Source organism: Podarcis bocagei (assembly GCF_964188305.1).
Source record: "Podarcis bocagei genome assembly, chromosome: 16".
Lineage (NCBI taxonomy): Eukaryota > Metazoa > Chordata > Lepidosauria > Squamata > Lacertidae > Podarcis > Podarcis bocagei.
In genome coordinates, this window is record NC_138142.1 from 37,962,466 (window position 1) to 38,034,554 (window position 72,089).

Here is a 72,089-nt window from a genome sequence, read left to right on the forward strand (position 1 = left end):
AGTCATTGCCTTCCAGCCTAAGCTACATCACAGTAATCTTGTAGGGATTAAATGAGGATGGGTAGAGCCACGTATCTATGTGCAGTAGATTTTATATAGTAATAATTTATATAGTAAATAAATTATATATACTATATTTAAATTATATAGTAAATTATATACACTATATTATATAGTAATAATAGATTTTATATAGTAATAATTTTATTTGTACGCCACCTTTCCACAGTTCAAGCTATGCTAAAGGCAGCTTACAACATTTCGTTTCATTTTTTATTTAATGGCATTTGTATATTGCCCTTCATCCGAAGATCTCCGGGTGATTCCCACGGCAGAAAAATACAAGATAAGAACACAAAATGCATAATGAAAACACAACAAAACAATAACTTGCCGTACCACAAAGCATGTTCTCCTTCAGGGAGAGCACGTGTTGCGGTGGGGTCTACTGAGCCACCCCCTTTGTTGCTGAGTAAGTTCTCCAAGATGGCCAGGGAGCATTGATTGGATTGCCGAGTTGCTGGGGAAAAAGTTATGTTGCAATTTTGGTGGGAGGGGTAAAAGGTTTAAATACTCTGCACGCAGCCTGGAGCTTTCTCTTTTGCTGCGTGCAACGGATCACCCGCCCACCCGCCCTAGAATAAGGGGTTGTTGCGTTGACCTTGCTATGCCTGTCATGGGGTCGTCTGCCTTTGAGCAGGGGCCTGGTAGGAATTTTTCCACCTGGCAAATTGGCTGGCTGGGTGGTTTTTGCCTACTGCATAGCAAATCGTCACAACTTGTAAGGTTGTGGTTAGGCATTGGTTATAAATTTGGTGGAGGAGGGGTTAGGATAGGCTGGGCCTGCCCCTCCATGGTTGCTGCGGAAAGGGAATTCCGTTAAAGGAATCCTGGGGCTTGCCATCTTTTCGTCCAATCCCTGGAATGGGACTAGGGCCGGCAAGCCTTCGGGGAGCAGGCGGGTGAGAGTTGAGGTTCTGTGTCTCAGCTCCAATTCTTCCCCGACTTGCTTTCCCCCGCACTGTCTTTCGGTGGTGCCCGGAAGTCAGTTCTGTCCCCAGGCGGGGGGACAGATAGTCTTAACCAATGCCTAAACAACCACTCACAGTTTGTATTTTAATAAAGTTGTGGCCAAAATCATGCCAAAAATCTTAAACAAAAAATTACGTGTCCGTTGTGAGTTATTTTGGGGGTGGATTGGGGACCTCAACACGCAAACACATTTTAAAGGATATAGGATGTTAATCAGCCAAAGGGCTGGTTGGAGAGGGACGTTTTTGCTTGCCACCTATCACGAAGGCGCCAGGTGAGCCTTCCTGGGGAGAGCATGCCACAGATGGGGAGCAACTACAGAAAGGCCTGTTCCCTTGCCATCCTCCTGACCTCTCGTAGAGGAGGCACGTGAAGAAGGGCCTCCTATGATGATTGCAGGGTCCAGATAAGTGAAGAAATACATAACTGGAACATAACAAAATTAGCCATAAACAATAAATAGAACATCACAACATGACTGAATAATTTCCACATGAATCTCAGGATCTAAAATAAAAATAATAAAATCCAGCAACAACCTGCCCCAGCAACCCTCAAGCTACCTTGAGCACTTTGTGTATGCCACACAAAGTGGAGAGAAAAGCAATAAATAACTAAATTTCTTTGTGGAGAGAAAAGTAATAAATAACTAAATTCAATTTCATTTATTTTATGGGGTTTCCTCTGAGTAGGTCTTACCCGGATGCAACCTATATTGCTCATTCTTTCAAAGGAAAATGCATAATTCAATTTCAAAGGAGGATTGCTTCGAGTGATTTTGAGGCCACATTTTGATACGGTTGTGATGTACTCTTGGCCCTGAGGGCGACAGGCAGATATTAAATGCACTAAAGAAAAAGAAAAGAACGAATACATAAATTAAAAGGAGAAATGGGGTGGGGTGGAGTAAACCTATCAACATTTCTTGCAAGGTGAAAAAAATGCCACTTCTTGCCTTAAATCAGGCAATCTCCACAGGGGTTGTCAGGGTGAAATGCCCCCTGCGTCCCGGGCTGCCAGTTCCAAGTTGTTATTTTATTTATTGCATAAATTTATAAATTGCTTGATTGAGGGGGAGGGGAACCCTCAAAGAAATATATTGCTTAGCGTGTTGGACTAGGACTTGGGAGAGGCGATACCTCTCAGCCCAGTCTAACTCGCAAAATTATTTTGAGGATTAAATAAGGAACAAGAGAACCATAAACACCCCATTGAGCTCCCTGAAGAAAGAAAGAAAGAAAGAAAGAAAGAAAGAAAGAAAGAAAGAAAGAAAGAAAGAAAGAAAGAAAGAAAATCTGTGCTATAGAACGTGTCGTTGCACACCATCAAGATTTTTTTAAGGTCAAAGTTGTTATATTGCATTGAAATGTATAAATACAAGTTAACAACTGGTTCTTAATATGATATTTTGCGCTGCCAGGGCTTTGAGTATCATATGATTCATGCACCGGAGATCTTTGAAGTCTTGGGGCCACGCCCTTTAAATCAGGTAATCCCTGCCACGTGTCTAAATCAGCGGGAACATGTGAAGTTGAGCTTCCTCAAAGTGAACATCAACTCCTTGCTGACTCATCTGGTAACAGGATGGAGGCGTCCAAACTTCTAAAGTGTTGTCATCAAGGATGGAAGTACTGACAATACTGACAATATATTATTTTTTTCTTGCAACATTTTTGGGGGTTTATTATAGAATTGTAGTTGGAGGTCATCCCAAAGGTCATCTAGTCAAAACCCTGTAATACAAGAATCACAGCTAAAGAATCCCTGACAAATGGACATCCAACCTCTGTTGGATGAGAGAGAGAGTCCAAAACCTTCTGAGGTAGTCCATTGTACTGCTGAACAGCTCTTACCAGGAAGGTCTTCCTAATGTTTAGTTGGAATCTCTGTTCTTATACCCTGAATCATAGAGATGCGGGTGGTGCTGTGGTCTAAACCACTGAGCCTCTTGGGCTTGCCGATTGGAAGGTCGGCGGTTTGAATCCCCATGATGGAGTGAGCTCCCATTGATTCGTCCCAGCTCCTGCCAACCTAGCAGTTTGAAAGCATGCCAGTACAAGTAGATAAATAGGTACTGCTAAGGTGATTCTGTGCGCTCTGGTTTCCATCATGGTGTCCCGTTGCGCCAGAAGCGGTTTAGTCATGCTGGCCACATGATCCAGAAAGCTGTCTGTGGACAAGCGCCGGCTCCCTCAACCTGAAAGCAAGATGAGCGCTGCAACACCAGTCGCCTTTGACTGGACTTTACCATCCAGGGGTCCTTTACCTTTTACTTTTACCTTCCTTGAATCCATTGGTTTGGGTTCTATCCTCTAGAGCAGTAGAAAACAAGCTTGCTCCATCTTCTATGAGATGTGACAGAATTTGGGACAGTATACTAGCATAATGTTATTTCCTGCTGTTTTCATGGGGGAATCATAGGTGAACACAAACAAAGGGTGGCCAGTGATGATTGTTGTGCCACACCATACCCACTGGTTAGCACAACATGCCGGCATATTGATCAAAAGCCACCCTTCCATAGCACAACAGGTACTGCCATGCGAAAGGAATATTAGAAAACAGGGCAGAAGAACTGACATTATATTCAGGAAAACTAATATGATATTCCCTGAGTCTCTATGCACCTTCTATGGGTCTACTTAGAATAACTCAGCTGGATACAATGCAGACTATTCAGAAGGTGTAAACTGAAACGATTTGGCATACCTGTATGCTAGACATGCTCCTTAATTTCAATGGGGCTACTCTTAGTGGACTAAACTGGGCTACTCTTAGTGGGACTAAAGTTGGACGCAACCCAAAGTGCCTACTTCCTGTGTCCTGGAACAGCTTGTCTTGTGTTCTTCCAAAGTCAGGTGTGTTTAATAACCTAACCGTGATGACTTTGAGGATAGGGGAAATAAACTTGATCTGCAAAGACTTAATCTCCCCCCGCAATCTTCTTGGGCTTATTACAGAATAGCTGGGTCTCAGTACACATTCAGCATCATTTGCTATCTAGATAAGAAGTCATGGGTTGGGGAGGAACAGAAGTGGTGCTCTAGTAATTGATGTTCAAGCAGCCAAGCAAGCATCAAGGTGGCTTCAGCTTGGAACTGGTCCCACGAGTGGAAAACAAGGAAGAAAACCTGAAGTACTGAGGTGCACCAGCTCAAGCACACTTGTCCCCAGACCTGTTATGCTGTTTAACAGTTCAAAATCAGCCACCAAAGCTGGGAAATGGGAGGCTGTGCTAAACAGAGTGTGTGCTGTTGTTTTTGCATAATTCCATCCATGCATTTGTAGTAGAGTGAGGCTTCTGTTCATGTGCTGTAGACTCAAGATATGGCTCCCTCCTCCTGTGGGATTCAACTTATGGTGTGTGAGGGTTCTTGAACCTATTATGGAAGGATACAGTGGTGCCTCGCAAGACGAAAAGAATCCGTTCTGTGATTCTCTTCATCTAGCGTTTTTTTCGCCTTGCGAAGCAAGCCCATTGAAGGATTAGCGAATTAGCGCTATTAGCGGCTTTTAGCGGCTTTTAGCGGCTTATCTGCTGATCAGATCAGCTGATAAGCGGCTTAGCGGCTTAGAAAAAGGGGGGGGAGGAAAAAAAACCAGCAGGAACTCGCAAGACATTGTCGTCTTGCTAAGCAAGCCCATAGGAAATTCGTTTTGCGAAGCACCTCCAAAACGGAAAACTCTTTCGTCTAGAGAGTTTTCCGTCTTGCGAGGCATTCGTCTTGCGGGGCACCACTGTATCTCATCCAGTCTTGTAAATCTCAGCCCTCAAGAACAGGGAGAAAGAGGTTCAAACCTATCAGAAAGACCTGCAGATCAGTGTCACCCATGGAGAAGATGTTGACCCAGTGTGAAAAAGGCAAATTCCATGCTACGAATCATTATAAAAGGAAAACAAAACACTGATATTACAGATATTACAGATTATGATGTTACCCCGTTTGCAATGCTATGTACTGTTCTGGTTGCCTTACCTGAGACAGGATATTGTAGAGTTGAAAAGGTTCAGGAAAAGGCAACGAAAACAATCAAGGGGATGAAATTCACATATAAAGAAAAGTTGCAGTGGGGAACTTTTTAGTTTAGAGGAAAGGTATATAAGAGGTGAGGGACGCGGTTGGCGCTGTGGTCTAAACCACAGAGCCTAGGACTTGCCGATCAGAAGGTCGGCGGTTTGAATCCCCGCGATGGGGTGAGCTCCCGTTGCTCGGTCCCTGCTCCTGCCAACCTAGCAGTTCAAAAGCACGTCATGTGCAAGTAGATAAATAGGTACCACTCCGGCGGGAAGGTAAACGGCGTTGTCTGTGCGCTGCTCTGGTTCGCCAGAAGCGGCTTAGTCATGCTGGCCACATGACCCAGAAGATGTACGCCGGCTCCCTCAGCCAATAAAGCGAGATGAGCGCCGCAACCCCAGAGTCGGCCACGACTGGACCTAATGGTCAGGGGTCCCTTTACCTTTATATAAGAGGTGACATTATAGAAGTTGGCGGAAATGACTGGCAGAATCCGAGACCAGGGAGAAGAGTCGGTGGAAGAAGATTGGAGGAAATTTAAAGATTATTTACAGAAATATTGCAAAATTAATGAATGTTAGAATGATGTCAGAATGAAGTTAAGTGGTTTAAGCAGCAATGTTATAAAGATGTATGTAATAATGGATTATTAACAGGTGAAAATCCAAAGTTATAATATATTAAGTTAAAGGATTAAGATAAAAACAAAGAGGGAAAGAAATTGCTGAATTAACTAACTGAATTGGAATACAAAAAAGGGAGGTGTGAGGAGGTCAGGGAAGCAAGGAAATGAATGTAAGGTGGAAAGATTGATGTATTTCTTTACGTGTTTTTTATCTTTTTTGTATTTTGTATTTTTCTTTTATTCTTATTTCTGTCTTTTCTTCTTTTCTTTTTATTTATGTAATGTTTTTCTTTGAAACCTTAATAAATATCATTTTTTTAAAAAAAATAGAAGTTTATAAAATTATTCATGGCCTAAAGGAGGTGGAGACCTCTCTCACATTGCTGGAAGTCAATGCAGCCGAAAGTTGGAAGATTCAGGGCAAATAAAAGAAACCACTTTTTGATGCAGCACATAGTCACATTTTTGAACTTGTTCCCACAGGAGGCAGTGATGGGTCAAGAATTTGGATGGCTTTGGAAGAAGACTGGACAAATGCATGTTGAAGGAGGCTATGAATGGTTACTAACCATGATGGTTATGTTCTGCCTCCCTGGTTGGAGGCTGCAATGCTTTTGAAAACCAATCGCTGGAAACCACAGGAGAGCGGAGATGCTCTTGTGGTTTTCCAGAGGCATCTGGTTCAGCCACCGTGAGATCAGGGTGCTGGATTAGATGGGCCATCGGTCAGATCCTGCAGGCTCTTCTTACATTTTAATGTCAGCTGTTTTGCTGAGAGACCAGCAGATGTATTGCTGTTACGAAGCTCAGAGAACTCAGTGGAACTCCAGGTCCAGTTTCCAAGTTGGGCTTGGAAAGACCCCTGTTTGAAACCTTGGAGAGCACCTAGTGGTCAATATTCAATTTCCCAGTTCAATATTTGGCCAGTCATATAGTTCCTTATTCATGAATTCTTGGGGCAGTGCTGTGTGTGTGTGTGATTCTGTTATTGTTTCACTGCTCCAAGTGTCTAAAGTGTTTTTAAACATTTTTGAGCAGTTTTTAATCTGCGGGGTTTCAAATTTTAGCTGCCTTGTTTTGTTTTAGTTAGGTTGGGGTTGTTTTAAATGCTTTAAAAGGTAATGGTAAAGGACCCCTGAGAATTAAGTCCAGTTGTGAACGACTGTGGGGTTGCGGTGCTCATCTCGCTTTACTGGGAGACAGCGTTTGTCCGCAGGCAGTTTTTCCGGGTCATGTGGCCAGCATGACTAAGTCACTTCTGGCAAAATCAGAGCAGTGCACAGAAATGCCGTTTACCTTCCCACCGGATGGTACCTATTTATCTACTTGCACTTTGAAGTGCTTTCGAACAGCTAGGTTGGCAGAAGCTGGGACTGAGCAATGGGAGCTCACCCCACTGTGGGGATTTGAACCACCGACCTTCCAATCGGCAAGCCCTAGGCTCTGTGGTTTAGACCACAGATGATTTTAACGCTTAATCTGTCTGTAATTTTAAATTGTGTCCCCCCTATTGGTTTGCTGTTTGTTTTGTAGTTGTTATACAAAAACTAGTATTTATGGGATAGGTTCAGGACTGCCCTTGGAGTGGATCTTAACCAACAGAATGGATGGGGTAGGTTCTACACTGGGGGGTATGGGGTGGGGTGTTGATGTTGATGTTGATGTTGATGTTCTGGGACACCTGATCTCAGTGATCATGGGCATGAAACTGTCATCTGAGCAGTAACAGCAGCAATAATATTATTGGCCCAAAAATGGAAACAAGAAGAATTACCAAAGATGGAAGAATGGAGAATGAAATTAATGGACTATGCAGAACTTGACAAATTAACAGGAAGGATCCAAAACCGGCGGGACCAGAAGTTCACCGAGGACTGGAGTAAATTTACAGATTATCTGAAAAGTAGTTGCGATGACCAGACAATGTTTGTAGGTTTGCAAGAAGCTCTGTGAAGAATCAAATATCAGAAATATTGTAAAAATGAAAAAGGAGACAGGATAGGTTATAAATATAAGGCAATATTAAATTAAGAAATGCGTAAGAAGTGAATAAGACGGAGGATTATCAGAGGAGCTGATGGAAGTCCAATAAGAGTGTATTTGTGATAAATTGTGTGATATGTTTTATAATTTTGTAGTGAAAATTGAATAAAAATATTTATATAAAAAAGAAACTGTCATCTGAGCAGACGCAATGACTCCCTCAAATGTACACACCTTATCTGAACTCCAGAGTGAATGTGGGTTACGTTTTCCAGTTGAATGGAAGCTGTTTTAGGGAAAACACAACTAACAGCAGTACAGTGGTACCTTGGGTTACATACGCTTCAGGTTACATACGCTTCAGGTTACAGACTCCGCTAACCCAGAAATAGTACCTCGGGTTAAGAACTTTGCTTCAGGATGAAAACAGAAATCAGGTGGCGGCAGCATGGCAGCAGCAGGAGGTCCCATTAGTTAAAGTGGTGTCTCAGGTTAAGAACATTTTCAGGTTAAGAACAGACCTCCAGAACGAATTAAGTATATAACCAGAGGCACCACTGTATAGCTTAAAAAAAACCTACAGGGGGTTGGGCTGTGTCTAATTTCATGTGTACACAGCTTAAAACACCAGCAGGAGCAGCACACTGGAGCAGGAGTAAATGTTAAAGTGTAAACAAGCTAACTATTTGAGGAAATTAATTTGATGCATGGATGAGTGGATGGGGAAAGCCCCACAAAAATGCAATTATAAGTGACCTATCTCCCAAGGATTTAGTCAAGCGGCGTTTTACAATCATGTATGTAAGTGATTTCTTCACAACTTCCTGAGGCAAGGAGTACCTTGGAGGAATGGTGTGTTGCGAAGAGAGGAAAACATTCCAGAGCACTGTCACACTCAGTCCGGGATCTTTTCCCTGTCAGTGGATGATAATTATGTTTTCATAACAGCCTTGTTTCAATCTCAGCTGGTTTCACTTGGAGGTACTCAGCCAATTGGAATCTGGAAGGTACCAGCAAGGGCTCTAAGTGGTTCATGTGCTGGTGGTCCAATCCAAGAATAACCAGTGTGAAACTATTGAAGGATGGCAAATCCACATGTTCTTATGTTCTGGATCTTTATCTCTTTATCTTTCACTTTCATCTCTCTCTGAGAACATCTTCCAGCCTTGCGTCAGGAAACTGGAACAACCTTCCAAACTGGAACAACCTCCTGAGGTTACTGTGAGGACAAATTGTGCAGAATGTGCTTTGCATATTCAATTTATTATTGTCATTCCTTTTTCTCTTATCATTTAATGCCTTGCTGACGTCTTCAGGCAGTATCGAAATTGTTTGGCCTATTTTATCCTTACAGCAACCCTGTCAAATAGGTTAGGCTGAGAGACAGTGACGGACCTAAAGTATCCCAGTGAACATCACGGCTGCATGAACCCTTGTCTCCTAGGTACTAGTCCAACACTCAAACCACTTCACCACCTCTGGCTCTCATTCTATGTCTTCCACTGACTTAAATCCATTGGGAAATGCCTCTAAAAACATCAGTGTTTCAATCACTTCAGTACCACTTCATGTCTGAGTGGGAAATTGAGCCCTGGCCTCTCCCAGGTCTTACTCCAACGCTCCAACAACTACACCAGCTCTCACTTACCCTGTAAGACACATGGATGGTTGGATATGTGAATATTTATTTTGCCAGTCCAAAACTAGACGCTCACATGCCTCCATGAGTAATGACCTAGATGCATGTGCAAACTTCAAAGCCTTGTGAATAATACCTCGATCATCCACTTTAAAACTTGTTCAGAGGCTCTCCCATTATATTCTCACAGCAACGTGAGGTGGGTGAAGCTGCAGAGAGGTGTCTGATTGGTTCGTGTTCACCTTGTGAGATTATATAGATGGCTGGAGAGTTGAACATAGCCACAATTGACACTTTCAGAACCGATGTGCATACCACGCAGAGAATAGCTTAGCACACTCATATGCATGACAACGCACCTCACAGACACGGCAATAATATAATTATTACAATTATAAATGAATTGGCTAATGTTATAAATGTAATACAATTATAATGGGATATGGACATTGCTGTATTTCTCCGTTTCCAATTACTGGATGTCCGATCACTGGAAGGTATTAATTGATTGCAGTAGGAAGCATGACCCCCTTCATGGATCACTGCCTTGCTGTGGCGAGGGGGCTTGAATAACTCAGAGAAGCTGTGAGCTATGCCGTGCAGGGCCACCCAAGATGGATCCATAGAGCCAAAAACATGGGGTGTATTTATTTCTCTGGCGATAACAGGGGCATGTTCTCCATGATGTTGTGGTCATAAGAAAAATAAAAAATTCCTTCCAGCAGCACCTTAAAGACCAACTAAGTTAGTTCTTGGTATGAGCTTTCGTGTTCAGATACACTGAAACAGGGAATGGGAGATTGGCAGAACAGAGACATTGGATTCTTATCTCATTATACATGACTAAGCCATTTCTCACCTTCTCACCCCTTGCCTTTTCCTGTAAGACCTATTACAGTCGTTAAGAGTCGTCAACAGGCTCATCTCAGCTATCTGCCAATCTCCCATTCCCACCACCCTTCTGAGTAATACCCCTCCCCACCTTCTCACTATATAGAAGGGTCTGGCAACTTCTGTTTCAGTGTATCTGAAGAAGTGTGCATGCACACGAAAGCTCATGCCAAGAACTAACTTAGTTGGTCTTTAAGGTGCTACTGGAAGGAGTTTTTTATTTTGACTATGGCAGACCAACACGGCTACCTATCTGTAACTGTGGTCATAAGAACTAGAAGAAGAGCCTGCTGCCTCAATACAATGGCCCACCTAGTCCAATATCCTGGACGGATAATGAATAAAGGTGAAATATAGTAGGAACAAATGCAGACAATTCCAACAAGAAAGAAAAGTGGGGAACATTTAAAGAAATGACTGTGGATGCATAAGCAGATTACAAATGAGCTGAGATTTAAGAAGGGCATGTATAAGAAATGGGGGAAAGAGGAAATCATGAAGGAAGAGTATGCAGTGGTACCTCAGGTTACATACGCTTCAGGTTACAGACTCTGCTAACCCAGAAATAGTACCTCGGGTTAAGAACTTTGCTTCAGGATGAGAACAGAAATTGTCCTCCGGCGGCGCGGCAGCAGCAGGAGGCCCCATTAGCTAAAGTGGTGCTTCAGGTTAAGAACAATTTCAGGTTAAGAACGGACCTCCGGAACGAATTAAGTACTTAACCTGAGGTACCACTGTACATGATTAGCCAACAGTTGTAGAGAGAAGGCCAGGTGGGCCAAGGCTCAGAATAAGCTCAGGCTTGCAAGAGAGGTTAAACATAATAAAAGGGCGTCTTCAGCCAAGTTCTAAGCAAGAGGGAAAACAAGAAGAAGACAGAGAAATCCTAGTGGGTGACAGAGAGAAGATGGAAAGCGGAACTGATCCAGTGGGGCTCTTCTTGTGTTCCTGGGTTTTGTAAAACATACAGCCTCTAGAATGTTGGGAAACCAGAGTATAAATGTTAAATAAATATAGATCACCCTTCATCAGTGATGGAAAGTTAAATCAACAACTGCGGTGTCATTCCAACAGCACACCAATCATATCATATTTGCAAATGACACATCTGGGGATGTGACAGGAGATTAGGAGGCTTCCTGGTGGGGCAGCTTCATGAATCACCACAATATTAATATGGAGAAAGAGATCCCAACAACATCCTCTTTATGTGACAATGCTAAGAGTGCCCTCGGGGCTGTATTGTACTGAAAATATCTCACAGCCCCCACCAAATCGTTGGTGTGTCAGTCTCAAGGTGGCAAAGGGAGTCTAGCCGACACACCCTGGAAGAAGAACCAGTTGCTCTTCTGAGGTGTCACTAGAGGGCAACTGTGCCTTCTAGTGTAGAGAATGAGATGGGAGAGGCTGTCTCTTTGGGAAAGGAGCAGAAAGTGAAGGAAATTTGGGTCCTACTTCAAGGATATGTAATAAAGCACTAGTTTTCAACTGCTGGACCAGGATCCGCTAGTGAGTCAATTAGAAAAGGAGCACAACCGCCAAGCAAATATATGGTAAAAAGATTAAGAATTGGGATCTCAAATGTATGTGTGTTAAAAGAGGGCTCTGAAAAGGCTGAAGATACCTGCAAGTTACTGAACTGTGCTGGTGGGGAAATTGTATGACTCCTTAATCATCATCATCTATAAACTAGATGTAGGGGAGAGGAATCCTAGCCTAGTGTTCTACCTCACATACTGAATTTTGCCTGAGTGACCCACCCCCTATCAAAAAACCAACTGCTTAATTCCGAGTCTAATCCAGAAACCATTGTTCTTCAACAATACTTATCCTTCAATTCCAGGGCTGGAGAACCTGCAACCTGTGGACCTAATGAGTCCCTCCTCATCTGGAAGCTGCCCTGAAAACTAGGGCTCATGGGAATTGGAGTAGAGGAACATTTGGAGATTTCCTATCTGTGGCCTAGAACTTCATCTCTTATCACCACCACCTGCCACGCTCATCACACTACTAGAACTCAACATGGTCATCAAAAGAAGTTGAATAGTGGGAGTCTGAGGACAGACAAAAGGAAGCTCTTGTTCACAGTGCTCATTCATAAATTTAGTGCCACAGGAAATAGTGGTGGCCGCCAATTTGAATGGCTTTTAAAAGGGCTTAGAGAAACATGTTTGTCAGATTTGGCCACTGACAATTTAAGGGTCCTTGTAATTGAGGTTTGTCAACATTTCTTAATGCTTTCAAGCATTTAAATGAGAGGTGGCCTTTCCTTTTTGGAATCATTTGAAGCAAGAAGAGCGTACTGGAGCAAACCAGTTGTCCAGCTCTGTTGGTTAGAGCATGCTGATCATAATTCCAAGGTTGCAAGTTCACTCACTGTATGGGACAGCTGCACATTCCTGCATTGCAAGGGATTGGGGCTAGATGATCAACCAGATGAATCTGGGGTGTCCACAAGCAAGAGCTGAGAACAACAGCACCCTCCTCTGATGGTGGAGGTAGAACAGGTTAGTAGCAATTGGGAGCCTTATCCTACAAGTACAAGCATGGTGTAGTGGTTAGGCTTTCAGACTAGGACCTAATGAACCAGTGTTCAAATCCCCACTTGGCTATGAAGCTCATTGGGCTACCTTGGGCCAGTCACTATCTGTCAGCCTAACCTACCTTGTGGGGTTGTTGTGGGGATTAAATTAGGAGGTGGAGAACCATGTGCTCCACTTTGAGCTCCTCAGGGAAGGTGGGATATAAATGCAATAAATAAAGAATAAAGAACATGAATGTTTTCAGTGTCACATTCAACAGACCTCTGGCTATAGGGCAGTATATAAATTCACTAGACAACCATTAGCAGCAAGAAAACTCTTTCAGAGTGAGTTACCAATGGTTTGGTTGAATGACAGGTGATAGAAGCAGGGTTATTATTATTATTATCATTATTATTATTATTATGGAAGCAATCTTGGGATAAGAAGGAATCAGATTTTTGTGACAGTTAACAATTGTCATTTGCATCACATTTTCACATATCTTGCTGCCATTCACACACCGCAACCATATGTGGAACAAGCAAGTAGAAATGTAGACATGCATTGTCTGTAAAGATTTGCAATCCAAGCCCTGATTCATTTACATTTCTTTATTTCAGCTCTTATCTCTGCCTGTGCTTTTTTTTAATAAACTGTGCTGCGGAGATGCTTTGAAGATTACTGTGCTCTATTGACTATAAAGTTCTTTGATACCTTCTGGTATTGCTTTGAAACCGAGAAGTTTGCATTAAATCTGTATGGGGTGTGACCAGAATGCTACATTACACAGGGCTTGGATGATCAAGTAATAATTTCAAATGAGAAGGGAAAATAATTACAGCAGTTTGAGAAGTTACACGTAGCATCTTCTGGTTGCCTGGATAATTAAGAGTTGTAGAACAAAGAGGCTGCTTCAAAGCCCCCTGAGGGTGCATTAGGAACGTATATAAGAGTGTCAACTATGAATTTCACAAAAAAACTCTTCCTCTCAACTCCATCTACTCCTTGAAGTCGGTAAGTGCAATTTGACTTGATTTATTGACAAAAGATTTTAAAATGTTGCTTTGCTGTCTGAACACCTTGGGTGGGGAGTGGATTATGAAGACAATGTCCCTGAGATGTAGGATTGAATTGTACTGAAAATGGGTTGGCTTGCTCAAAAGTCCTCCTTCAGGTCTCGCCCACAGAGTAATCTTCATGTTACGTTGCAGCAAACTCAACTATCAACCCATGGCTGTGTGGAAATCTTACCAGGGAAACTTTTGCTCGTCTCATCAATATTCTCATTCTGAAAATAAAATAAAATAAAATCCTCAGTGTTTCATTTGAGGGTGGCCAGATGGAAAAGAGGAGAGGGCTCCTGAACCTTTTTTGTGTTGAAGAGGGAGTTTCATTGAGAAGCTACACCTTATTCTAGTCCACCATCAAAGGTAAAGAAGCCCTGTCTTCTACCCACCCTAGGAGGAACCTTCCTAATTGCCTAGAATTTTGCTTTGGGGGGAAATGGAGTGTGAATTCTTGGGTGACTGTAGAAAATGAAAATGAAGAAATAAACGAGTCCTCCAATTTCACACCATGATCTGAAGCCAAAAGGAGGGAGACCCATAGATCCCCATGGTGTGATCTGAACTGAAAAGATCACTAATGATCTTCATACCTGCTTCCTGTGTACTTATTTATAGCATTTATTTATTTGAAAGCATTTCTAAGCAATGTAATGTTTCAAAAAAATTCTAAGTGGTGTACATCATGTCAAGTAAAACAAAAATGCATTATGAAAACAGTAAAGAAGAAAGTATAACAGTATTTAAAAGAAAATGAAACAGACTTGGGGGATTCAAACAGATAACAAGCAGTCTAGTTTTATGGGTCAGAGTCACTGGTACCCAAAGTTTGCTGTTTGTAGCCAATGGCCACTGCAATATAAACATAAAACACATATGTGTAAAACACAGAAAAAAGAAAAACATAGGTCCAATAAGAGAGGGATAAATGCAGGTAAACAGGACTTACAGAAATGTTCCCTTACTGACTTACTGGGAAATCTATTATGGATCAGAGGGAAGAATATTCCAAAGTGAAGGGCCAACTGTTGAAAATCCCAATTTTGGGGTTGCTGCCATTTGATATTCTGCAGGATGTACTGCCCCCAGTTGAATTTCCACAGCTGATCTAAATTGTCCTATAGGTCTGTACAGGGGCAGGAGATCTTGCAGATACTTAGGGTGCACAACACAATCCCATTCCCATATATGGAGAAGTGGGTCCAATTCAAGTCAGTGGGACTTACTCCATGGCAAGTGTGTCTTGAAGCTAAAAGGAAGTCCTACTGAACTCAGTAGGAATGCCCTGCCAAGGAGCCTTGTCAAACTCAGTGGGACTAATACCTGAGTAGACACTTATAGGGTTACACAATGCATTTAAGAAAAAATGTACCTCACATGATTGGAACCGTAACCAGAAATTTTACAGTGAGAGGGGAGCTCCTAAGGAAATCATTGCAAAATAGCTTGAACATAAACTGTAGAAGCTTGACGTGTTTAAGATGCTTTAATTGCATTTCTACAATTGCAATTATAATGAGTAATAGTGGAGACTCCTGCTTGTCTGCTTCACCATATATTCACAGAAGGGTTTTGTGTTGGTTGGACCAGAATGACGGTCTTCAGGGAAGGGCAGCAGTAGAGCTATAGTTTGCTGTGGGTTTGGGGAGTTGTTAGGTGACCTCTATATTCCCCTCACAGAGCTACAATATCCAAAATTCCCTGGGAAGAGGGATTGTTTGCTAAAAGACTCTAGGAGTGGTTAAGTCTCTGAGAGTAGTAGGAGCCACCAAACAACCTTCAGCACCCTTATTCAACTAAAATTCCCAAAATCCTTTGGGGGAAAGCCACAATTGTTTTTAAAGCATCGTTATTGTGCTTTGAATGCATTGTGTAAGTGTGACCTACGTTAGATGCAATCCAGACCAACTGATTTTATTATTTGATTGTATGTATCTATTGACGTAACCTGCCGTGAGATCAATGGACAAGGGCGGAATATAAAATATATTCAAAAATGAATTAAGCACCACCCAAATTAATTCTGTTGACTTTCTCCCTTCTATTACAGACCCACCTCCCCATTTAGAAAGATGATGCTCTATAGGCAATCAAGCTGCTATCAGCCTTGTTATCAACCATGCTACCAACCTTGTGGCTATGGCAGTGGCACTGGCTATTCCAGTGGCACAAGCTGTGGCTATGGTTACAGTTCTGGCTGCGGTGGTTATGGTTCCGGTGGCTATGGCTATGGCCCCGCTTGCATGCCACCGTGCAGTTACGGTTACCGGTACAGTCGCAGAGGGGGCTGCTATGACCCCAGTGCCTACAGGTTGGGGTACGGAGCTCGGCTCAACTCTCCTTCAAGAAGATATGGCGGAAGCTATCGAGGAAGCTGTGGTGGAAGCTATGGAGGAGGTTATGGAGGAGGTTATGGAGGATGCTATGGAGGAGGCTATGGAGGAGGCTACGGAGGAGGCTACGGAGGAGGCTATGGCGGAAGTTGCGGATGGCCCTGCTAATCCCAGCAAGAGCACCCATGGGATCAAACGCGGAGCAGCAAATCCAGGGCTAAACATGATTTCAGAAAGGCTGAGGACGAACAAACCCCTTCCATTGGTTTCGTGAGTGGTTTGGGGACTCAGCACTTCTGAAACACTGAGCCAGGACTCTCTTCCCCCCATGTTGAGGGAACAAAACCTGACAGTCATCATTTTCACCCAGTGACAATTGCATCTTTTTCAAGACTCGATGTGAAACTGACCCCTTTGCCTTTTTGACTCGTGACACTACCTGGAGGGGTGGGCAAAAGCTGGTTGAAGGAAAGGGAAAGACGGGGCTGAAAGTTTGCCTGTGTGGAATGATGAAGACTTCTCTCACTGTCACACTTTCCTGTGCCATTCAATAAAACTCAAACTTAACAGCAAATTAGTAAAAACGCTTTTTACTGTTTGTGTATACTTGATGTATGGGTCCTCATTTTGACACAGGACAGGGATTGTGGAAGTGCTTTTTTAAGCGAGGAGGACTCAAAATGATCATTATATGGTGACTGTTGCTCATTTTCCAGAAACACATTTACCTATGCCATAGAGACATGGGATCGGTAACTTATCAGGACAGCCAGGAATGCTTCTGTTCAGGGCTCAAACCCAAGAGGTGGATGTCCTCTTCCATGAAACTCTCATTTTTTATTTACCGTATTTTTCGCCCTATAAGACGCACTTTTTCCCCTCCAAAAATGAAGGGGAAATGTGGGTGCGTCTTATGGGGCGAATGCAGGCTTTCGCTGAAGCCTGGAGAGCGAGAGCGGTAGGTGTGCACCGACCCCTCTCGCTCTCCAGGCTTCGCGGACCTCTCCTCAAGCAGCGGGAACGTTCCCACTGCTTGGGGAGAGTTGCAGGCATCCCGAAGCCTGCGCGCGCTGACCTCAGCACGTGCAGGCTTCGCGGATCTCTCCCCAAGCAGCGGGAACGTTCCCACTGCTTGGGGAGAGTTGCAGGCATCCCGAAGCCTGCGCGCGCTGACCTCAGCACGTGCAGGCTTCGCGGATCTCTCCCCAAGCAGCGGGAACGTTCCCACTGCTTGGGGAGAGTTGCAGGCATCCTGAAGCCTGCGCGCGCTGATCCCAGCACGTGCAGGCTTCGCGGATCTCTCCCCAAGCAGCGGGAACGTTCCCACTGCTTGGGGAGAGTTGCAGGCATCCCGAAGCCTGCGCGCGCTGATCCCAGCACGCGCAGGCTTCGCGGATCTCTCCCCAAGCAGCGGGAACGTTCCCACTGCTTGGGGAGAGTTGCAGGCATCCCGAAGCCTGCGCGCGCTGATCCCAGCACGTGCAGGCTTCGCGGATCTCTCCCCAAGCAGCGGGAACGTTCCCACTGCTTGGGGAGAGTTGTAGGCATCCCGAAGCCTGCGCGCGCTGATCCCAGCACGCGCAGGCTTCGCGGATCTCTCCCCAAGCAGCGGGAACGTTCCCACTGCTTGGGGAGAGTTGCAGGCATCCCGAAGCCTGTGCGCGCTGATCCCAGCACGCGCAGGCTTCGTGGATCTCTCCCCAAGCAGCGGGAACGTTCCCACTGCTTGGGGAGAGTTGCAGGCATCCCGAAGCCTGCGCGCGCTGATCCCAGCACGCGCAGGCTTCGCGGATCTCTCCCCAAGCAGCGGGAACGTTCCCACTGCTTGGGGAGAGTTGCAGGCATCCCGAAGCCTGCGCGCGCTGATCCCAGCACGTGCAGGCTTCGCGGATCTCTCCTCAAGCAGCGGGAACGTTCCCACTGCTTGGGGAGAGTTGCAGGCATCCCGAAGCCTGTGCGCGCTGATCCCAGCACGTGCAGGCTTCGAGGATCTCTCCCCAAGCAGCGGGAACGTTCCCACTGCTTGGGGAGAGTTGCAGGCATCCCGAAGCCTGCGCGCGCTGATCCCAGCACGCGCAGGCTTCGCGGATCTCTCCCCAAGCAGCGGGAACGTTCCCACTGCTTGGGGAGAGTTGCAGGCATCCCGAAGCCTGCAAGCGCTGATCCCAGCACGTGCAGGCTTCGTGGATCTCTCCTCAAGCAGCGGGAACGTTCCCACTGCTTGGGGAGAGTTGCCGGCATCCCGAAGCCTGCAAGCGCTGATCCCAGCACGTGCAGGCTTCGCGGATCTCTCCCCAAGCAGCGGGAACGTTCCCACTGCTTGGGGAGAGTTGCCGGCATCCCGAAGCCTGCGCGCGCTGATCCCAGCGCGTCCAGGCTTCGTGGATCTCTCCTCAAGCAGCGGGAACCACCGCTGGGCTCCCACGGCTTGCAGAGAGCTGCCTGTTTGGGGGCTGGGGTCGGGGGAAGCTCGGGCTGCCCCAGCCCCGCGCCTGGGGGGGGGGGAAATAATTTTTTCCCTTTATTTCCCCCCCAAAAAACTAGGTGCGTCTTATGGGCCGGAGCGTCTTATGGGGCGCAAAATACGATATTTATAAGGGATTGTCCCCCAACTAAAGCCTACCCAAAGTAGACCCACTGAAGTTAATAAGGTAAAGGGACCCTGACCATTAGGTCCAGTCGTGGCCGATTCTGGGGTTGCGACGCTCATCTCACTTTCTTGGCCGGAAACGCCGTTTACCTTCCCGCTGGAGTGGTACCTATTTATCTACTTGCACTTTGACGTGCTTTCGAACTGCTAGGTGGGCAGGAGCAGGGACTGAGCAACAGGAGCTCACCCCGTCGCAGGGATTCGAACCGCCGACCTTCTGATCAGCAAGTCCTAGGCTCTGTGTTTTAACCCACAGCGCCACCCGCGTCCCTTTTACTGAAGTTAATAGGCATGACTAATTTAGGTTCATTAATTCCAATGAGTAGACATTCTACCGGGGTAGAACTTAGTTGGATGCAACCCAAGATTTCTTACCTGACCTTCACCACAATGTCCCCAGGAAGCTGCCTTGTTCCATCAACACTGACTGGTGCGCGCGCGCGCGCGCGCGCGCGCACACACACACACACACACACACACACACACACACACACATTGTGGCTAATGTCTACCCATTGGAAGTCTGCCCCTTCCAATAAGGCCTCCTCTTGTATTTATAATATATGTTTATGCTGTAAAAGCCAAAGGCAAAAGCTATCCATCTTCATCTTGAAAGGCAACAACTAATTTGTTTAGTATGCTCCCGGATCTGCCCCAGCACGTTGGTGCTGTTCCTACAGCCCCTGGGGCAAAGACGCTCATGTTTACTTCAAAGTTCAGCATTATTCATTTGAATGCATATTTTACAGAAGCACAAGAACACGGGGTAGAGGCAATTATTCTACTCTTGTTCTCTCTCTTTTTCCATTTGCCCATTATATCCTCAGTGTCCTTGACTTCATCTACCCATTATTGTCCTCATTGATGTCTGGCTCATTGGCTCATTGTGGCCTTTATTCCCTTCTCACTTTGGTTTCATAATATTTAAGAGTGTCTGCCAAACATATTGCTCTGCTTTCCTTCGGTCCACATCAGTGAGGCCTGAATGTGGGGTCTTCAGCCAACAAGCACATGCCCAACTTGGGGGGATAGGAAGGAGGACTCTAGGACCCTGTCAGAACCCTCACTCCTTCTCAAAGCCAGGCACCCTTCTTGGCTGCATGCCTCCTGAGACCACACCACTCCCACTGTCCTAAATCTGCCTCTGCCAGGACCTCCAAACACACTGCCTAGGCTTCCCCTTGAGGGAGGTCACCAGCGCTGCTAATACAACTTCATCCCTGGAGGCACTTTCCATTGTCTCAAGACAGATAAAAGGTAAAGGGTAAAGGGACCCCTGACCATTAGGTCCAGTTGTGGCTGACTCTGGGGTTGCGGCGCTCATCTCGCTTTATTGGCCGAGGGAGCCGGCGTACAGCTTCTGGGTTGTGTGGCCAGCATGACTAAGCCGCTTCTGGCGAACCAGAGCAGCACACGGAAACGCCGTTTACCTTCCCACCAGATCTATTTATCTACTTGCATTTTGACATGCTTTCGAACTGCTAGGTTGGCAGGAGCAGGGACCGAGCAACCGGAGCTCACCCTGTCGCGGGGATTTGAACCGCCGACCTTCTGATCAGCAGGTCCTAGGCTCTGTGGTTTAACCCACATTGCCACCCATGTCCCTTTAATCTATCTCAAGATAGATGCCAACAATAAAAAATAAAATAAAATAAAATGCCAGAGGTAGCATCATGGGGTCATTTGTGGGGGAAGACTGCCTTTAGGGAGGGCAAGGCAGCCAGAACTTCACTGAGGGAGGAAGGCAAGTCCACCAAGCTCCAACCGAAGAACTTTATGGCAGGAGCTGCCCTGTCCTTTTGGCCTGGGCATTGTCACCAGCTGTGACCTGTGAGGAAGAGTGTCTTAGGGCAAGGCAGCCAAAGCCACTACCAGCACAGACTTGAGTTTAAAAACTGTAAATTTAAGCATGCATTCAATGGATTGCTTTTCACTCCTCAATCCTCTTCTTAAGTTAGATTGCAAGCCTGGGGGCAGGGACGATGTCTCGGCACTAATTTTTGCAAGGCACTTTGTAAGACCTTTTTGGAGTAAAGAGGAATGAATGCCATAAACAAATAAATCAAATGGTTCAACGTGTCCAATGGGATTAAGCCCAAGTGTGAGCAAATGTGGGGATGTGAGGGAAGAGTTAATTTACTTACCTATTTAGTCCATAAAATTTATACAAACACACAAAACGAAACCCTCAAAGTGGTTGTCCTCAAAGAGCGAGGGTGGAAGAGAAGGGAAGGGAGGTTAACAGCAATGGAATGATATAACAGGTGCTGAAATTTGCTTTAGAGGAAATCTGGTGAGAACGTTGGCACCTCCTTCCCTTCTCTCTTCACTGATCTAATGAAAACAAAGGTTTAGCCTCCCCTAACATTCTGCAGATGTTTTGCCCAAAGGAGGAACACCCAAACTAGCTTTTCAAATCTCCCTTAAGGTGACATTTCAGTGCCAAATGTAATCCCAGTTCTTGTCTGGGAGGTGTAATAGCGTGTTTCTTGTTTTTAAGTGTATAACCCCTATATAAATAGGTATGGGCAAATGTGTTAGTTCCAGTTTTGCTCCATTGTTCACCCCACCCCCTAACCTCAATTACAGTTTGCCCCAAATTCAACATAAATTTGCATTAAAAAAAAAATCCACATGGAAGTCATGCGAATTCGGGCCTGCATGCCAATACTGGCTGGGTTCATAATAAAAAGGAGGTGGAGCAATATATATGATTTTTCTTTCTTTCATAAAAAGGCTGGTTTGTTCATTCACCTCTCTCCCTAGCCTTCATGCATGCAAGCAAGACAGTGTTCAAGGACAATTCCAGCCAGGCAAAAGAACTAATGGAAGGTGTGAAGCAGGGTCAATATAGAGTGTGGCCTGGATAGAGAGGGTGTAGTCTGGGGAGAGTTTTGAGGGCAAGATTGAGAGGCTTAGAGGGCCACATTTACACAACCCTGAGGCAGTGGTGGTCACCAACTTGGGTAGTTTTAAAAGAGTATTAGACAAAATTCATAGATGATTCATAGACTATCAGTGGCTACCAACCACCATGATTATGTTCACCAATGACACTGTTGGGATGTCGGGGGTCGTGCTGAAAAGGGCTGCACTGAGGAAGAATGGTGGGAGCCACCCCCTCCCCCTCCTCCTAATCCTGAATCTTTTCAGAAAGAGGAAGATAGTATAGATTTGGAACAGTGGTTTGCAGAGGGGCAAATTTCAGAAGTCGGAAGCTGGGAAATACTGGATGGGGAACAGCTAGGGGAAGAAACACTGGAAGAGAGAGGGTTAACAGATTCACAGTCTCTGGACAGCATTCCTCCGGTCAGCCCAAGGTCAAGAAGAGCTCAGAAAGTGTCAGAATAGAGGACTTCCGGGTTGGCGCGATCGGGAAATGGCGGATTCCCTCCGAGCTCCGGAGGGAATCGGCTCAGCGGTGGATGGGTCTTTGCCGTGCCGGCGACACGGGGACCCTTAAAAACCGCAGGCGCAGAAGCCTGCAGACTGAAGACTCGGCGGGTGCCTTAAGCGCCCCCCCTGATTCGCAATGAGCCTTTTTAAAGGCTACGGAGGGGATACAGGGGACGGCGTGGCACTGAGAGTCGACCGCTACCGCCACTGAGCGAAGCCGCGAGCCATAACCGGAGAGCGCTGACTTCCTTCCTTGAAATTCGGACTGAAAAAAGAACCCGTGAGTAATTTGGAACTGAACTTTAAAATTTTTACCTTCTGAATTTGAGACGACCGGGGGGTGTGCCAAAAGGAAGTCCCCACACCCCCCCTTGCAGACGATCCAGAGCAACGAAATAAGAGCTAAGCTGGAGTGCCTACCCTGTAAAGGGTGAGTTTTAAAAAGACAGTAACTTCCAAGATTTAGAAAGGTAAAATTGAACAGGAGAGTGGAGTGTTGGAAGAGTCTTTGTTTTGTGGCAAACAACCCTCCCTCCCGGGCCCGGGAGCGACCTGCTTTGGAGCCTGTATAGAGGAGCAGAATTTGACAGCTGTCAAAAGCTGTCAAATGGACTATTAATAGTGAAAAAAATCGCTGTTTAAGACCTCTCCGGATTAAAAGGAGTTACAATTGAACTAAAATTTTGGGAAACAAAGAAACAATAATAGGACAGAGGATTGTTGGAGAAAAGATTACTCAGTAACCAGATTCCCTCTAGGGGGAATTCTGTGGAATTACAATGGCTGTGGGTGGAAAGATACTGAGAGAAATCGAAAGGATGTTTTCACTGGTGGGAACCTTACAGGAGCAGACTACAGCTATGAGTAAACAATTGACGACCTTGGATTTGGAAACAAGTAGTTCTGCTGAATGTAATGAGGGCCTGAGTGAGAAAGAACCCACAGCTGAATTCGAAACTATAAACAAAGAAGAGGAGAAGACTAAACAAGAAAGAGAACAAGTTATCTGGGAAAATACTAACCAGAAGCTGGCATCTGGAGAACACAAGCAAGGAGACTATTGGATTAAATCTACTTTAAGCCTACGAAAGATACAGAAGACGAAAGTGGAGGCCCTGGGACTTTATGGAATTCAGGAACTTGAAATAAAGAAGTACAATTGGGGCCTCCACATAGACTTTGATTTTGACTATCACCAAGACTTAGGCCTTGTGGAAATTCCTCAGCAGTTGCCTTTAAATATGGGAAGAGACTATGGACTGATTGGATTGATGGTTAAGGAAATCTTTCGAGACTTGATGATAGACAAAAAGGACTACCAACAAAATTGGCGGAGAGGGACTGAAAGAGATTTGAGAGCCTCGGATGTGCGGAATCCAGGCTAAAAACTGTTATTTTGGACATGTCTTGGGAAAGGACGCAAAGTGGGGATGGGAGGGAGGGAAGTATTTAAATTTAAACAACACTCAAGACCAGGGGGTTTAGTAATAAGAAAATAATGTAAGAAAAAATGAGAAATCGAGGGAAGAGAATTGGGGTCCAACTTAGGAAAAATTTATTTTTGTTTTTTATAAAAGGAATAATACTAAGACGGAAGAAATGCCAACTTGCTGACACAAATCTGGGAACAGGGATGCAGGGGAGGGGGTGGGGGGAAGTCAAGGACTAGGGTTAGAAAATAAGATTTTCGGGAACTATTCATGTTTGTTGTTTTTTATGTTTGTTTTGGTGTTATGTGTGTTGTTTGTGTTTATATAAAATGTGAAAACCCAATAAAAATATTTTTTTTAAAAAAAAAACAAAATGAAAGGATTCCTTCCTGTAGCACCTTGGAGACCAACTGGGTTGGTTCTTGGTGTAAGCTTTCGTGTGCATATTTGAAGATATCTGAAGAAGTGTGCATGCACACGAAGGCTTGTGCCGGGAGCTGGCTTGGTTGGTCTTTGGGGTGCTACAGGAAGGAATTTTTTTATTTTGACTATGGCAGACCAAAAAAAAAAAAAAAAAAAAAAGTGTCAGAATAGAAAACACAGAGGCTCCAAGCTAAAATTACAAGAAGTAGGAGTGACGTATATTAATAGGGACGGGGGGGGGAGTGAAATGAATTGGGAGCACCGCCATTCTGCTTAGATCAGGGGTCAGCAATCTAAGGCCCAGGGGCCACAAGCAGCCCATGGGGGTGTTTAACTGGCCCATGGACCCCCACCCCCCGCTCGAAGACCCCCGCTGCCCGCTTGGTCGGCTCCCATGCACTGTGCTAAACTGGTGCAGAGCAGAGCAGGGACAGCTTTCCATGACGCTTGCCGGCTTCCCATTGACTGCAGGAAGCTCCTGCAGCCAATGGGAAGATGTGCATGCCTCCTCCGTGCCAGAAGGAGCATTAGAAATAGCGTTTGCGCATGCATGTGCATGCATGGGTGTGTGTGCGAGTGGACTCCAGCCCAGTGCAGCGTCTGCGGGGCCATGAACCAGCCCAAGCCGCAAAAACTTTGCTGACCCCTGTGTTAGATGCTTTCTTTTGTTCTTCGCAGTGTTTATTAAAGAAACTAACTGGTAAGAATTCCCTTTAATTTGATCTGCTCATTTACAGCCACGGAGGACGAAGCCGATTCTCCAAAGACTGACATGGAGGCCGTGTGCCTCTGAATGTCAGTGTGATGGCCTGGGATTCCGATTCAGAGGCTGAACTGGAGGAATCCCAGCCTGCACAGGAGTCCCCACCTCCAGGGCCGGCTGAACTGGGGCAGGGCCTTGAGTCTGAAGCGCCTGCACCTGTGCCGGATCCTCAGGAGCAGGCACCAGGTGATTCCACTCTGGCTCCGGAGGTGATTGAGGACTCAGTGCCTACAGGTGAGTCTCCTCCTGGGTCCATTAACCCGTCAGCCTCTCCTGAACTGCAGAGGCTCAGGGCAGAGAGGCGAAGGGAGCTGGTTTCTCCCAGGAGGAGTGCTCGCCTTAAGGCCAGGGGAGGCGGGTCTCCTGGGGGCCGGGGCCGCCCCTGGCCTCAGAGAAGATAAAGGCCAGTCAGCCCAGTCCCAGGTTGCGGGAGCAACGTCGTCGTTGAGTACCTGCTCCTACCCGGACCCAGACCTGACCTTCCAGTGTTCCTGTTCCCCGCCCGGCTTCCTGCTTCTGACCTTCCAGTGTTCCTGTTCCCCGCCCGGCTTCCTGCTTCTGACCTTCCAGTGTTCCTGTTCCCCGCCCGGCTTCCTGCTTCTGACCTTCCAGTGTTCCTGTTCCCCACCCAGCTTCCTGCTTCTAACCTTCCAGTGTTCCTGTCCCCGCCCGGCTTCCTGCTTCGGACCTCACCTCGCTCTTTGTGAACTGTTTCCAGGCTAGTGACCCAGGACTGATCTTTAACCTACCCCCCGGGACCAGCACAGTCAGTTTCTGGGAATCACAAGTGGGCTGTTGCACTCAGATCCCGCTTTCAGACTTTCCAGAGGGATCTGGTTGGTCAATGTAAGAACAGGATGCTGGAGGTTGTGAAGCAAGGCTGGATAGGGGTGCGACCAGACCAGAGGGAAGGTATGTGGTCTGGTCCAAAGGGTTAGATGAAAAGGGAACATTCAGCCATGTTTCCTGGGGTCCCCAACCCTGGTGATAAAAGATGAACACAGGTAAATGCTTCACTGCATACTTTAATGATAATAAGAAAGTGAGGAAAGAACTATTCATTACAAAGCAGAAGACATAATATCAAGGATACTTAAGAACATGATGTGTCATGATGGATGAGATCAAAAATATTATGAGCTTATTCAATCAATCACCCTGTTTCCTACAGGCTCACCATGTTCCCCAGAGAAATACACAAGGGTTGTGTGGAAAAGGAGAATACACTCCCTTGTGGTTAGTCTCCAGGAACATCTATTAATCAGAGATATGATGGGTTGCACACAACTAATTCCTACTCATAGTAGGTGGATTGATTTTGATGCTCATGCTCATTTATTTCAATGGGTCCACTCTTAGGTAGGAGTAAACTGAATACAGCCCATAGTCTCTGAACATAGAGGTGCAATTCTTAGCTATTCTGTTGAACAGCTGTGGCTAGATCTCTCCTCCATGGATCGATCTAGATGTGCCCAAAATGCCACCTAATCTTGAATGGCCATTTCCTGACCTCTGGAATCCTTCCTTCCTTCTCACTCACGTACTGACCTACCTAACATGCACAACCACCCTACCTAACTAACATGCAAAGGTCCCTTTTGTGTCCTAGAAATCATTTTCTTTCCAACAGTAGCCACTTGTCTGGATCATGTTGAGGGCTTCTTCTGACACCCCACCCTTTGTTCCATGATGAACAATCTCAACAAGCAAAAAGGGGAGGATTTCTTTCCCTCTTAGCAATACATATCTTCCTCATACCACCATTCACTGGCGTAAACCACATTCTAGCTACGCGGTTTAGGCCAGATGGCATATATGCAAATTGTTCTGGCCATTGTAGGATGTGCCTTCACCAGAAATTCCTGTGATAAACTCACACCGGCTAAAGATCTACACATTACTGGCTGGATGTGGAGCAACCACAAAAGCTGCCATGATCCTGCTACTCAATATAATGTGCAAAATAGCCCTAAGCTGGTGGCCATCCCAGAAATGGGTTTGAAAAGCAGTGGTTTTCATGGTTCCTATCTTGGGGAGAACCCTTTCAAATAGTTTTGGAGGAGCAGGTGTGAGTGGTTTGAAAACCATTTGTCACCCCCTTTTAAATTTGCTTTGTCTTTTGTTTGGGGACAGTGGAGACAGCAACAAGAACATTCTTCTAAATGGTGAGCTGTAATTATATTTTCACTGTTCCAGCAGAGTGCTTGGAGTGAACTAATTCTGATTTAACCAATTCATTGAAACTAATTCAAAGAAAATCTCTGAATTACACACTGTGTGTGTGTGTGTGTGTCCATTGCATTTGTCATTTATAACTACATGAAAAGTGATGCTGCTGTTTCAGCGCAAATGTCATAGTTGTTGGAGGGGGGGAAATAAAACAATTGTTCACATCACATTGTTCATTCCACACCTTACATCTGAAGCACTATGATACCACTTTAAACAGTTGTGGCTTCTTCCAAATGATTTGGGGAAGTGTAGTTTATCAAGGGTGCTGAGAGTTTCTTGGGAGACCCCTATTCCCCTCCAGAGTCCCCTGGGAAGAGCGATTGATTGCTACGTTGCTCTGGGAATTGTACCTCTGTGATTGAGAGAACCTTCCACAAACCACAGCATCCTAGGATGCTTGGTGGGGGCATGACTGTTAAAGTTGTCTAGCAGTGCTTCTAATGTGTGTTGTGGAGATGGCCTTTCACACAGCAGCTTGTGAAAGCTGGGGGGAAAATATGCAAAGGAACATGTGAATGAATTGTGAATCGAAATAGAAGGGGGTGGGTGGAACTGGAAATGATGTTTCTTTTTAGAATGAGATTTCAAAGTACTGGTTCTTCAGTGATTCCCTGCCCTCTTAGCTCTACTCACAGAGGTTGATGTTGTGTGTTGTTGTTTTTTAAATGCCCTTAAACCCCAAGTTTCCTCAGAACACAGTTTGAAAACCACGGTACAATACTTATTCCCCCCTCCCGCAAAAAGAAACAAGCAGAATAATTTATTGGCATCTCTTGGATGCTCAAGACTAGTAAGGAGAAAAATGTGCACATACTGTATATGCAGTGGCTATATAATAAAGAACATCTAGAATAGCCTTCAACAACCTGATGCCCTCCAAGTGTTTGGGAGTACAATCCTCAACAGTCCCAGCTGGCTAGGACTTATGGGAGTTGTGGTCCAAAACATCTGAAATACGCCAGGTTGGCGAAGGATGATCTAGAACCTGTCCTCCATTCAAAGGTGCAAGAAACTTAATTCTTGACCTTCAGAGGTACTGAAGACACACACAAAAACTGACTTCATTGGAAATAATCTGGGAGCCCATGTTCTTTGAAAGCTGTCCTCAGTCGTTACAGATCGTTTGTTCCTATTTGTGTTGTGTCTTCCTGTCTTGAGGACACTCGTGTCCCAATTTAGCATGGGGAGGAGTTGCTGCGGCGGTATCTCCGGTATCCACCAGAGTGGCAGCAGCTTCCCGAAGAGCAGCCATAGCATGGTGAGCAACAGCTGGAACTGTAGCGGGGCGAGCAACAGCTGGAACTGCAGCAGGGTGAGCAGCAGCTGGTACTGTAGCGAGGTGAGCAACAGCTGGAACTGTACCGAGGCGAGCAACAGCTGGAACTGTACCGAGGCGAGCAGCAGCTGGAACTGTACCGAGGCGAGCAACAGCTGGAACTATAACGAGGTGAGCAACAGCTAGAACTGTAGCGAGGCGAGCAGCAGCTGGAACTGTAGCAAGGCGAGCAACAGCTGGAACTGTACCAAGGCGAGCAACAGCTGGAACTGTACTGAGGTGAGCAGCTGGAACTGTAGCGATGTGAGCAACAGCTGGAACTGTACTGAGGTGAGCAGCTGGAACTGTAGCGAGGTGAGCAACAGCTGGAACTGTACTGAGGTGCATAACAGCTGGAACTGTACCGAGGCGAGCAACAGCTGGAACTGTACTGAGGTGTGTAACAGCTGGAACTGGAGTTATAGCCAGTGGGGCCACAGCTGGATCCAGATCCACAGCCATATCCAGGAGAGTAGCGGCAGCCAGAACTATTCCCCGAGGGGCGGCAGTAGCTTCTCACCCGGTTGCCTCCCCAATTCGAGCTGTATGGATTCCAGGAATCCTGGGGTCTGTAGCAAGTCATCTTCGTGGGTTGGAGGTGGATCTGGAATGGTGTAAAAGAAAGCGAAATGAGAGGAAAGTCCTTTGCTTGTAAAAACAGCATGGACAGATGTCTCCCACATTTCTAGTTCTTATGTTCTTGTTGTTATTAACCAGAATAACAACAACAAGAAGAGGAACAACAGGAGCAGCAGCAATCAAGCCCACTCCCATTTGCTGTGAAGGTTCACCAATTGCTTCAGGGCTGAGAAGGAAGTGTCTCTGTCAACTCTTAGAATAATGTGTGCCTTGGAAATAAGTTATCCACCAGGTTTGGTTTATCCAATTGCCTTGATGCAGTTCTCAGCTCAGAGAGATCAATAGATACAGAAATCTAGTTATCAAATCTATCTATTTTCTTTCTTTCTTTCTTTCTTTCTTTCTTTCTTTCTTTCTTTCTTTCTTTCTTTCTTTCTTTCTTTCTCTATAAGAGCAAAAGTGAGGTACCTAGAAATAGGCATGTAGAGATGTAGATAGATGATATTAAGGTTACCATATTTCAAAAAGTGAAAATATGGACACTAAAGTTGTTGAGCTCTATTTTTGGGGGCAAAGTTTTTCGTTGTTTTTCTTTTCTTTTTTTCTTTTGCCAAATCAACACGTCCAAAATGGGCTGCCATACACTCAGGCTCTCCTGGACATTTTGACTGATTTTCGTAAATTCCGCCCGGGCATCATTTTCGGCAGATGAATGCTGGGTATGTCCAATAAAATCCTGGCGTCTGGCAGCCCTAAGATAGTTCTGTAGATCCACTTATCATCTACCTAGCAACTAACTGCCATCTATCAATTATTACTCAATTTAATTAAATGTGAAGTTAATTGAGATTATTGCAAATGGGGACAGCATGGGTTTATAGCTGAGCCAATGTGGAAGGACAGGGACAAGAACCAGACTGTGATAGCCAACTAAATTCTGCTCACAGTAGACACACTTCAGTTAGCCATCTCTATTCATTTCTGCTGGTCTACTCTAGATGAGACAAAGGACTTGTCCACACTGACTTTTTGCCCTGCTCTTTCCAGGCAAATGTCTGCACTTTACAGCTGCATGTCCCAGCATGCCTTGGTTTGTTTGTTTGCCCCAATCTTTCCCCACAAAAAAACTGAATCAGAGCAAATGTCAATTAAAGCTGAATTGAAACAAATGTCAATTCAGGTTTTCCACAGATCCGTGTTTGCTCCAATTGAGCTTTAAAGAGTGGGTTTCTGCAAGAAAAGCTCTAGAGCAGGGGTCAGCAAACTTTTTCAGCAGGGGGCTGGTCCACTGTCTCTCAGACCTTGTGGGGGACCAAACTATATTTTGAAGGGGGGGGGGATGAACGAATTCCTATGCCCCAGGAATAACCCAGAGATGCATTTTAAATAAAAGGGCACATTCTACTCATGTAAAAACACATTGATTCCCGGACCATCTGTGAGCCGGATTTAGAAGACGATTGGGCTGGATCCGGCCCCTGGGCCTTAGTTTGCCTACCCATGCTCTGGAGCAAATTGAAGGGCACCTGGACACAGGTCTTTAAATTATGCCTGGAAAGAGCAGAGGAAAGGTAAGAGTGGATAAGCCACAAGGTAAAAGGTAAAGGTAAAGGACCCCGGGATGGTTAAGTCCAGTCAAAGGTGACTATGGGGTTGCAGCACTCATCTCACGTTCAGGCCGAGGGAGCCAACGTTTGTCCACAGACAGCTTTCTGGCCAGCAGGACTAAACTGCTTCTGGTGCAACAGAACACCATGATGGAAACCAGAGTGCAAGGAAACACCGTTTCCCTTCTTACAGCAGCGGTAACTATTTATTTACTTGCACTGGAGCTGGGACAGAGCAGCGGGAGCTCACTCCATTGCAGGGATTCGAACTGCTGACCTTCTGATCGGTAAGCCCAAGTTGCTCAGTGGTTTAGACCACAGCATCACCCGCGCCCCATCAGATGAGCCACAACATTGCATGCAACTCTGAAGCTGCAATCCTACACTCACTTACATGGGAATAAAGCTCAGTTTAGTCACATTAGCTTTGAGTAAACACACTGTGATTTCCCTACCCCATATCTTTCTTCGAGTTTGTTATCTAGTGGTGTTTGTGTTGTGTTGTTCATTAATGTATCAGGCACAATGAGGAGGAGGAAGATGACAACAACAAACAACAACAACAGAGGCAACTAAAATTCTCTCATTTTGAATTTCAAATTTCCTCCCTTAATTCCTTGCCACAATTCCATTCATCCTTGACGGTTCCCTTTCCCCTAAACTCTGTTGGCCCCACTGCCTTTTAGCTGATTTCAAGAAGGTATCTCACTATGGGGCAAACATAGGTCCATTGATTTAGTCAGATATGTTCTTCATATGCCTCTTTGTAAGATAATTCAAAAGTGGACTTACCTGGATCACGGTTGATAGAAATCATCGAGATGTTTCTGAGAGTTCTCAGAGAGGCTGGCCTTTCTTATAGAGTTTCCCTTGGGTGTATAGAGTGTACATGTGGATGGTTAATAAACCGGAAGGCCAAAATTAGCACCCACATATTTTCCCTTATTTTCAGAAAGATAATTTGGTTTAGGCTGGGCTCACTATCACACCCTTACAATCTCTCTAATTTTAAGAAATTAAGTGTCATTTGTGTTCCAGGAGTCCATATATTAGACTTATGAGCTGCATTAGCCAAACAGATGGCTGGCTCCAAGGTATATGTGACCCACATATCATGCCTATTGGGCTATTTACTACCAGAGAGGCTTCCAGTGAGGATCCTTGTTTCACTGAAATGGAAGTTACCCATAGCCCCAAAGGCATTTGCCTTTCACCTGTGTGGTGCTCCATAAAATGTTGGACTACATCTCCTATTGTTTAGTGGCCATTGGTCAAGGGGCTTAGGGGAATTCCCGAAAGTATCTGGAGTAATACCATATGTTAGCTACCTCTGTTTTAACTCATTAATGACATGCTAAAATTTTATAATATTTTAACTAGGATTTATATATTGTAATGTTTTAAATATGAATTTGGTATTGTTGATTATTAAGTGTTTTTTCTCTTCTTTCTTTTTCTTGTTTCTTTTCTTCTATCTTTCATTTCTTTTCTTTTCCAGTCTGCATTTTGAAAAATGCATAGATAAATATTTTTATGTATTGTTTCTATTTCTTTTTTCTTTTTATTTTCTTGTAATATTTAATAAAATTTAATTAAAAAAATTAATTACATTTTAAAATTTGAGGAACCTAAGAAGTCACAGAGAGAGAAAGAGAAGTGCCCAATCAGAACCAGAACCTCCTATCTGAATAACATGTTCCTTACAGAGGTTAAGCAAACATCTCAGGTAAGCTCACAAGCAGGATAGGATGACAGTGGAAGCTGGTTCATCAGGCAAGGGGGCACTGCCCCATGAACCTCAATTTGCCCTTGGCCAGCTCCTACAAACTGCCTGCCTTCTTACCTACAATCAGTTCAAGGATGGTGCTGCTTGCCTGTTCCATCCTCCTTAGAGTCACTGTTGCCCTTGTAGAACTCAAGAAGAGGAAGGTGGGGACAACACTCAGATCAGGTGGGTCCTGGCTCTGTCTCCAGAATTTGTTGGCTTCCCTGCATTCCACCCCACCAGTCTCAATAGGCACCAACTGCTGCTGAATAGCCTTCACCTACTGTTCCCCTCAGCCCCCAAATCCCTGGTATTAAAAAATTAAATAAAAATACACTGCCACAAAACATTGAAGTTTCTTCATTTATTATTATATGTATATCCCACTTTATCTCCAAGGACCTTTAGGCAATGTTCCCCATTTTGTCCTCACCACAATCCTTTGAAGTAGGCGAAGACCAAGTCCATGTCATATACAGTGGTACCTTGGGTTAAGTACTTAATTCGTTCTGGAGGTCCGCTCTTTACCTGAAACTGTTCTTAACCTGAAGCACCATTTTATCTAATGGGGCCTCCTGCTGCCGCCACGCCGCCGGAGCACAATTTCTGTTCTCATCCTGAAGCAAAGTTCTTAAGCCGAGGTACTATTTCTGGGTTAGCGGAGTCTGTAACCTGAAGCGTATGTAACCTGCAGCGTATGTAACCCGAGGTACCACTGTATTTAAAACATTGTGATACCACTTTAAACAAGCATGGCTTACCCCAAACAATTAAAGGAGATGTAGTTTGTTAAGGGTGCTGATAATTTTTCGGGTGGAGCCATTGCTGTTTAGAGTGGCACCTTAGTACTACTACTACTACTAATAATAATAATAATAATTTATTTATAGCCTGCCCATCTGGCTGGGTTTCCCCAGCCCCTCTTGGTAGCTTCCAGTAAAATATTAAAATACAACAATTCATCAAATATTAAAAGCTTCCCCAAACAGGGATGCCTTCAGATGTCTTCTAAAATCCAGATAGTTGTTTATTTCCTTGACATCTGACAGGAGGTTGCTCCACAGGGCGGCTGCTACTACCGAGAAGGCCCTCTGCCTGGTTCCCTGTAGCTTTGCTTCTCGCAGTGAGGGAACCACCAGAAGGCCCTTGGAGCTGGACCTCAGTGTCTGGGCTGAGCGATGGGGGTGGAGACGCTCCTTCAGGTACACTGGGCCAAGGCCGTGTAAATGTGTGGGTGTTGCATAAGAGATAGTGAGTGACTCAAGGAGACCCAGTGAGCTTTGTGGCTGAGTGGAGGATTTGAACCCTAGACCAACACTTTAATCACTGGCTCCATTTAGCCAATGATAATTGATAGACCAATACCCCATAAATGTGTCAATTCTCCTTTTAAAACCAGGCCATCTAAGCTTGACTCCATCACATTAATTATGTGCTATGTGTGAAGATGTTCTTCATTTTGTCTAATCTTTGGGATCAGTTTTGAGAACTTTGACCTTTTTTCTTCTGGCAGGATTTGCTAGAATCTGAATTTTACCCTAAATGTATGTGGACCAAAGGCCAAACAGCTTTCCCACCCCCCCACCCCTTACTTGAGCATGTACATTCCCATTACTTAAAAGAAAACTTTCAAAGAGAACTAGAAGAGAGAACATCAGGTCCTTGTGGCTCACAAATTGCTGCTGAAATTAGCAGTTTCTCGTTTCAAATTTGTAGCTGCATGTATGCATTTTGGTCACACCTGCAGTGCTTCGTGGGTTATGTAGTCATTCCCTTCAGCTTCTCTGATGACCCCCCCTCCCACTTCTTTATTAATTTGATCATATTGACATGTTCCTTTTCAATGAAAATAGACCAACATTAGGTGTGTGTGAAGGAAGCAAAACTGCTGTCCCACCCATGCCCTGTTTGTGGGCATCTAACATTTTTATTTTGCTAAATATTGCCTCATTTATAATAATAATAATAATAATAATAATAATAATAATAATACAGTAGAATCTTGGTTTCCCAACTCAATCCGTTCTGGAAGTCAGTTCGACTTCCAAAACATTCGCAAACCCTATTGAATGAGAATTATATGAAGATGATGTACAGATGCTACACAACACCAGCGCAGTTAGGGAAAATGTACAAAACTAGTTCAAATATATGTTGGAAGTGTAAGGGAAAGGAGGTGACATTTTATCATATGTGGTGGGATTGTAAGGTAATTAAAAATTTTTGGGAAATGATATACAACAAACTGAAGAAAATGTTCCATTTAACATTTGTTAAAAAACCCGAGGCATTTTTGTTGGGGATTGTAGGGAAAGACCTGCCAAAAAAATTGAAAAACATCTTCATCTATGTGACAACGGCTGCGAGAGTTCTGGTAGCACAAAGATGGAAGACTGAAGAAACCCCAACTAAAGAATCATGGCAAGAAAAATTGATGGACTATGCAGAACTGGAAAAACTGACATATAAGCTACGGGACAAGGATAACTGTGACTTTAAAGATGAATGGAAACCCTTTACAAAGTATTTCAAGACACAACAAAGCGAACTGGACTCTTTGGCAGGTTTTGAATAAACATTCACAAACTTTTTATTGATAATAATCAGCTAAATAGTTTGAGGATCTATACAACTTTGTAACATGCAGAAAACAACATTCTTAGAGAAGCCAAAGACTAGAACTGAGGGGGTATGGGGGTGGGTGGGTTTTGTGTGGGAGGAAAAATGGGGGGGAAACAAGGATGGTATGTTTTTGGATAATATGTATTGTTATGATTTTGAATAAAAAAATTAAAACAAAACAAAACAGTTGCAAACCAAGGTTTCTGATTGTCTTAGCGGCCTGGAAACAATACCAACAGCCGAAATGGAGGTTTGGCTTCCAAGAAACGTTCGCAAAGCGGAACACTCACTTCCAGGTTTGTAATGTTCGGGATCTGATTTGTTTGGGACCCAAGCCATTTGGGAACCAAGGTACCACTGTAATGAAACATTAGATTGTGGGGTTTAAGAGGAAAAAATGCATGTACATTTGCTTCTGATATTTGTTGATCAACCAGTCCCCAGTGATTGGTCGTTCTGCAGTCCTAAGGCAGAGGTTGAAACCTCATTCTAATTAAATCTTGTGTCTCCATTATTGACTGGAGAAGGCAGCCAACCTTCATTAGTGAGAACAGAGTTGAATCCCTGGATTATGCTTCTGAAAGGGCCAGACATTTACTTTGTCATTTTGACCATGCCAAATATCAACTAATTACCACTTCAGTGGGTGAAGGTTATGAAAAGGTCCTCTTAATACCACATGTCTAGAAGGCATCACCCCTGGTGATGCTCCACATGCGCAATGAACTGTGTTATTTCACTAATAGCTGGTTCCATTCCTTTTGTACACCCGCTTCAAATTATATGATGGAAGACTATGAAAAAGGTTGTTCTGCCCAAACCATTTCTTGTCCTTCTATAAACCAGGCCACAATCGTCATGGCGATCTTCCAGATTTCCTGAATAAAACTTAAATGGGAGAAATAAGAAAATATCTTAATCCTTAGCCTTCTATCGTCTTAAAGTAAAGGCAACACATTACATTAATTGCTGCCATTAATGTCATATAGGATTAGGATTTTTCTTCTTCTAATGCCTACCTCACTTTGATGTAAAGAAAGGATCTGTTTATGGGATTTCTTTGCTGGCTCCACTATATGAACAGTTCTCAAATGCATTCTTATACATATTATTATAGTATATAATACCCTCTGGAATTCCTAAATTAGCAAACACATAAAATATATACATGCAACAATTTCATGTTAATATAAAATTATGCTGCAGAAATATAGGACTTATTTACAGAATGTGTTTATTGCTTTTATTGTTATTATTATTAAGGTTGCAGAACTATATAGTATAGTTGGATAAACTTATTGTTTACCCAACTATATTGTTGGATATGGAAACTTATTGTTTCCCTCAAGTATACATTGATTCGTGGGTCCCTAGAGTTTTGATAAATACGTTCCAAATATCATTAAATTTATCTGTGCATGATCTTCATCTGAAAGCGATCCATTTGTGGTTTGCAAGAGTTGTCACGTCATCTATCTGTTGATCGAAGGGGGTGGCATATTTTTGTCCTTCCCATGTATCAATATCAATCTTTTTACAGATGTAGGGGTATGAAGAATCCATTTGCGTTGACTGATTCTCAAGCCACATATACTAGATAGATAGCTTAAGATGTTATCTTCCAAAATTTTCAACTCTTTCTCCACAATAATATTTACACATCCCAATATTTCTCCCCCATTTACCAACACCAAACATTGTATAAATATATATGTTTCAAATAAGCATTTTCCTTATTACGTACATCTTCAACACCATGTCAACATTGATAGGCCCTGTTTATGCAATTACGATGGAGACCATTAACTCAAAATAAAATATTTTGTTATATGAGAAATAATTTATATATGCATCATTATACATATTATTATGTAATATATAATACACTGTGGTTTCTAAAGGACCAAATACATACAACAATTTTATGTTAATATAAAATTATTCTGCAGAAATATTGGGACTTTTAGACGCAATGTGATTATTTCTTAATATGGCTTGATTTTAACAAATGAAGAAGCACTCAAAGCAATTTACAAACAGAATAACACTGAAAATATCAGTAAAATAAATAAATCTCGGTTATAAACAGCAATTTAAAACGTTTAACAATAATTAAAGTCAATATAGAGCAAGCAAAAAGCAGATTAAAACACATGTAAACTTTCTAGATATCTGGGTAAGCTTGTTTAAACAAAAATGTTTTTAACAGATGCCAAGAAGAGTGCAGTGAAGGCATCTGCCTAATGCTAATTGTCAGGGAGTTCTGAAGAATGGATGCTGCCACACTAAATGATGAATTTCTTGCAAAGGCAAAATGGGTATCATTTGCAACCTGGAACAGTGCCAGTTCTGCAGTGGTAGAATGGGACAGGTATATTGGGTGAGGGGATCTCACAGGTAAACTGGTCCCAAGCTGCTAAGGACTATTTTTATACCAATGATAACATCTTGAACTTTGAGCATATATGCAATTTTCTGCATATAATTCTGTCGCATTCTATTAGTCATCCGTTTTAAAAGTAATATAGTGGTACCTCCGGTTGCACACAGCATCCGTTCCGGAGCTCTGGTCAGATCCCGAGGTTTCCGCAACTGGAGGGACCGCTTCTGCGCATGCACACACGGAGAAACACTTCCGGGTTTGCCGCTTTCGTAACCCAAAGCGTAAGCCGAGGTGCTACTGTCATTAAAAATGTCAGTGCATTTGGACATAGGCAAGCATTCAGTAAAATACCATAAGTGGTCTACTGTGAGAAGAGCTCAATCAAGTCAAATCACTCTATGTACAGTGGTGCCTCGCAAGACGAAAAGAATCCGTTCCGCGAGTCTCTTCGTCTTGCGGTTTTTTCGGCTTGCGAAGCAAGCCCATTAGCGGCTTAGCGGATTAGCGCTATTAGCGGCTTAGCGGATCAGCTGTTAAGCGGCTTAGCGGCTTAGCGGATCAGCTGATAAGCGGCTTAGCAGATCAGCTGTTAAGCGGCTTAGCGGCTTAGGATCAGCTGATAAGCGGCTTAGCGGCTTGGGGAAAAGGGGGTGGGAAAGGAAAAAACCCTGCAGGAACTCACAAGACATTTTCGTCTTGCGAAGCCAGCCCATAGGAAATTTGTTTTGCGAAGCACCTCCAAAATGGAAAACCCTTTCGTCTAGCGGGTTTTCCGTCTTGCGAGGCATTCGTCTTGCGGGGCACCACTGTATTCTGTATTCTTTAGTTGTGGTTCCTGCATTGTAACAGGTTGGGGTCCCTTCTAACTCTAACAATTCTATAATTCTGGGTTGGAAGAGTCAAGTCCCATGTGGAAATCTGCTTAAAATGGATTCCTCTTTCAAGCCTAATGCTGGCTATATGTGTGACAACCTCCTCTTCCAAGGTATGGGGAAACATGCTCATGTTGTGTATTTCTTTGTCCCAGTTCTGGGTTATTGTTGATTGCCTCCAACCATCAAATGTTGGCGTATGGCACCATCTGGAGAACACTTTGTTCCATTTCCCCAACATTTCCTTACCCATATGGGCCAGCTCCTAGGGGCTGAGGCACTGTCGCCCACCCCGATGGTTGTGGTTTTTTTGAGGGTCTGGGCGCCTTGATGTTCAGAGGGTGTTCAGTTCCGCCCCCTGGCTCCTTGAAACATCACACATATGATGTCAGAATGTCGCCTCAGGCCCCTCTCAATCATCTCGAGAAGATGGCACCTCTGTCCTTACCTGCTTTTTTTTTTTTTTTTTTTTTTTTTGCATTTGCACAATGTAAAAGCCACTTCTGGAAATGTAGCAGAAGTTCTGCACTCCTTTCTGTGTTAACTGCTTCCAGAAAAACAAAACAACCCCATTACCCTGGAAAATTGTGGGATGGAATTTGAGGATATATGAAGACATGCAGTTATTTCCTACCACTTTCATGGGTGAATCATGAGGAAGTGTTCATATGTATAAAGGGTGGTGGATGGTGACCTGTCCAGAATGACACCTGCTGTTGTGTCTCACCACGTCCACTGCTGTGAATGACATGACAGTACATTGATCGGAAAGCCACACAGCTCCATTATGCACCAGGTAATGATGTAGTGCGCATGTTCAAAACCAGGACAGAAGAGCTAAAATTATAACCAGGGAAACTAACACAATAATCCCCACAACTAAATGCACTCTTGGTCATTGATACGGATGGGCAGAATAGCCCTTTCTGTTCTGTTTTGCTGGTGCTCAAATTTAAGCCTGTTACATCCCATTTTTCTTACTGATCTTTCCAAAACAACAACAACAACAACACACACACACCACCACCACCTGCACAAGGCCCATTTTAGGTTCAGATGTTCTTCTGAATACAGTGGTTACAAACACCTTGGGTTACAAACACTTCGGGTTACAGACTCTGCTAACCTGGAAATAGTGCCTCAGGTTAAGTACTTTACCTCAGGATAAGAACAGAAATTGCACGCCGCCGACGCGGCAGCAACAGGAGGCCCGATTAGCTAAAGTGGTACCTCAGGTTAAGAATGGTTTCAGGTTGAGAACGGTCCTCCGGAATGAATTAAGTTCGTAACCAGAGGTACCACTGTACCAGTTCCTGGAAATTGCAGGAGAGTAGAGTGCTCTTGTGTTCAGGTCCTGCTTGTGGACTTCACCCAGGGGCACCCGGTTGGCCACCGTGAAAAGGTAAAAGGTAAAGGTAAAGGACCCCTGGACAGTTAAGTCCAGTCAAAGGTGACTATGGGTTTGCAGCGCTCATCTCACTTTCAGGCCGAAGGAGCCGGCGTTTGTCCACAGACAGCTTTCTGTGTCATCTAGCCAGCATGACTGGTGCAATGGGCCACCGTGACAGAAACCAGAGTGCACTGAAATGCCATTTACCTTCCCGCCACAGTGGTACCTATTTATCTACTTGCACTGCTTTCGAACTGCTAAGTTGACAGGAGCTGGGACAGAGCTCACCCCGTCATGGGGATTCGAACCACCGACTTTCCGATCAGCAAGCTCAAGAGGCTCAGTGGTTTAGACCCCAGCGTCATCCATGTCCCTACTGTGAAAACAGAATGCTGGACTAGATGGGGTCATTGGGCTGATTCAGCAGGGCTCTTACGTTCTTACAATGGCTATGTTCTGCCTCCACTGTCTTCTCTTAAACAAGACACCAGAAACATCCAACTCCACCCATCTGCAACTGAGTCCAGTGCCACCTAGTGAATAAACTATTTACTAACGTAGAATCATAAAATTGTAGAGGTATCCCAAGGGTCATCTAGTCCAACCCCTTGCAATGCAGGAATCACAACTAAAGCACCCAAGGCAGAAAGAAAGTCCACAACTCTCTTCCTGATGCTGAATTGGAATCACCTTTCTTTTAACTCAAACCATGACTATGATTCTATGATTCAATCACCAGCATCTCCACCTAGGGCTGAGAAAGAACCCTTTTTGAAACTATGGAGAGTTGCTGCAAATTAATACTGAGCTATATGGACCAAAGGTCTGACAAGATATAAGACAACTTCCTGGGTTCCTATATTACATCTTATAGAATGCTCTCCCCATAAAAGCTAAAGGTAAAGGGACCCCTGACTGTTAGGTCCAGTCGTGGCCGACTCTGGGGTTGCGGCGCTCATCTCGCTTTATTGGCCGAGGGAGCTGGCATACAGTTTCCGGGTCGTGGCCAGCATGACTAAGCTGCTTCTGGCGAACCAGAGCAGCGCACGGAAATGCCGTTTACCTTCCCGCCAGAGCGGTACCTGTTTACCTACTTGCACTTTGACATGCTTTCAAACTGCTAGGTTGGCAGGAGCTGGGACCGAGCAACGGGAGCTCACCCCGTCACGGGGATTAGAACTGCCGATCTTCTGATTGGCAAGTCCTAGTCTCTGTGGTTTAACCCACAGCACCACCCGTGTCCCTCTTGTTATAAACTAGAATGTCCAGGTTGTGGCTTTGAGGCTTACCTTAGCATCAAGCTAAGAGCTTTTGAAGAGATGCCTTCAAAAAGGTTACCCTCTTGTTTTCTTTACTTTATTTGATCTCCTTTGTGATACCTGGTGCAAATAATGCATGTTAGCCAGGGATACATCTCCCAGAACTCCTGTCTGTTTGCATGGATTTAGGGAAAGTATTAATAACATGGTGCAAATACCTTCTCCAGCGAGTCTAAAATTACAAGGGTTGAGAAGCATGTTAACTGCACATTAATAAGGCGCAAAAGCACTAAACCAGTATATGAGATTAGTATGAACACTGGGTTGACTTCTAATTAGATTTTCTTTTTGTAGATGAGGTCCCTTAGGCTGTGTGAAGATCTATAAAAAAGAACTCCTGGGTGAACAGTATTCCAGAAAAAGATCTCATCTGAAATATCTCTTCAGACATCAAGGTAGGCCCAAGTTGATTCATGCTTTTAAAATTTGTGACATGCTTCTGTGCATATATTTTTTAAAAAACTGGGGGTGGGAGCCAAGGTTAATTGGGGATGGGTCATAAGTCAGTAGCAGAGCATATTGGCATGCTTTGCACAAGAGATATTCCGGCCTTCCATTTTTATTTTTATTTTATTCTAAAGGATCAGGTAGGAAGAAAGACCTTGGATGGAGACCCTAGAAAGCTGTTGAAACTGCAGGGATGTCAAAGAATTCTGACAAAAAGAGAAATAGAAGCCGATGATATAAAAATAAAAATAACAAAAAATTGTCCAGTAGCACCTTATATAGACTAGTTCTAGTATAAGCTTTCGTGTGCATACACACTTCTTCAGATACTTCTTCAGATACTTCTTCTTTGGAGCAATGGATCCAAACTACAAGAAAGAAGATTCCACCTAAACATTAGGAAGAACTTCCTGACAGTAAGAGCTGTTCGACAGTGGAATTTGCTGCCAAGGAGTGTGGTGGAGTCTTTTTTTTTGGGAGGTCTTTAAGCAGAGGCTTGACAACCATAATGTCAGGAGTGCTCTGATGGTGTTTCCTGCTTGGCAGGGGGTTGGACTCGATGGCCCTTGTGGTCTATTCCAACTCTATGATTCTATGATTCTATACTCTGAAACAGAAGTCACCAGACCCTTATATATAGTGGGGGTGGGGGGGTATTTCTCAGAAGGGTAGTAGGAGATGGGTGATAGGCTCAATGGGTATGGTAAACCTGTTGATGACTGTTAACGACTGCAATTATTCCTACAAGAAAAAGCAAGGGATAGTATGCAGATGACCAAAAATAGCTTTAGCATGTGTAATGAGACAAGAATCCAATATCTCTATTCAGACCAGGTCTCTGCATAGTTTTCAGTTTGGTAATAAGTTGTAATTCAGCAACTGCATCCGACCAACACGGCTACCTACCTGAATGTAGAAGCAGATGATGTTTGGTTTATCATCCTATAGCTGAAACAGAGATTAATCCAGGGAACAGGATTGAGATTCATTATGGTTGCTGCTTTCAAACCGTGAGCAATCCATAATGGATTAAGTTTCTTTTTCCCACTTGCCTTGTGTTTCTTTTGCCCTGAAATAAAGGGGGTGGAATAACGTATGGACAATGTAACTTGCGTAATTAATGGCGTGCGTCATGTAATTCCACCACAGTGGAGAGTGAGATGAGTAATGTTGGTTTTGGCAGAAGGCAAATGGCAGAGGAATGGGAATGGTGCTGCAACTGGAATACTGTGTCCAGTTTTGGGCACCACAATTGAAGAAGGATATGGACAAGCTGGAACATGGGCAGAGGAGGGTAACCAAGATGATCAAGGCTCTGGAAATCAAGCCCAATTAGGAATGGTTGAGGGAAATGGTTGTGTTTAGTCTAGTAAAGAGGAGACTGAAAGGAGATAGGATAAAGGTTAAAGGACCCCTGACCGTTAGGTCCAGTCGTGGCCAACTCTGGGGTTGTAGCACTCATCTTGCTTTATTGACCTAGGGAGCCGGCGTACAGCTTCCAGGTCATGTGGTCAGCATGACTAAGCCACTTCTGGCGAACCAGAGCAGTGCACGGAAACGCCGTTTACATTCCTGCCGGAGCAATATTTATCTACTTGCACTTTGACGTGCTGCTAGGTTGGCAGGAGCAGGGACTGAGCAACGGGAGCTCACCCCGTCGCGGGGATTCAAAGATGACCAAGGGTCTGGAAATCAAGCCCAATGAGGAATGGTTGAGGGAACTGGTTATGTTTAGTCTAGTAAAGAGGAAACTGGAAGGAGATAGCCATTGTCACATATCTAAACAGCTGTCACATGGAGCATGAGCAAGTTTGTTGTTTCCTGCTCCAGAGGCTAGGAGCTAAACCAATGGATTCAAGTTACAAGAAAGGAGTGTCTGGCTAAAGAGCAGCAATAGCTTTATGACAGTAAGAGCTGTTCAACAGTAGAACATACTCCCACAAGAGGTTGTGGACTCTCCTTCCTTGGAGGTTTTAAAGCAGAGGTTGGATGGCCATCTGTCTTGTATGATCTAGTTGACATTCCTGCATTGCAGAAGGTCGAACCCCATGTTCCTAGGGGTCCCTTCCAACTCTACAGTTCTATGATTCCATGGAATACAGAGCAGAAATGGAAGCAATGCATCCTTACATTCTTGTTGCCAAGCAGAATAGATGTACTAATGAGAGGTTTAAGTGCAAAGTAGCCACAAGTGCTCATGTAGAAGGTTCTGGGCAATTTAGTAGCAAGTCTGTTAATCCGTTGGCTGCCTATCTTGTGGGTTCATCCTTCCCTCCAAGGCTGATGCACTGAAGGCTTTGGAAGGCAAAATGTCTCACGGAGAATCACAAGGGAAGTACCGGCACATGGATGAAGCAAAGTGAGGTGTAGAGAGTCCTCTCAAAAGTGAAAGCACTGGTCAGCTAAACTGGTCAGCAAATCTTTAAGCACTTTTATTTATTTGTTTATTTTTAAAATGCTTATCTTGGCCACTTTCCCCTCTAATGTAGATATTCATTTCCTGAGCTGGAGAGCTGATTAACAAGGTACAAGTCTTTAGCTGCTCAAAACTATACTCTCTTACTTGTTTTAAACTGACCCCATGTTTTAAAACAACTATCTGCAGCTACTACTTCAATCACCTTGTTTTGGTTTGAATTGTATTGCAATTGTAGGCTATGATATGCAAGGTTCCTTGTGTGGGCTATGCATCTCCCCCAAAATATTGTGGCCTATGTGCGCATTTATAAAGAGTGTTGCATGCACCCTCATCTCAGAGCTGCGAGAGACTCCATTGGTTCCAGCACTTAGCCAGGGTTCAGTTTCCTTGGAACAAAGGTTGGTGGAGACTGTGGTGCCTTTGGGGTATAGGGTTTTATTTACACACGTATACAACCTGAATGTAGGATAGAGGGGCTCACAGCATTAGCATGCCACAGATCTTGCCTCCACAATAGGTTCCCAGGGACTTCCCACAGCTTTGGATTCAGCACAGAGCAAGGCAAGCTTCTGTGTCTCCAGTTTCCAGCACCACACACCCAAACTAGGTCCCCTGGCCTATTGTTCTCCTTCCTAGGATGATACAGCATCCATTCAGGTCAGATGGGAAATGCCTTCCCCATCCTGGAAGCATGTTCAGTTGTCCCCAATCTCTTCTTAGCTAACTCTTAGAGATGCTGACGAGGCCAGCCAAGGCCATTACCTTAACAAAAGAACTGGGTTGACTGGTTCACCAGGTTTCCACTCGTAGATGCTAAATTCACAAACACAAATTCACAGGACTGGAAGGGGCCCATGGATATCATCCAGACTGACCCCCCAAAAAACCTCACCTATAATACTACATGTATTCAGTGTTGATCCTATTTAGAGTAAACCCATTGAAATTAATGGGCCTGATTTATATGGGTAATAGGGCGGTTTATATATATATATATATATATATATATATATATATATATATATATATATATATATGCCTGCTCCAACGGTCTTATCTTACTAAACTAGGGATTATATAGCTATATCTGAAATTTCATGAATATCAGTTAATATCTTGACCCTGCTCCATTGAATCGAAATTTCAGCTTTCACGACATAGGGAAATGGCCAAGTAAACAGCTATTTTCATGGAGGAGGGTCAATATATTAACTGATATGCATGAAATTTCAGATATTGCTATATAATCCCTAGTGTAGTAAGATAAGACCTTTGGAGCAGGCATTTTTTTAAAAAAAAAACCTGTGTTTTTTTTATAAACCGCCCTACTGAACACTAAATGCTTTTCAGTGGAGCAGGGTCAATATATTAACTGATATGCATGAAATTTCAGACCTAGCTATATACCGGTAATCTCTAGTCTAGTAAGAGAAGACCTTTGGAGCAGGCTTTTTTTTTTAAAAAAAAGTTTTTTATGAACCGCCCTAATGGGTACATTAATTCCAAGGCATCCACTCAAAGTAGAATTTAGATACTCTTCCCATAAAGTACTGAGGATGAACAAGAGTGTAGATTTTTATCTGTGTGTGTAAGAAGGAGGAGTGGTGGTGACTCCAAGTTTTCAGGAGTCCTTTGACAATACACCCCCAACGCCTGCCTCTCCTGAGTCTACCCTCTCACTGCCATTCTAGGCAGCTGCTCTTCTTTGGCATCTCTGCCACTACGCAGAAGTGGCAGCTACTTCTATTTCTCGCCACCACTGCTTGTTCATCTCATCTGGGGCCAGAGTGAGGGGCAGGTGAGCAGGCTTGTCACAATTGCAAAAAGGAGGAGCAAGTCCAGGGGGACTCTTGCCAATGTTCTCTGGCCTCCACTAGTGTGCGGGCCCTCAGTGGCTGCCTGGCTGCAGTAGCATAGCATGGGTTGCCAGTGTCTGGGACCACGTGGAACTGAGGAAGGGAAATGGACACAGTATGCATGCGCATTCAACTGCCTAATGACATCTGTGTCACCCAGGAGATCACAGCTGCGGAGATAAGAAAAGAGAAGTCATTCCGTTGACTGGAGAGGTCACTTTCTGGTTCACATGGAAGAAGCCGTTTTCAGCTGAGCTCAGCGACTGAAGCGCACAGCTGTATTGAGGCGGCACAGAGTGTTGAAATTTTGCACCCCTAAGAATTTTGCACCCAGGGCAACTGCCCCTGTGCCCCCCATGCTACATCACTGTCTGGCTGCGCCAGTAGTGGCTGCCAGTTCTGAAAAGTAGGAAGTTCTTTAGGAGAAGGAGGTGGAGGGAGTTAGTAGTTAAAAAAAAGGATCAGGCGGCAAAGAGGAGCACAATGACTTGTTGCTAGTCCTTCCCTGAACTAGATCATTCCCACCAATGATTTTTTCTCTGCTTTTTTTGGGTTTCAGGTGTGCCTCTTTCCAAGAAAGATGATTGGCATCAGTCTTCTAAGCAACTATCCACCTGGTGGCCTTCAAATGATCCATACACCACAAAGCATCAGTAGCTCAGGCCCTAGCATCTCTCACACAAGCTGCTACAGACCCTATCAAAGTGGCAGCAGCTGCTACAGACCACAAGGTTATGGTTATGTCTCTGGCTATGGCGGAAGCTGCTATAACCCTTGTGGCTACAGCGGGCAATCCAGTTATGGAGGAAGCTGCTACAGACCACAAGGTTATGGTTATGTCTCCGGCTATGGAGGAAGCTGCTATAACCCTTGTGGCTACAGCAGGCAATCCAGTTATGGAGGAAGCTGCTACAGACCACAAGGTTATGGTTACGTCTCCAGCTATGGAGGAAGTTGCTATAACCCTTGTGGCTACAGCAGGCAGTCCAGTTATGGAGGAAGCTGCTACAGACCACAAGGTTATGGTTATGTCTCCGGCTATGGAGGAAGCTGCTATAACCCTTGTGGCTACAGCAGGCAATCCAGTTATGGAGGAAGCTGCTACAGACCACAAGGTTATGGTTACGTCTCTGGCGGGAGCTGCTATGATCCTTGTGGCTACAGCTGCCAATCCAGTTATGGAGGAAGCTGCTACAGACCACAAGGTTATGGCTACGTCTCTGGCTCTGGCTCTGGTGGGAGCTGCTATGATCCTTGTGGCTACAGCTGCCAATCCAGTTATGGAGGAAGCTGCTACAGGCCACAAGGTTATGGTTACATCTCTGGGAAATCCTGCTATGGACCACGTGGCTATAAATCCCTCTCCGGTTATAGCGGAAGCTGCTATGAACCATGTGTCCATAGTCCCCTCTACAGTTACAGCAAAAGCTGCTCTGGGTCACATGGCTACGGTTACAGCTCTGGCTATGGCGGAAGCTGCTGCGACCCATGTTATGGTGGAAGCAGCTACAAGCCACAAGGTTGTGGTTACCTCTCCAGCCAAGGCAGCAGCAGCTGCTACAAGCCACGTAAATATAGCAGTGTCTGCGGTTATGGCGGAAGCTGCCACGAACCACGTGGTTATGGGTACTGCTGCGGTTACGGTGACAGTTCCTGCGACCCATGCTATGCTCCCAGCTGCCACCAGCCACGCTATGCCTACCGGCGCCGTTACAGCTGCCGATCCACTTCCAGTGACCCATGTTACTAAGGCTCAGGATCGTCATACCCACCCAGTCACTGGAGGAATGACAGTGGCAGCTCTATTGGTTGTGGGCCATGCTAAACCCAGAAGAAGAAAAATCTCCAGGGAGACCAAGAAGACTCAAGATATTTGAAAGCATCGCTGAGCTTAGTACATATTGTTTCTTCTGAGAAATGCTCATCGCCTCCAAAACACACACGCACACCTACAATTCCAGTTGGAGTGAACCCAAAGTTTTGATGTTTGGAACCTTTGAAAATTAAGTTTTTGGTTTCTCAAAGTTCTCGATCGCATAACTTTACAAATTGCTTTGCAAATCACACCTTGGTGAGCCAAACTTTGTTATTTGTATGTCATTTTTCTGCATTCTTTTTATTCACACCCTGTCAGTAATGTTACGAGCAGCTACATTCTACATTCCACACCCTTGTTTCCAATAAAGCTTTGCATCGCATAAGATTGCTTGTCTTCTCTTGGGTCCTTTCAATCATGTGTGGGGATGAGATTAAGAAATACCATCGACTTGTTTATGAATTAATAAAAAAAGTTAATGCAGGGCACAGTTGAAGTATGGAATTCTCTCCCACAGGAGACAACGCTGGCCACCATTTTGAATGGCTTTAAAAAAGCAGTAGAAAAAATAAATAAAGGAGGACAAGGCCATGCTCCACCTTTTTAGTCAGAAGTAGTTTCCTTCTGAATACCAGTTTCTGGGGCTCACAGGTGAGGAGAGTTGCTGTTGCAGTCAGGGCTTCCCATTGGCATCTGGTTGGCAACTGTGAAAAGAGTGTGATACTAGATGGACTATTGACCTAAATCTGCAGGTTTTTTTTCCCTCCCCAGTTTCAAAATGGGGATAAGTGGGATTTGCTTCAATTCACATTTCAATGTGTGCCCACCTAATGTGTGCTTCCCAAATGAATATCTGAGCTAAAACACACCTATAATTAGAAATTCACACTTCCACAAATTTGGTTGACAATTTTAGTCTGAATACTCTCATGACAATCTTGCGATACTAAGGGTAGTAGACCAGTGGGGTCCTATGCCAAATCTGTAATTCAACAGAGGGGAATTAGCCTCTAAGTGCAATGAAGCATTTGGAACACAGGATGGAACAGGGGGAAAAATGCCTTAGGAATTTAGATTGAACAGCTTCTGTAGATCCACGGTGAGTGTTTGGCCAAATCTGAGCCCCATATAATAACTAAGCTAGGGGTTTAGCTTTAAACACTTCAAGGGGTGATGGTATGCGATTGACACCTCTTTAGAAGAAATGATCAGCAAAATGCTTAAGACTGATTGCCATAAGCTAAGTCATGCCCATTAACATTAAGGGTGCTATTCTGAGGATGGCAAAGATTATAGATAGATGATTAAGAAATTAGTGAATTGAACTGAAAACTAGAAAAAAAGAAACTGAAATGGACAGAGTGCTGTATACAACATTATAGTGTATGCAACATTATAGAGCAGACCCATGGGAAAGGATGGACTTGAATTTCAATGGGTCTACTCCAGGCATGGCCAAACTTGGCCTTCCAGCTGTTTTGGGACTACAACTCCCATCATCCCTAGCTAACAGCACCAGTGGTCAGGGATGATGGGAACTGTAGTCCTAAAACAGCTGGAGGGCCAAGTTTGACCATGCCTAGTCTACACTGTACAGGATGGAACTTGGATACAACCCAGATTCTCCCATGCACGGCAGAAGCACCCAGAAGCAGCAAGAAGGACCTTTTCTGAAGAATCAGGCTAGAAGCAATTAATTTTGTTTCCTCCTGACCCATGACAAGCAACATGAAAGAAGCAAGCAGGGTGTTGTCCCTTCTATTACACCGAGATTGTGATCTGGCATTGTAAACAAAGAAGCCTGGGTAATTACAGGGATTTCAAAGCATGGCCCTTCTGACAGCCTTGGGTCACTGATGAATGAGCAGCTTCAACCACAGCTCATTCCTAGGTGTTTACCTTACAATGCTGGCATGGAGACTCCAAATAAAAAGGGGGCACCATTTTGGATTTAGGACAATGGCGTCAAAGATTCCATGACCACGTGAAATTTCTCAATATGGAGTCAGACTATTGGTCCATCTAGAGCAGACCTGAGGCACCTGAGTTCTCCAGATGTTGGAAAATGCAAGTGGACGGATGGCATTTAAAATATACAACAGCTAGCTCATAAGGAGGAACGTCTTTCTCCTCCCCAATGGGAAGGGGAAGCTATTTAGATCAGGAGTGGGTAATCTGGTGCCCACTAGATGTTTTTCTTAGAATCTAAGAATCTAACTCCCATCAGCCCCAGCCAGCATCAGGGTTGTTGGAGACTGAAGTCCAGCAACATCTGGAGGGCCATAGCTTCCCCATCCTTGCCATAAACAGCTTATGGTGGGATTATTTAAAGGGCCACCTATGTCTATATGAATTTGTGTGGGCCCACAGGGATCTTTCTTATAGGCTTATCACTAGAATCCATCCAATCCATGGTGGGCACAAGAGACATAACCTTTTCAGTGGTGGCCCCATCTCTATGGAACTCTCTCCAATGAAATATGGGTGTGTGTCCCTCTCCAGTTGTTTTTGAATAGGTCTTAAATACCTTGTTTCCCCATGCAATTCATATCCAAATATGGTTGCTGGTGTATACCAGTTCTGGAAAACCTATGGCCGTCCAGTTTTGGTTGATTTCCCAACTCCCATCGGCCTCAGCAAGCGTGTCCAATGGCCAGAGATGGTGGGAGTTCTAGTTCAGCAACATCTGGAGAACCAAAATGTTCCCCACATCTGGTCTATACTTTTATGTGTTGCTGCCTTTACCTATGGTAGCATTGTGTTAGATGGTTAATGTCTTGAATTAGTTCTGATGGTTGCCTCTGTGAAGAGCCTTGAGAGGATTTTTGACCCTAAAAGAGAATCTGTACAGAAATAAAGAAGCTGGAATTCTAGAATAATTTTTGCATGTATTGAGGAAAAGGTTGGGGGGGGTATGATATTTCCATTTGTACTGCTCAGGGTATAAGGCAGGTTTGGGGAACCTTTCGCCATCCAGATGCTATCACTCCCATCTGCTCTAGAAATCACTGCTAATGGCCAGGGATGATGAGAACTGTTGTTTAACAACATCTAAAGGGCTCAAAATTCCCCGAGCCTGTTATAAGCAATGGTTATAAAGTCTGCACCAGACTGACACCAAAGAATCACCTTTCCTCTTAAAGAGTTTATCAAAAGCAGAAGACCATTCAAGGAACTGCTGCGTTTTGGATCAGTTGAGGTTCCTAAATTGTCTTTGAGGACAGTCCCACACAGAGCACATTGTAATAATCCAGTCTGGATTATTTTGAGGGCAGTTAGAGAAATTTCAGATAGAATCTCTTAGCGATTCCATGCAACTTTATCCATTTCCACTGGTCTTAGTGCATCAAGCATGGGTGTTCCCAAGTCGCAGTTGCTAAGCCTCTATTGAAAGCACAAAATTAGTGTGTTTCAGAGGAGTTCACCTGCATTGTCTCATCTGGGGGGGGGGACTGCTCGGAGAAGCTCAGCTGCCTTTGCAATTACTTCTAACTGCTGTAATTATGCTTATTAAAAATCCCAGTTTCTTTGTTTGAGTCGGTTCCTCCCCTGCTCCCACCCCAATACAAGCTACCTGGAGAAGTAGTTTCACACCATGACTCTCTTGTAGAACATGTCTCTGTGTCAGCGTCATAAGACACATAAACCTCCTGAGGATTTCTGCTTGGGTTTTTTTGTTTTTTGTTTGCAAGCTAATCAAACAACACTATTGGTTTCTCAAAAGGCTGAAGGGGTAACTAAAGCCCAGAGCTGTTTTTTTTAAATGAAGTTAAAGCTGTAAAAATGTCCGCTTTGATGACAAAGTTTCAAAGCCTGCATGGGTCCAGTTTTAAAGCACCTGACTTGCATGCAGAAGGTCCCTGGCGTCTCCAGGTCTGGTTGGGAATGTATCCAATCTGAAACCCTGGTGAGTTGCTGTTGGCCAATACAGACCGAGCTAGATGAACCAATAATCCGACTTTGTATAAGGCAACTCCCTAAATTTCTCTTTAAGTCAACCCTTCATCCAGAACCCTGGGGGATGGAATCTAACTGTATTTCTAGGGGAAGGAGCATTTTCCATGGGGTAGAACACATGCTTCGCCAGCAGAAGTCTCCAAGCCAGGTCGAATCCCCTGTAGGGTATCTCTAGGCAGGGCTAAGGATGTCTCCATTCTGAAACCTGGAGAGAAGCTGTTGGACAGTGTTGGCAATAAGTGTTGGCAGTGACCAATGGGCCTAAGAAGGCAGCTTGTGTTGGCCTCTTACCCAAAGTCCACCTAGCTAGAAGGACATAATCTCTTCCCCATCTTTTACTGGGGAGCCACTACTTGCCCAGGGGTCTAGGCATGAATCCTCACCTGCCTGTACTTTTAAAAATGGGTTAAAGTTGGTTAGCAGTTCCTCCAATTATATATCAATAAATAAAACCATTTCCCCAATGCTTGGGACTCATGAGTCTGCTTTGCAGGTGTGTGGGCAGTAGGCCTTTGGTTTTACCCAGCAGAATTTTGGGGGAACAGGGAATTCCATATGTCAGCCTTGAACTGGTGGCCTTCCCTTCACTAGCCTTGGGCTTCGCTTGCCTACCATCTTCGTCAGGAGATAATGACCCCATCTGGGAGAGGTTTCAATTTCTTATTCTTTAGAACAAAGGAATCCCATGAAGCTTCACAAACACTCATTAAGGTTACACACATGCAAAGTGGCGCATTATATGGTGAGAGAGATTGGGGCCACACCTTCCTGCTGCATTGCTCAATATGCCCCATTTTACAATATTTTATAGAGTAATCCTATATTCATATACTGAGTAAGTTTAATTGGACTTCCTCCTAGTTGACTATAGATTGGTTTGTTTTGTTATTTTTTTGTTCTTGTTTTAAGTATGTGTTTTGGGTTTTTAAATTACATTTTTATGCTGTGAACCACCCTGAGAACTATGGATGAAGGGCTGTATACAAATTTTAAAAATAATGAACAAAGGTATGGAATAGGAGGTTCCCATTTCATTGGATCAATGTTGGAGGGTATGGGCTCAGGACACATGGCTGTATTGTGTTCAGGGAGAAAGGTTGTTTTCTGCTGCTCCAGAGAAGCGGACACGGAGCAATGGATCCAAACTACAAGAAAGAAGATTCCACCTAAACATTAGGAAGAACTTCCTGACAGTAAGACCTGTTTGACAGTGGAATTTGCTGCCAAGGAGTGTGGTGGAGTCTCCTTCTTTGGAGGTCTTTAAGCAGAGGCTTGACAACCATATGTCAGGAGTGCTCTGATGGTGTTTCCTGCTTGGCAGGGGGTTGGACTCGATGGCCCTTGTGGTCTCTTCCAACTCTATGATTCTATGATCTGCAGCAGAATACACAGTTAGCTGCCCTCATACTTCTTTGTGTCAATGGAGCCCTCAGAACCCAGGGAAGCATCCTAACCCAAGTCTCTGGAAACTGGGGGTGGCTAACCCATGTGCCTCTAGATGTTGCTGAGCCGCAGGTGCCATCATTCCTGACCATTGGTCATACTGGATGGTTCTGATGGGAGGTGGAGTCTTAACCACATCTGGTTGGTTGCTCATGAAATGATAGTTCAGAGATAAGCCTTCCATCACTACTAGGCTGCCTCAAGGTGCCTATCAGCCTACGCTGATAACCACATTGAACCAATGACCCGATTAGGTGCGCCCTCAATTAGCCAAATCATCCTCAATTAAGCCAATAGAATTTCTCTAATCCTTTTTAAAAAGCCATCTAATATATTGTCACTACAATTTGCGGGATTTAATTATGTAGCACATGAATGCAGTATTCCACATGCCCAGCCGGAGGTAAGTCCCATTCAATTAAATGCAGCATACTCCCAGGTAAGTGGGACCATAGTTGCAACTTTCATCGGATTATCAGTAATACCACTGAAGTCGCTTTGAAGTGGTTGAAACGCTGATGTGTAAGTGTAAATATTTCCCAATGTATTCAAGTCAATGGAAGGACATACCATGAGAGACAGTGGTGGTGCAGTGGTTAGAGTATTGGACTATTAGCTCGGAGAGCAGAATTCCAATCTCCACCCAGTTATGAAGTTCTCTGAGTGATCCTGTATCAGCCAGTATCTTAGCCTAAGCTATCTCATGGGGTTGTTATGAACATAAAGTTAAAAGAAAAAGAGTCATGCACACTTCCTTGAGCTCCTTGGAGTAAAGGTGGGACAATCATCAGCATTATGCTACTACTGGAGAAAGAGAGGATAGGAACATTGTCAGATAAGAGACAACAGTGGATAGAAGGCCTCTTTATCTCAGGAGTCCAGGTTCCCAGCTTGATAACACAGTAAGTGTAGGTAATTAAAAAGGAGGATTTTTTGCAAAAACAAACAGATAGCTCTGGCATCATTACTCAAGATGACCCTTCTGAAAACTATTTCTGGAGTTTACAGAAGATATTGAACTTATGACCCTTGTGTTTCTTCTTTTGCTTCCTATCTAGCAGCCCTCCCACCCGCCGACTCTTCAGACTTAATGGATCAGCTCCAACCTCTTCCTGTTCTCAGAGGCTGTCTCTGAGTTTGTTCGTGCCTTTTTGTGCTTCCTGTGAGCTTTGGCTGTGTTCTAGCCTGCTCTCAGCTACTGCCTTAGCAGCCTACCCATCAAGGTCAGTGAGAGCAGAAGTCTGCAGCTGCCGGCTCTCCCCTTCCTGACTAACATCTAAGCATCTCTGTTCCTGACTGCTTTCTGCAGTTGGCTGCAAACCTTCACTGGGAGCTGGCTCATTCCTGACACTTTCCAAAGATCATTGTCAGATGACAGTGTATAGATTCCACTTCTAATCAATGCACTCCTCCTATTGGAGCAGAAAAGACAGTGCACCAGAAGTCCAATGTGACCCAAAAGGCAAAATCTAAATACATATGATATCCCTGCTCAATTTTTATCTTGTGGTGTGCATCTCAGAAGGTAAACATTGGCAGCTGGGAGGATTTGTTCTTTCAAACAGATTTAGGTTGTAAGACTATCAGAATTGTTCGGCTGGGTCACTCTACAGGGGGCAAGAAGGCAGTGGGCTTCCCTCGCTGCATTCTTCTCAACAAGTGGAATTCAGAGGTAGAGTTCCCCAGAAACTGGAGATTTAAGTTACCATGTCCATGTGGCAGACCTGTTCTTCTCCACAAATTTGTCTCATCTCTTCCTGACTCTGTGTAAGTCAATGGTTATACTTTCCTCACCACCATCAACAGCTCATCTCTTCTCTATCAACAGGGTTGCTGTGGGGGTTAAAGGAGGAGGAGGAGAAGACACATGTATGCCACGTTGAGCTCTTGGGGGAAAACAAATCAGATATACCGTATTTTTCGCTCTATAAGACGCACCAGACCACAAGACGCACCTAGTTTTGGGAGGAGGAAAACAAGAAAAAAAATATTCTGAATCTCAGAAGCCAGAACAGCAAGAGGGATCATTGCACAGTGAAAGCAGCAATCCCTCTTGCTGTTCTGGCTTCTGGGATAGCTGCGCAGCCTGCATTCGCTCCATAAGATGCACACACATTTCCCCTTACTTTTTAGGAGGGAAAAAGTGAGTCTTATAGAGCAAAAAATACAGTAAATGTGAAATTTAAAACAAACAAACAGGATTGAATCTTATGGGCCTGGCCAGCATAAGGAGGTCCACCGATTACTTATGTTGCCTTAATCACTCAGTAGCTATTCTTTGTTCCTTTCTCAAAGCTTATGAGTCACAGAGCAACTCCTTATTCCCTGGGATGCTAGGAGGGAGGAAAAGAGATGTCACAAACAGGCCAGTGAACAAAAGTTGCTGCAAAGTATCTATGGCCCAACCCTCTGAGGAGGGAATACCTCAAGCCAGATATCTCACAAAACCTTATCACCACATGTGCTCCGCTCTCGATATTCCAGATCATTTGCTGTTTGGCAGATAGGCATTAAGCACAGCGATGATTCATCTCTCTCTCTCTCTCTTTCTCTCTCTCTCTCTCTCTCTCTCTCTCTCTCTTAAAAATGCTGTCATCTGACAAAGCCAGGGCAGGCATCTGAACATGATTTGATAAGCTGCTGTTGACAGGCATTCATATCCCATGACAAGGAACAAACCATTACAGGGATCTTGCGAAAGCACTTCAAAGATCCTTCTTTCCCTTTGCTGCGAATCCAACCGGTACCTCTCCCTGCCTCGAGGGTGTAATTATCCCCTGCTTTGCCTGCCTTGCAGAAAAAAGGGCAAGCAGTAGTTATGACAATTACTCAAGGCTAATAGTGCGAGGCTTGTTTTGAAGAAGCAATGAAGAGTGGCAGAGATGAACGCTCTCTCTCTCCCCCCCCCCTAGTCCATCTCACCCCAGAAAAATGGAGTCCATTGAATATTTTAAGAAATTGTCATAATTTTAGCTTCTTGTTGCTTGGCTGCTTATTCCACACTATGAATAAATGCAGACACGCCCCCCCCCAATGTTTTTATTTTCCAGGGACACTCCTGGATTTACATAAGCCGTTCCAGTTTCTGACTTGATCCCAGAATGTCCCACTTTTCCTTAGGAGGTCCCTATTCTCATCAGAGAAATGTTGGAGGGTATGGAGATATGCAACCCCCGATCCAACTACACAACCTTTAGAATACATCTAAAGATAGCCCTGTTTAGGGAAGTTTTTTAAATGTTTTATTATGCTTTTATATATGTTGGAAGCCCCCCAGAGTGGCTGGGGCAATTCGTTCAGATGAGTGGGGTATAAATAAAAAAAAAAAATGTTGTTGTTATTATTATTAGGGAATAGGATGTCCTTATTTTAATCAGAGAAATGATGGAGGGTGTGTAAGAGAGAGAGTAGCCATATTCACACCATACATTGAAAGCACTAATAGGGTTAGACAATCATAAGGTAAAGGTTAAGGGACCCCTGACCATTAGGCCCAGTCGTGGCCGACTCTGGGGTTGCGGCACTCATCTCGCTTTATTGGCCGAGGGAACCGGCGTACAGCTTCCGGGTCATGTGGCCAGCATGACTAATCCGCTTCTGGCAAACCAGAGCAGCGCACGGAAACGCTGTTTACCTTACCCCGCCAGAGCGGTACCTATTTATCTACTTGCACTTTGACGTGCTTTCAAACTGCTAGGTTAGCAGGAGCAGGGACCGAGCAACGGGAGCTCACCCCGTCGTGGGGATTCGAACCGCCGACCTTCTGATCGGCAAGTCCCAGGCTCTGTGGTTTAACCCACAGCGCCACCCAGATCCCTCAGACAATCATGGATTTCCCCAAAGAATTCTAGGAGCTGTTGTTTGATAAAGGTGCTGAGAATTGTTAAGAGGCCCCTATTACTCTTGGAGAGCCATAGCTCCAGGAATTCCCTGTAAAGAAGGGTGCTATACCTGATGCCCATAGTTTGCTGCTATTGTTCGAGAAAGTTTCCTGGGAATACCAGCTACTGGGACTTACAACTGCGGAGAACTAATGCTGTGCTCAGGTTCTGCTCGCAGGCTTTCCAAAGGCCACTGTGAGAAGAGAATGCTGTACAACAGGGGTCAGCAACCTTTTTCAGCCGTGTCCCTCAGACCTTGTTGGGGGCCGGACTATATTTTGAAGGGAAAAAAATGAACAAATTCCTATGCCCCACAAATAACCCAGAGATGCATTTTAAATAAAAGGACACATTCTACTCATGTAAAAACATGCTGATTCCTGGACTATCCGCGGGCCGGATTTAGAAGGCAATTGGGCCGGATCCGGCCCACGGGCCTTAAGTTGCCTAACCCTGCTGTATAAGATGGGACTCCTTTCACCTAACCTAGTAAGGACTGTCTGATGTTCACCTGTTAAGGATACCGTATCATCTTCACAATAATTTGCTATACTTAAAATTGACCTGTTTTAAAAGGTTTATCTGGAATTACAAAACCATACAGAACCTCACTGAGCCTTGTCCAAATCTCTCAAATCAAACACAGTCATCCAGATGATTAAATCAGTATTACAGGCTTCGGGCTGTGACTTATTTGTTTTTCTTGTTTCTCCTTCCGATACATGGGTTGATGTCAATTGCGCAACCTGGCATTTCAGTTTCCTTACGCGTACATCCCAGGATGATTTAATTATTTCCTGGGTTCAGGTCTATGTGTGTAAGGCTTGAAAGTTTCAGCAGAAAGAAAGAGGAAACCACACAACCATGATATCAGTATTGTAGTCCTCACAACCATAGCATAGCATCCAGGGACTCAGCTACGTTAGTCAAAAGCAACACTTTGAATGCGTTATAAACATGCAATGCCAGATGGCGCCAGAGCGCAAACAAATTTTCTATGCGATTTTTACATAGGTTTCCCCCCTTCTTTTGTGATAACTATTTGATTTCTGACTTATTAACAGCGTGTGGGGGGGTCTGTGTGTAGATCCACCCCAGGTCATTCCTATCATTTGGAATGTCATGGGGTTCTCCATACCTTACATTAGAGAGGTGGCCTCACTCACAGTGTAATATTGTAATTATGGTGAAATTACATCATTTAAAATCTAGACAAGGACTATAATTTTCAGCCCTTTTTTTGTAAATATAGCTTAGCATCATTTTATTACTTATACAGCCAATAGTACATTTTCTATACAACCTCACATATTTGGCATTTGACTTGACTGACATGTAATATTCTAGCGCTTTTAAAAATTTCAGATGTCACTCCTAATGTAGCCAGTGTAGACAATGGCGATCTAGATGGACCCAAGGTCTCACTCAGTTTAAGGCAGCTTCTTATGTTTCCAAATGTCTAATCAACCAAATTAGCCAGTCTTTCAAATATTTTCATACTGTCTCGGACCCTGCCATGAATAACCAAATAGTGGGAAGATAAAAGACTATTTATGTAGGCAACAACTGTGGCAAGAATTCTTTTAGCCCCAAAATGGAAACAACGAGAAGTACCAACGAAAGAAGAGTGGCAGATGAAGATGACGGACTTTGCAGAATTGGCAAAGCTGACGGGAAAAATCTGAAACCAGCAGGATCAAGTATTCCAAAAGGACTGGAGTAAATTAATACGATAGTTGAAAGATTATTCTAAGCAATTGACATCACTAGCAGGGTTGTCTGAAGACTTGTAACGAGAAATTTCTGTTTTTCTATTTTTATTTACATTTTGAGCTATTTTATAATGAGTGTAATTAGAACTGGGAAATGTACAAAATGCAATGATATAAAGGTTAATTTTGAAAGCCATGAGGTGGGAGGGAAGGAAGTTGATGGGCTCTAAAGAGCCAGAGTATATATAACACCAAATAGTATACAGGCAACTCCCTGTTTGTGCAAGGGTTGCGTTCTGGGTCATTGCGTGTTTGTGAAATCATGAGTAATCAAAATACCCATTGAAGAAGCCTGCAAGCACCCCATTTTGGCCCTTCCCCATTCTGTCCCTTTTTGTGACGTTTTGGGGTCACTTCCAGGTTTAGCGTGTGTGTGTGTGTGTGAGAGAGAGAGAGAGAGAGCGGTTGTGCACATATCAGACGCGTCCAAAACGGTCACTGCCTGCATTAGTAGTTGTTGTTGTATTGATGGTAACAACGAATTCACTGTCAATTATATCATTTTTTACCCTAGAAATCCCAAAATTGGGGAGATGCCAAAAATATAATTGGAGTTTCTCCTAAAGCAAGATGGTGAGTGGTTGGTTGGAAGACCCTGAGTGAAAGGCAGGGAAGGCAAGGTCCCAGGGTGAGAGACTGGGAGAAGAAAAGGAAACTGCTAGGTGAGAGCTGGGAGGGTCTACTTCTTTCTGTGCATAGCTGTCAACTTTTCCCCTTTTTTAAGGGAAATTCCCTTAGAATCATAGAAGAGACCACAAGGGCCATCGAGTCCAACCCCCTGCCAAGCAGGAAACACCATCAGAGCACTCCTGACATATGGTTGTCAAGCCTCTGCTTAAAGACCTCCAAAGTAGGAGACTCCACCACACTCCTCGGCAGCAAATTCCACTGTCAAACAGCTCTTACTGTCAGGAAGTTCTTCCTAATGTTTAGGTGGAATCTTCTTTCTGAATAGGATTCCTCACAAGAAAAGGGAAAAGTTGACAGCTATGTTTCTGTGTGCGACAAGGGTTAAGGGCTATCTTTGAGAGAGGACTCTGTACTTTCTTTCTTTCTTTCTTTCTTTCTTTCTTTCTTTCTTTCTTTCTTTCTTTCTTTCTTTCTTTCTTTCTCTGTTTTTGTTTTTAATGTAGATTAGCTCCTTTTATTTTATTGTATTAGGAAAAACCTTTAATAAAATATTATGGGTGAGGGAATAAAATAAAGAAAGCAGGTGTGAATAAACTTGACCCTCCAGATTAGGCGTAGGCAACCTAAGGCCCGGGGGCCGGATGTGGCTCAATCGCCTTCTACATCCGGCCTGTGGATGGTCCAGGAATCAGCATGTTTTTACATGAGTAGAATGTGTCCTTTTATTTAAAATGCATCTCTGGATTATTTGTGGGGCATAGGAATCTATTCATTTTTTCCCCTTCAAAATATAGTCTGGCCCCCTACATGGTCTGAGGGGTGGTGGACCCACCCACAGCTGAAAAAGGTGGCTGATCCCTGCTCCGGATGTTGCTGAACTACAATTCCAATCATCCCCAGCCATTGGCCATGCACGCTGTGGTCAATGGGGATTGTAGTATACTAGGAACAAGGAGAAGGCCCCGCTCCTGTAGCAAAGCTTTAAAAAGTGGAAATGTGCTGCTACCTTGTGGAAGATGAGAGTACTCCTCAGCACTTGTATTTTTATTATAAACACAAGTGGGACCTGTAAACAAAGCATCAAGCATGCTGTGTGTGTGTGTGTGTGTGTGTGTGTGTGTGTGTGTGTGTGAGAGAGAGAGAGAGAGAGAGAGAGAGAGAGAGAGAGAGAGCGCTTTCCAGGAAGCATTTCTGAAGCCCTCAACCACCTTCCCTGGCTTCCCACACTTCCTATTCTGAAAAAGCACAAATGGAGGGACTGCAGCGTTTTGCTTTCCCCAGTTTTAAGTGAAGCACAGACACCCAGGAAAGCTAAAGCATTCAGACCACTGTTGAGATGATTTGTAGAACTGAGTTAAAACTGTGAAAAGGGCTAGAGCACCTTCACTGTTGAGGGAAGACTAAGGGCTGTATCCCACCAAGTAATACTCAAAGCAGACCCACTGAAATTAATGAGTCAATCATGCCCATTAATTCTAAACAGTCTACTCTGAGTAGGAGTAGCATGGCCCACAACCTTACATTCTCCAAGGTTTTGGGGGGTGGATACCTAAAATTGTGCTATAAAACAAATCATTAGAATTTGGATATTAGAAGTTAATGCAGTTCATGGCCACCAGGAGGCAATGATGCCTACTAAGAACTTGATTCCAGTAGTAGATAGGTAGCCGTGTTGGTCTGCCATAGTCAAAATAAAAAAATTCCTTCCAGTAGCACCTTAAAGACCAACTAAGTTAGTTCTTGGTATGAGCTTTCGTGTGCATGCACACTTCTTCAGATACACCAAGTGTGCATGCACACGAAAGCTCATACCAAGAACTAACTTAGTTGGTCTTTAAGGTGCTACTGGAAGGAATTTTTTTATAAGAACTTGATGTTATGGATCAGAGCTTCTAAGAGTCTGAGGGATGCTATGGAGACAAAAGGCTCATCCATCTCAAAATCTGCCTTGTGTGTTCCTTGTTCCATCTTTTTTTTGCAGATGAACCGCAAGATGTTTCTACTGACTTTACGATAGACAGATTTATGTTAGGCAAAAACCCCACTTCCTGCTAATTAGCAGTAGCACAAAAAAAGGTTTTTGGAATTGGTTACATGGCAACTTGCCTGGCAGTGTAGTGATGTAAGATATGACAGCCACCCTCAAGCTGGTGCCTTCCAAATGTTGTTAGACTGTAGCTCCCATCAGCTGAAGGCTGGGGTACAATCAAGCAAATGGATTCTCAACAGCCTTGGGGGTAGCTGGTGCAAATGTCTTTGTCTGAGAGGAGGAGGACCCTACATACAGTGGTACCTCGGGTTAAGAACTTAATTCATTCTGGAGATCCATTCTTAACCTGAAACTATTCTTCACCTGAGGTACCACTTTCGCTAATGGGGTCTCCCGCTGCCACCATGCCACCGCCACACAATTTCTGTTCTCATCCTGAAGCAAAGTTCTTAACCCGAGGTACTATTTCTGGGTTAGCGGAGTCTGTAACCTGAAGCGTCTGTACCTGAAGTGTCTGTAACCCGAAGTACCACTGTATTGCGTTGGGATGGCTTCCCATCCCTCCCCCCCCCCTCAAAAGTGAAATACCATAAGAAGGGCCTGATAGACCGGGCCAATGTTCCATCAAATCCAGCATCCTGGTCTCACAGTGGTCAGCCAGATGCTTGTGGTGAACCCTCAAGGAGCACCTGAGCATGAGAGCACTCTCCCCTCCAAAAACTGGTTTCCAAAAACTGGTACTCAGAAGCATTACTACCGCCAACCGTGGTGGCAGAGGAAGGTCATCTTGGCTAGTAACCATAGGTAGCCTTATTCTCCATGAACTTGCCCCACTTTGTCCACTGTTGCTTAGTCCAAGTGTCTTCCCTAAGCCTTTTAACCAGGGAAGACTTTAGCAGAATGCCCCATAGATTCCACTTGGGCCCTTTTTTCCATCCTGTGACCACTTAACTTGGGAGAAAACCCAGCAGAACACAAGAGGATTTGCTCCCGAGGGAACATCTGTAGGATCCTGCAGTTACCATAATGTGTTTCAAGCTATTTCATTGTATCAAAGGCCAATAGCATAACTCCACCCCCTAAATTTGAAATGAAATAAGGGCATGTTGCATATCCCAGTACTTGTTATTCACAGGACAGAACAGAAGGAGGCAGAAGTGAGCCTGTTTCTTTGTTATTCTCATTTATTTTGAATCAGCTGGTGCATTTATTTACTTCTGCATAGCCCTTTTCAAAGGACAAGAAGGTGGGGTCTCCATCCCAAGGACCTTCCCCTCTAACATTCAGCACAAGGGACACAAAGGAGCACTTGAAGCAATCCTTCATTCTTGCATGCTTTGTTGTATATCTTCACATGAGTAAAAAGCCCCAAAATTTTAAAATCTAAACAAGGGATCTGGAATATCCATGGGATGGTGGTGGATAGGTTTCTCTGTGGCTACACCTCTGCACAGATATTCTTCTTCTTGTCCCACTAACCTTGTGGTTCCCAGTGAGGACTATGGCTCAGTGCTAGAACATCTGTGTAGCTTACAGAAGGTTCTGTGTTCAATCTCTGGTACCTCCAGGTAAGGCTGCGATTTGTACCCTGTCTGAAAACCCCTGGAGAGCCACAGGTGATAAACATAAACAAAACCAAGCTTGATGGACCTCGGTATAAGGCCAGGCCAGATTATTTTAAGTAGCACACTTTCAATTGGAATTTTGCATGGTTAGCATTTCTGGTGGGGAGTGGGAAATAAGACTTTAGAAAGATTGTCCTTTATAGCTTGTTTTCACTGGATGTTCCTGCCGAGTTAGACTCTTATATACCTGTATGAGAGGAGATGTGGCTTCCTTCGAAGAGTGTAAGATTTTCCATGAGTGGCTTTTCTTCCCTTCAAAGACTCAGAAGTCGGTAAGGAGGAATGAACAGCCCTGCGTGGCCAAGAACTTATGTCACACAGGGAACCATAGCAGGGTTGATGTTTAGCAGTGGCTACCTCTTTGGAAGCATTCGGAATTACCGGAACAACCACATGGATGGATGGCGGTGTTAACATAACATCTGAGTTGCGAAGCTGGGAGGAATGTGTGACACTGAGTCTGTAGCGAGCCATGTTGGTGGAATAACCAGAAGGATCTACAATGACAGCCACAACAAAAATGCAGGGAATTAGATTATATCATTTCTATAGCGTTTTTCTTTTAAAGTTTTTTTTTCCTAAAGGAAAGGTTGTTTAAGATGAAGAAAAATTAGAACACAATAGAGGTGACATGATAGAAGTTTGTAATATTATGCATGGCATGGATAGAGAAAAGAAGAAGAAGAAGTTAGGAGCTGAGAAATACAGATCATAGGAGATTAGGAACTGCTTAAAGAACAGAAGAAGAAGAAGAAGAAGAAGAAGAAGAAGAAGAAGAAGAAGAAGAAGAAGAAGAAGAAGAAGAAGAAGAAGAAGAAGGAGGAGGAGGAGGAGGAGGAGGAGAAGAAGAGGAGGAGGAGGAGGAGGAGGAGGAGGAGGAGGAGGAGGGGAGGAGGAGTAGGAGTTGTTGTTTGGATTTGATATCCTGCTTTATCAGTACTCTAAGGAGTCTCAAAGCGGCTAACAATATCCTTTCCCTTCCTCCCCCACAACAAACACTCTGTGAGGTGAGTGGGGCTGAGAGGCTTCAGAGAAGTGTGGCTGGCCCAAGGTCACCCAGCAGCTGCATGTGGAGGAGCGGAGACGCGAACCCAGTTCACCAGATTACGAGACTACCGCTCTTAACCACTACACCACACTGGCTCTCATGTGTCTCTTGCTTGAGAGGTCCGGAGGATGACAGCTCGTGAATGGGACCTTCTACCACTCTTAACCACTACACCATGCTGGCTCTCACTCTCTGCTCCCTGTGATTCAGGGACATCCAGTGAAGTTGAACACTGGAAGGTTCGGGACAGATATGGCTTCTTTGATTCCCATAGAATGATAGAACTGAAGCGTTGAAAGGGACCCCAAGGATCATCAAGTCCAACCCCCCTGCAATGCAGAACTATGCAGTTGTCCATACAGTGATCAGACCTGCAACCTTGGCACTGGTTAAACCATGGAATTTGCTCCCTCAGGAGGCAACATTTGGCTCCAACTTGGATGACTTCAAAAGAGGATTAGACAAATTGATGGAGGAGGAGAAGGATATCAGTGGTTACTGGACATAATGGCTAAGCTTTGCCTCCACATGCTCTTCATACTTTTTGAAACAAATTGCCCTCACACATTATGAAGGTTCTCAGTCATCTGTGCTATATAAGCCGTTCACCAAGCTGAAACGCTATGAATCACCAATGCTGTTCTTTATTCCTTTCTGCTCTTTCATGCTATTTCTGTCTGGGGTTTACCACTGCACAATTATTTATTATTTATACACCACCCGTCTAAATGGGTTGCCCCAGCCACTTTGGGCAGCTTCCATTATATAAATATATATAAATTAAACATTTAAAAAACTTTCCTATGCAGGGCAGCCTACAGATGGCTTTGGGGGGGGGGGGTCACATAACTCCATACCATCCAACATTTCTCTGGTGGAAGTTGGGACATCCTACCAAACCCTCCAGCTTTCATTGAAAATTTCAATGAAAATAGGGCCGTCCTAAGGAAAAGCAGGTGGCGCTGTGGGTTAAACCACAGAGCCTAGGGCTTGCCGATCAGAAGGTCGGCGGTTTGAATCCCCGCGATGGGGCAAGCTCCCGTTGCTCGGTCCTAGCTGCTGCCAACCTAGCAGCACTCCAGTGCAAGTAGATAAATAGATACCGCTCTGGCGGGAAGGTAAACGGCATTTCCGTGCGCTGCTCTGGTTCACCAGAAGAGGCTTAGTCATGCTGGCCACTTGACCCGGAAGCTGTACTCCGGCTCCCTCGGCCAGTAAAGCGAGATGAGTGCTGCAACCCCAGAGTCATCCGCGACTGGACCTAATGGGCAGGGGTCCCTTTACCTTTACCATTAAGGAAAAGTGGGGCATTCCAGGAACAAATCAGAAACCAGGACAGCTTCTGTAAATCCAGGACTGTCCTTGGAAAATAGGGACCCCTGGAGGGTCTGCAATAACTAAACAGAGCCTTGTTGGATCAGACCAAAAGCCCAGCCAGTCCAGTATCCAGTTTTCACAGAGGTCAACTGGATGCTTGTGGGAAGCTGACAAGCAGGACCAGAGTGCAACAGCGCTCTCCCCACTTGTGATTCATGCCAGCTGATATTCAGAGACACATTGCCTCTGACAGTGGAGGGAGAACATGGCCATTTAGTAAATGTTCATCCTTGACCAGCTCTAAAGTGCAGGCAAGAAAGAAAAACAATTTAGAGTCTTACCTAGTGATTGTAGAGAAGCGGGTTACATCTGTTCCAGCCAAATTGCTTGCTGACTTAGGAATGACAGACACATATATACAGCCTTGAATAATAACACACCATCCAAAGGAGGGCTCTGAGTGCAACTCAAATTGCTCTAAATTAATGTTTTCATCTTCTTTGCTGCTGTTAGCTCATCCCCCGCAGAATGATGTTTAGACCAGTGTTTCCCAACCTTGGGCCTCCAGCTGTTTTTGGACTACAACTCCCATCATTCCTAGCTAGCAAGACCAGTGGTCAGGGATGATGGGAATTATAGTTCAAAAACAGCTGGAGGCCCAAGGTTGGTAAACACTGGTTTAGACTCCTGTCCAATGTGTATAATTTTGTAATGGAACGAGCCTGGAAACAGACCAGCAACGTTCAGTCTACAAACTCCAGGGTGTGTTTAAGTTAGTGATCTGTCTCTGACCTTAGATACTGCCTTCAACCATGAAGGATGAGCATAGCTATCATGACTGGTAGTGATTGACAGCCTGGTTCTCCGTGAATAGGCTTACCACCCATGAAAAATGTACACAAAGGTGACCTGCACCCAAATGTGTGTGAATTTCCTAAGGGTATGTTGGTTGCAGTGGCATAGCGTGGTTTGCCAGTGCCCAGGGAGACACAGAGGGGTGGATGGGTGGGAAACGGATGGAGTACACATGCACATTCAACTGCCTAATGGCATCTGTGTCACCCAGGAGATCACAGCCGCAGAGATAAGAAAAGAAGAGTCGTTCCATTGTCTGGAGAGGTCAGTTCCTGGTTCTCATGGAGAAGCCATTTACAGTGGAGCCCAGCGATGGTAGTGAACAGTTGTATTGAGGCAGCACCGGGTGTTGAAATTTTGCACCCATAAAAATGTTGTGCCCAGGGCGACCACCCTTGTGGTCCCCAACATGCTATGCCACTGGTTGGTTGTGTGAGCGTCTGGGCCCACACACATTTGTGTCTGACTCTTCACAGTGTTGCCCAGTGACTTTTTCCCCCTTCACACTACGGTCACTGGTGTGATTGAAATTTGGCGCAGCCTGTCAATATATTAATCAAAAAGCCACCATTCAGTAACATGTACTGCAATGTGAAAGGAACAGTAGAAGATGGGACAGAAGCGTTAGCATTTTAGGAAAACTAATGCAATATTCTGCATGTCTTAATGCACCCTTGGTGCCATGCATTGTGTTCTTGGGGGGGGGGTCTAGAACTTGAGGATAGATGGGGGGGGGTCTCATGATGCCAGTGCTGAAGATAGCTTTGATGGGGCCTCTGGTGAGAGGTCTCCTCAGGAGCCCCTAGATATGGGGCTGCCTCTCTCAATCTGGATGATTCTCACATCAACATGAATTGGCCCAATTCAGTTCAATGTCCGGGATTCAGCCCGATGTGATGATTGTGGTGCTATAATGTGTTCTATCTTGCAGTAATGGATATTTGAGTTCTCACATATCGTGCTGCATGGGCTCTGTATTTCTGCAACGGTGCTGTGCATCTTGGGCCATTTCAAAATGATTTCTTCCTGTTGTTGTTTGTCTTCATTTTTATTTTCTAAGAGCTATAATCAGCGTGAGGGACAGCAGTTTGCAGCAACAGTGGAATTATTGGGTGAGGGATTGCTGGAAGGTCTGCTCCAAGGGAGGATGAAAGAATTTCATAATATATATATATATACTTAATTCCACATACCCACAACACCCACATCCCAAAAAAGAGTTCCTGTTTACACAATGGATTGGTTAAAAGTTTATTAAAAAAAACAAAGTTTATTGGGGGAACAAGTTAGTATCAATTGCTGCTAACCATGGTGGATATAATTTCCCTTCCTGTCACGGTCCGGTCTACGGGCGATCGAAGTCCTGGCTGAGGACGTCAGGACCGGGAGCAAGATGGTGGGATGGGAGTAGGAGCGAGAGTCCAGAAGCCAGGGGTCCGAGGGTCAGGAAGCAGGGAGTCATGAAGTCAAGGGTCCGAGGGTCGAGAAGCAATGAGCCAAACACAGCAAGGCAGGAAACATGTTGCTGTGGCAAAGAGCTGAAGGGAAACGTTGACCTTATATCCCTTCTCGGCTCTTGCCACCAGGTGCAGTGAGTTACCAAGCGGCCTCACCTGTGCGGCCGTGCCTTGCCTCCCCAGAACAAACTTAGGAAGGCCCCAGTCCTGCGAAGCCCTACTGGTCACAGGGCCCGGCTCCTGCATGCACTCCTGACACTTCCCTGTTGGAGGGAGACTGCCTCTGAATACCATTCTCTGGGAATCACAAGGGGGTAGGCTTGTCAGCTCTAGGGGAAAGAGGTGTCAACAGCTGCCTCAATATTCCTTAGCAGGGGGCTCAGCCTCCTTCCCTGCCAATATTGAGGGGGCGGAGGGGGCTGAACTGCTGAGCCAAAGCGTCAAAGGCAGGGTCCTCCTGAGCGCAAGGGGGGGGGGGGGAGCTGCAGCCATTGAAGCTGTGCCACCGCAAGTCCTCCTCCTAATGTTGCAGCATGACATCACAGGCCACACCACATATTGTCCTGCTACCCCTCAATCTTCAGCCCAAGGTGGTGCCTCTGCAAGCGGAAGAGGGGGAGAGTTGCTATTGCATTCAGATTCTGCTTCTGGGCTTCACACAAGCAGCTGCTTGGCCTCTGTGAGAACAGGATACTGCTCTAGATGGCCTTTGGCCTGATCCAACAAAGCTCTTCTTGATAGAGTCATAGAAATGTAGAGCTGGAAGGTATGCCAATGGTCATCTAGTCAGGGCCATCTTTAGCATATGCGCTGCCGGGGTGCAACGATCTGCCCAGCGCCCGCCCCCAAATTAACATTTATTGAGTTTTTGGGAGGGGGGAAGCCAAAGTTGTTAACCTTTCTTTAGGGGGGAAATTGTTCACTTGTAACAATGATGCAATGGGGAAAAAACCTGCCTTTGTTTCCTGACTCGTCGGGAATATTTGACGATACAGAGTAAGAGAGCAACGGGGGTGGGGAGGCGAGGACTTTCGCTCCATTGCTTTTCACTGCCGCCGATTGAGAGGGACCAGTATATAGTAGGTATACATTTGGTGCCCCCCAGAATTTGGCGCCCGGGTGCTCTGCACCCCTTGCATCCCCAAGTAAAGACAGCCCTGCATCTGGTCCAACCCCCTCTTAAAGGTAAAGTTAAAGGGACCATGACAGTTGAGTCCAGTCGCGAAAGACTCTGGGGTTGCAGCGCTCATCTCGTTTTACAGGCCAAGGGAGCCAGCGTTTGTCCGCTTTGCAGACAGTTTTTCTGGGTCATGTGGGTCATGACTAACACCGACACCAGAGCAGTGCACAGAAATGCCGTTTACCTTCCCACCAGAGTGGTACCTATTAATCTACTCACACTTTTTGGTGTGCTTTCGAACTGCTAGGTTGGCAGGAGTTGGGACCGAGCAATGGGAGCTCACCCCATCACAGGGATTCAAACCGCTGACCTTCTGATTGGCAAGCCCAAGGCTCAGTGGTTTAGACCACAGCACCACCCCCATCCCTACCCCCTTTTAATAGTATCTTAATATATCTGTCCCATCCTCTTGAGATGCATTTCCAACACTTTCCGCTTGGAGATAGTGTGATGAAACCCATGACTCTTCAAACTTGCTAATCCTGCTAACCAGGAATGCACACTTTGCTTAGGGCACATTTAGAGTATGGGGAAGGACATAAATGCATTTGGCCCAGCGCCAACATTGCTATTGCTTCTAGCTGCTGGAGAGAATGAAAATCACTGCCATCCTCATGCCACAACCAACTCCTTCCTTACTGTATCCTGCAGCTTGTAAAAAAACTGGACAGCAAAGTTCTTGCCCCAGGATCCCCACAGTGCTGTTACAGCTGATACATTGGCAAGATATGTCTCAGTTGCTTCAAACCTCAATTCAACACGGGTAGCTGAGGCCTGCAGCCATTCTTGGAATCCAAATCCCCTTGGCCACATCTGCTACGGCTAATAACCAAGGGTGATAGGAGATACAGTCAGGAGCCGAGTCCAGTTCATGACCAGCAGTAGGCCGTGATGCCTGCTAAGAACTTTGTGTTGTGCTCAAAACCATTACCTAGCTCTTTTCAATAACCAGAATACAGTGGTACCTCGGGTTAAGTACTATAATTCCTTCCGGAGGTCTGTAGTTAACCTGAAACTGTTCTTAACCTGAAGCACCACTTTAGCTAATGGGGCCTCCTCCTGCTGCTGCTGTGCTGCCAGAGCACGATTTCTGTTCTCATCCAGAAGCAAAGTTCTTAACCTGAAGCACTATTTCTGGGTTAGCGGAGTCTGTAACCTGAAGCATAAGTAACCTGAAGCGTATGTAACCCCAGGTACCACTGTATGTCATCCTTCCCTCAATGCAGACTATAAGATTTGCAGCATGTTGTAAAGTAAAAGCCATAGACCATGTGAATGATGCAAACATACATTTTAATATGATATGGAGGCTTGGGATAAACAACAGGGCAGTAAGAATGGCACATGGGATAGAGAAGGATAAATGAAATATGGTATACACAAAAGAAAAACCAAAGAGAGGGTTTAGCATCATTACTGATAACAAAGTCTCCTGCCAGGAACTAAGAGTCTGTAGGTAACTATTGCTCAATAGCTACTTCAGAGGACTTCTGATAGCATTATAGGTTCTCTTCAAGACAGTACATTGGCTCTGACCCAGAGTAGTTAAACTTAGATTCCAGTCCAAATTCCATCAACTTGTCAGACAGGAGTGATCCCCAAATCTATGTGGTTTCATCTACCCAAGCTAGACAAGTTCTATTGCAAAGTCTTGTGTCCAAGGCAGTGCTTTGTGTTGGATCTGTGACAGTTGTTTCACACAAGCTTGATGTCGAAGTCACTGAATGGTGAATCCTGACTGGTCTTGGTTTCTGATTTCAGTGGGGATTTATTCCAAAAGTGAGCACAGTTACTGAAACTTCCACAACCTTCTGGTTAACAGTCATATGCATGGAAACCACATAGCTAAATGCTGCCATCAGATTCTTGGCAGCGGCTCCATTTTCACAGTATCATGAAGACAGAAGAAAAGCAAAGGGTTGCATCCTTTGTTAACCCTGCTCAGAGTAGGCCCATAGAAATGAATGGATTTGACCAACTGGTCCATTAATTCCAATGGGTCTATTCTGAGCATGATTTGGTTAGAGCTAACTCAACATCTTTTATCATGCATTCAGGGATGTTGGGCTGAGCTCATCTTGGTGGGTTAGACATTGAGCCAATCAAAACTAAGACAAAATGGAGATGGTCAGGATTTGGTTAGGAAGTCTAATCCATGACTTGACTTCCTCAGAAATAACATGAACTTCATCCTCCTGTCAGCTCCTGTCCACCATAGAGCAGCACTTAATTTCATTTGCCTGACGTTACAGAATGAAGAATTTAGCATATTCAACTGTGACAGAAAACAGGGGAATTGAATCAGATACGGAGGAGGTGTGGAAAGGGATGTATAGCTCAGGGGAAGAACTTGGTCAAAAAGACATCTGGACATGATTCCCACCCCCCACCCAGAGCTACTGAGCACCCAGAGCTCACTACAAGAAGTTGGGTGCTCAGCATTTCCAGGATCCATGCATGCAACCATGGGTTGGTATCTAGCCATTCATCTTCCTGCTGGCTGTTCTTCTCGTAACCAGTTGGGAGCATTCTAATACCTTCTGTAACCATAGGAGCTGAAAGGACGGCTGGAGAGACCTGGCAGGTTGTAGACAGAGCCAGACTCGGAGGCCTCTGAAGGAAGAAGGGCAGGGTATCTGCTCCCACCTAGCATGCCGTAGCCGGCACACGGGTTGTATTGCTCGATGCCAAAAACTTGGTTGGGGCAGTACATCTCTGGTCCTGGGATGGTCACCACGAAGGGCGGAGGCTGGATCGTCACGGTTGATGGTGGGCATTGAAAGGCACAGTTATTGTAGCCAAAGGAAGACATCTTGAGGTTCAGGTTTCTAGAAGGTATTATTATTATTATTATTATTATTATTATTATTATTATTAATTATCTGTCACCTATATACCAAATGGCTTTCAAGTGGTTTAAAACTCTAAAATAGGCTTCCTCAACCTCGGCCCTCCAGATGTTTTGAGACTACAATTCCCATCATCCCTGACCACTGGTCCTGCTAGCTAGGGATCGTGGGAGTTGTAGGCCAAAAACATCTGGAGAGCCGAGGTTGACGAAGCCTGCTCTAAAATAAATCCATAAGTAAAATATACAATAACATTAAAACAACCTTAATCATAACATCCAATACTAGGGGCTGTCTTCCTTACACAATCTTCTCATCACCCCCACCTACCCCTTTGCCAACTGCTGTTTCCCCACACCTTTGATAATAATTTTTATTAGTTTCCAGTTTCAATCCAATAATAGCCTCATTGTGACAAAAAGCAATGTATAATACAATTACTAATACCGAATTATATCATTTTTCATGCTAGAAATGATGGTTTGATGGTTTTCTTTATTTCTGCATTCCAAAATCTTATTAATTTCAATCACATTCCGGTCATAATAATAATCCCTTATTCAACAACTGCAATATTAATAACTTCATGTTGACACATTAAATGATTTATAACACTACAAGCGAGGAACTCAAACTATATCCTTGTTCTTCCTGTGTGTGTCCCCACACCTGACCAAACCACTTTCCCTTTAC

At 44.6% G+C, this 72,089-nt stretch overlaps 1 protein-coding gene across 7 annotated transcripts; it reads left to right on the forward strand.

The window, feature by feature from the left end:
- The first annotated feature begins 27,182 nt into the window (after nt 1–27,182).
- LOC308575163 (uncharacterized protein) lies at nt 27,183–47,777 on the forward strand. 7 transcript variants are annotated; one of them, XM_081173724.1, is made up of 4 exons: nt 28,937–31,203; nt 32,128–32,229; nt 41,149–41,249; nt 46,136–47,777. In XM_081173724.1, the coding sequence occupies exon 4, from the start codon at nt 46,157–46,159 to the stop codon at nt 47,324–47,326; it is 1,170 nt and encodes a 389-aa protein (XP_081029850.1). In that variant the 5' UTR covers nt 28,937–31,203; nt 32,128–32,229; nt 41,149–41,249; nt 46,136–46,156; the 3' UTR covers nt 47,327–47,777. The 7 variants fall into 7 exon arrangements, 6 of the variants coding, with proteins under 6 accessions (XP_081029855.1, XP_081029854.1, XP_081029852.1 ...); XM_081173729.1 differs by lacking the exons at nt 28,937–31,203; nt 32,128–32,229 and adding an exon at nt 27,183–28,557; XM_081173728.1 differs by lacking the exons at nt 28,937–31,203; nt 32,128–32,229 and adding an exon at nt 28,430–28,449.
- The last annotated feature ends 24,312 nt before the right edge of the window (nt 47,778–72,089 follow it).

Bases quoted from the DNA above. Each gene is read 5' to 3' on its own strand.
- LOC308575163 (XM_081173728.1), top strand. From the start codon at position 46,157: ATGATTGGCATCAGTCTTCTAAGCAACTATCCACCTGGTGGCCTTCAA.